The 72089-nt window shown below is 35.9% G+C and overlaps 5 protein-coding genes across 24 annotated transcripts; 1 reads left to right on the top strand and 4 right to left on the bottom strand.

Annotated features, from left to right (window-relative positions):
• Positions 1 to 7161: 7161 nt before the first annotated feature.
• On the bottom strand, positions 7162 to 9596 carry LOC145058233 (fasciclin-like arabinogalactan protein 17). The gene is made up of 2 exons (XM_079006157.1): positions 8030 to 9596; positions 7162 to 7611 (listed from the first exon to the last, which is right to left on the bottom strand). The coding sequence occupies exons 1-2, from the start codon at positions 9363 to 9365 to the stop codon at positions 7529 to 7531; spliced, it is 1419 nt and encodes a 472-aa protein (XP_078862283.1). The 5' UTR covers positions 9366 to 9596; the 3' UTR covers positions 7162 to 7528.
• A 19608-nt stretch (positions 9597 to 29204) lies between these two features.
• LOC145058232 (E3 ubiquitin-protein ligase RHF2A-like) lies at positions 29205 to 31746 on the bottom strand. Of its 2 annotated transcripts, none has more exons than XM_079006156.1 (9): positions 31723 to 31746; positions 30948 to 31085; positions 30786 to 30832; positions 30583 to 30645; positions 30400 to 30514; positions 29958 to 30322; positions 29744 to 29851; positions 29468 to 29661; positions 29205 to 29378 (listed from the first exon to the last, which is right to left on the bottom strand). In XM_079006156.1, the coding sequence occupies exons 2-8, from the start codon at positions 31074 to 31076 to the stop codon at positions 29469 to 29471; spliced, it is 1020 nt and encodes a 339-aa protein (XP_078862282.1). In that variant the 5' UTR covers positions 31077 to 31085; positions 31723 to 31746; the 3' UTR covers positions 29205 to 29378; position 29468. The 2 variants fall into 2 exon arrangements, with proteins under 2 accessions (XP_078862282.1, XP_078862281.1); XM_079006155.1 differs by lacking the exon at positions 31723 to 31746 and adding an exon at positions 31485 to 31716.
• A 2727-nt stretch (positions 31747 to 34473) lies between these two features.
• On the bottom strand, positions 34474 to 38574 carry LOC145059732 (uncharacterized). Its single transcript, XM_079007532.1, has 6 exons — positions 38391 to 38574; positions 37942 to 38283; positions 37626 to 37802; positions 36907 to 37453; positions 36234 to 36832; positions 34474 to 36140 (listed from the first exon to the last, which is right to left on the bottom strand). Exons 1-6 carry the CDS (start codon positions 38572 to 38574, stop codon positions 34474 to 34476), a joined length of 3516 nt encoding a protein of 1171 aa, XP_078863658.1.
• Positions 38575 to 39917: 1343 nt separating this feature from the next.
• On the top strand, positions 39918 to 49103 carry LOC145058228 (coilin-like). Of its 19 annotated transcripts, none has more exons than XM_079006141.1 (10): positions 39918 to 40064; positions 40172 to 40288; positions 46116 to 46797; positions 46900 to 47153; positions 47212 to 47437; positions 47737 to 47801; positions 47893 to 48027; positions 48182 to 48355; positions 48448 to 48571; positions 48641 to 49103. In XM_079006141.1, the coding sequence occupies exons 5-8, from the start codon at positions 47375 to 47377 to the stop codon at positions 48222 to 48224; spliced, it is 306 nt and encodes a 101-aa protein (XP_078862267.1). In that variant the 5' UTR covers positions 39918 to 40064; positions 40172 to 40288; positions 46116 to 46797; positions 46900 to 47153; positions 47212 to 47374; the 3' UTR covers positions 48225 to 48355; positions 48448 to 48571; positions 48641 to 49103. The 19 variants fall into 19 exon arrangements, 16 of the variants coding, with proteins under 16 accessions (XP_078862267.1, XP_078862272.1, XP_078862280.1 ...); XM_079006154.1 differs by adding an exon at positions 47607 to 47648 and having other exon boundaries at positions 39924 to 40288; XM_079006142.1 differs by having other exon boundaries at positions 39925 to 40098; positions 40183 to 40288.
• LOC145059731 (uncharacterized) lies at positions 42427 to 44235 on the bottom strand. Its single transcript, XM_079007531.1, has 6 exons — positions 44224 to 44235; positions 43388 to 43569; positions 43179 to 43299; positions 42914 to 43096; positions 42732 to 42800; positions 42427 to 42651 (listed from the first exon to the last, which is right to left on the bottom strand). Exons 1-6 carry the CDS (start codon positions 44233 to 44235, stop codon positions 42427 to 42429), a joined length of 792 nt encoding a protein of 263 aa, XP_078863657.1.
• Positions 49104 to 72089: the final 22986 nt, after the last annotated feature.

Here is a 72089-nt window from a genome sequence, read left to right as displayed (position 1 = left end):
AACTTGATACATTCAGTCACGATTTTTGACTTAACAGAGAAATATTTTTTGCTTTTAACTTATTTTTTATTGAACAGGTACCCGACCCAAGGTTTTTTCAGAATAAAAAATGACAATGTTTTTTTTTCACTTAACAGATACATACATGTTTTGTAAAACTGATTGTTTGATTTCTATATTTTGCTAATGAAAATAAATGAATCGGTTTTGGTTTTATAGCGAAACTGCCCCAATATCAATGGAACCGATTATATATATATATATATATATATATATATATATATATATATATATATATATATATATATATATATATATATATATATATATATATATATATAGATCTATAAAATTTATTGAATTAATAAAATATATGTTTTGGTTGGTAAAAAATGATTGTGGATATTAATCATATAAGATATTTGCTATTCTAACTCTAATTTGTAGATTATATATATATATATATATATATATATATATATATATATATATATATATATATATATATAATCTACAAATTAGAGCTAGAATAGCAAATATGTTATATGATTAATATCCACAATCATTTTTTACCAACCAAAACATATATTTTATTAATTCAATAAATTTTATAAATCTTTGACTTTTCATTACCATTTTTAGTTATAATCTATAAATTATATATATATATATATATATATATATATATATATATATATATATATATATATATATATATAATCTACAAATTAGAGTTATAGCAAATATGTTATATGATTAATATTCACAATCATTTTTTACCAAAAAAACATATATTTTATTAATTCAATAAATTTTTATAAATCTTTGACTTTTCATTACTATTTTTAGTTATAAATATTGTTTTTTTATTATCCGTAATTTTTACGGGTTGTAACCTAGAAAAGAAATATCTTTTTGAAATACATGAGAGTTTTGTAGATGTTAATGTCAATTCAGATATGATTGTGGAAGTTAGTTAACAGAATATAAAATATGAATTTAACGCAAGATGTGGATGTGAATGTAAATATAGACTATAGAGGAAAATATAGAAGTTGGTGAATATGTGCAAGTAAATTAAGATGGCTAGGTAAATGTGGAAGTTGTTCTTGAAACTCAAGAGATCAATCAAGAAGTTGAAAAAGAAATTTTAGTGAAATAAAAATAAACTAGAGAAAAATAAGGGTGGATTTCTACACATGAAGAATCCACCAACTATAAATAGTTAGTACGGAGATAATATGTATAACATAGATACATATTTTTCTTAACACTAAGTCCAAAATATATTTTGTATATTTAGGATTATCGTGTTGCATTTATGTCACGTAAACCATTGCATTATTTACTCATAAATAGTTAAACACCACCTTAAGTATGGTACTAATGATATTGATGGTATGATTTTTATATATGGAATATCTTAGTTGTCCAAGTTTTAATGCTATTAATATTATGTAAAGGTTTGTCCAAGTTAGAATGGTGGTAAATGGTAATGGTAGCGAAGATGTTTGGCCTATAGTAATTAAGTAGTCACGATATGTTAATGGTATAAAATTTTCAATACCAATTATAATTTGGTATGATATACTGTTTTTACAGAAAAAACATGCTACTGTAACATATTCATAGATAGTAATTATAAACCACTCCACTCACAAAACCAACATAGGCATTACTAAGGAAAAATAAAGTATACTTTGTAAAATTTAGTTAAACAAAATCTTTTATAAATTAAAATTTTACTTTAACAAAATCTTGATATCCAAACTTATTGGCGGTCAAATAAACTAGTCAAACAAGTTAGTTTTTTTTTTTTGAAACGACAAATATATTAAAAAGGGGGAAAAACCTCAACTAGCAAGTAACTAGAAGAGGGCCCAAAGCAACATACAAAAGAGTTAGACGATTACAAGCCAATAAAAGGGGACACTAATGTGACATCCCCATTTTCACGGTCAGAAAAGATCAATTTTTGTTTATGCTTTATAAAAATCAGAGTACTTCTTTTCATAAAAATGTTGCGGAATTTGTTCCCAGAAAAATACGTTAAATACGTTATCAAAACATTTTCGAAGAAACGTATTTTATTCATTTTAAAACGTTTGGGATGTCATTGTCAATACAGGAACATAAGCATAAACGGAACTTACATTTATTTACACTAGTGATCTACATCTCTTTAATATCTCAGTGTAATGTTATTTCATATCGACACCTGTGATATAAATAAACCGAGTGGGTCAGGTTGGGAAACCTGGTGAGTACATAGGGTTTTCAACCCACAATAATATAATTATTATGTTTAATCATCAAACAGTTAACCCAATTACCCATCCCCATTATCTTCTTTATTCTTAAGGATCTACCCTAAGAATTAGTTATTTCTTGTTCATTCATTCCTAAGAAGTATCCTAAGGAATAGGTATGAATTCCATCGTTGTAAATGACACATCTGTCAGGCACAACTGCTAGTTCTGTCACTTAGGCGCAGCTGCCAAAATTGTGACATTCTCTATGGGGCGCATCTGCTGGAATAGTCCTTTAGGCGCATCTGTCGGGGTTATAAGGTTCTCTATTAGGCGCTTCTGCCGGTAGAGTCCTTTAGGCGCATCTACCAGGGTTTTATTGACAGTATCGTTTTCGAGAGTCCACTCGCAATACATATCAATGGGTTTTTAGAGTGCACCGGTGAACACATCGTTCACAACACCTACAGGTTGCGAGCCTGCTAGTGTTCCACTGGACTGTCTAGAATAATCCGTGGTTATCATCCATACTCTGCTGAATGACAGGGTCATCATTTGGGAAAAAGGTTTCTCACATCGTCCACCTATCACCCTCACCTCATGGTCTATGTCACCTCTCAACTCATCATCCAACTTATATTTCATCTATTACATCTACCCATGTCTTACCCCAACATTTTCGTAGATATAAAATACATATACAGTTTAAATCATTTAAAACGTGTATATAATAGTTCATCCAGCATAGACAGCAAGTACTCAGGTAATATGCACACATAGCACGTAATTTATATAAAATACTTCATATCTATGTGTAAGATGAAAGTAACTATGCACTCACTTTATTAGGTGGTGACCCGGTACGTGAACAGCACTTCGTTATCTCAAAACAATTTTTTCCTTGACCAAAACCTATTATTAATACCACTAGAGTTTAGTTTTAACGTTAATCGCGACTAATTAATAGTCTAGCTATTATTACTATTATATAAGCGTTAAATAACACTCAATATAACTCATAATAATAGCCCAAATAATTATTTTAAGGTCCTAATAATGTTACTATAATTAAATAAAAGCTATATTAAATATAGTATAGGCGTAACTCACTTACATCAGGTTTTTATTAAAAACCGAGCTTCGCTGGAGCAGCGTTTCCGAGCCGAAAGCTTTTCTTCTCGGAGCCGTCGGGCGCTCCGAGGCTTTCTTCTCGTGATAGGGAGGTTCCCTAGACTTGGGAGGGGTTTAGGGAGGTTAGAGAGAAGTTAGAGAGAGAAAGAAAGGTTTGAAGGTGTAAGGAAATTATGAAAAGTTCATCTCTTATTTATAGGAAGTGTATAGTAAAGTTGTCTCCAAGCTTCGTCCGTAACTTTTGCATACGAACTCCGTTTTTGTCTGTCTTTTTACCGTTGAGTTCCTATTAATGAGATCTTCAACTTTCATTTAGACCTCGTTGGCTAATTCTCATTCTATCTCGGATTTACAAAACTGTATCGAATTCGCCGCGCTCGAAAAGTAGGGACTAAGCTTCGTCCATAACTTTCGCATACGAGCTCTATTATCGACGTTCTTTATATCCACGCGTTGGTATTTACGAGTACTACAACTTTCATTTAGATCCTGTCGGCTAATTCTCACTCTATCTCAGATTTGCAAAACTGTATCGAATTTGCAACGCTTGAAGAGTAGGGACTAAGCTTCGTCCATATCTTTCGCATACGAGCTCCGTTTTCGACTGTCTTTTTATCGTTTAACTCCTATTAACGATATCTTCATTTATCATTTAGATTATTTTGGCTAAAAATCGACCGATCTAAAATTCAGATTTTGAGTTGTGTACTACTATGCTAAATCTTAGAAAAATCATAACTTCCTCATACGAAGTCAGATTTTGATGTTCTTTTTATGCACACTATCGGTTTAACATATACTACGACTTTTTTTTAGATCGCTAAGGCTAAATCCCGCTCTATTGTAAATTCACTATTTACACCTCCCAGTATCGTGTCGGTTCCGTCGCGAAACTTCGACGGGTCATAACTTCTTCGTTATAACTCGGATTTCGACGCTTTTTATATGTACGGAAACCTTGTAACATATACTAAAACTTGGTTGAGATTATTTATTCTTAATAATCTTTTGTCGAATAGTCGTTTTCGACCCCTATTGCCTCTAAATTGACTAGCCCGGATCTACGGGTGTTACAACTAACCACTCGTCCCAATTACATATTACCTTTTCGCTTCTATGTTTAAGCCAATAAAAAACCATAGTCTTAATACATTCAGTCCCTTGCATCAATGAGATACCTTCCTTTTGAAATAGTCGTTTGTACCGGAACCACCATAGATTCCATAACATTCCATAACATAAGATAGCTAGCCGTTTCCTTTTCTTCGGACAACATCCCCATGCAGCTATAACTTGAAGAAGATCTCCAATATTCCTTATTAAACTTTGATCAAGCGTTACACCACACCAGCTCATGATATTGCTCCTAATTCTGGACGCAAACGGGCACTAATGAGAACATGGTCTACACTTTCCTGTTGTCCGATACACGCACTACACAACAATGAATTGACCTTAATACCCCTCATCTCCAAAGCAACTGTTGCGGGTATTCTACCTTGTGCAACTCTCCAAATGAAACATAACACCTTGATTGGGACCACCTTATACCACTGTATTGTCATTGTGCCCGTAGTAGTGATAGGAAATTTGTCAATAACCTTTCTAACTGAGCTAATAGTGTACGTACCGTCACCCGTTAACTTACATCTACAATGGTCATCTCCCAGAGTTAAACGAATACCAGAGATGTCATTGGTTAGTGCTTGCACAGTTGGCTCTAATCTAAAATCAGGGGGTGAGACTTCCAATTCCAAGAGATGGTTGCTTCTGAAATTCTGTCAGCAACATAACACTTTTTTTTGGTTTCCAGCTCAAATAGGTGAGGGTATTTGGCTTTTAAGTTCCCAAAACCTAACCATGAGTCGTACTAGAATAGAGTTTCCTTTCCGCCCTTTACCACCTGTTTGAACACATCGTGAACTCCCAATATGTACTTCAACAGTTCCTCTTTAATACATCCAATGTTGATCCATACCCCACTGCCATTTTGTCGAGATAAGTAATCGAAGGGCTTATTCGACAAGTTGTGAATCCCGTGGATTACCCAAGCCCAAAGAGAGTTCTTCTCGTTTTTTAACCGCCGCCACCACCATTTCACGAGTAGCCCAAAGTTTAAGGACGGTATAGATCCCACACCCAATCCACCATCACTTTTATCTGCTAGGACTCTATCCCAATCCACCCAATGTATTTTCTTCCTATCATCACATCTACCCCATATAAAAGTTCTTCTAATTTTCTCCATCTCGTCTAATGCACATTTCGGGGCCTTAAATAAGGATAAGTAGTAGGTGGGCAGATTACCAAGAACTGACTTTATTAACGTTAATCTACCACCAAACGAGAGGGTTTTGACCTTCCAGAGAGAAAGTTTGGAATGAAATTTCTTAATTATGAGCTTCCAATTTCTTATAAGATTCATATTGGCTCCCACCGGAACCCCAAGGTAGTCGAAAGGGAGAACTCCAACTTCACACCCAACAAGCTTGCCCAATTCTCATTAATCATAAGGGGGCCGTCAAGTATACACCGCCCTTCTACATATGCCGACTGAACATCATCAATTATCTTACCAATGACGATCTTCATAAGAGTGGAAAGTAACTCGCTTATGATCTTACTTAAACATCTAATTAGGCTTATTGGACGGAAGTCGTTCAATGACAATGGGTCCTTGATTTTAGGAGCAAGCGTAATGAAAGAAGGGTTACACCCACGAGGTAATGATCCAAACTCTTCAAAATACCTAACAAAATTCACCACGTCGTATTTGATGATGTCCCAAATTTTTTAAAGAAACTTAAAGGTATAACCATTGGGACCTGGGGCTTTCTCGCTTCCACATTGCCAAATCGCAGCTTTAACCTCCTCCACACTGAATGGAGATTAGATTCTGATGGCGTCCATCATTGAGATTGTATTGAACCACGGGTTGATGAGTTTAGGTCTCGATACATGGTCTTTAGTGAATTTTTTCTCGTAGAATTTAAATACTTCCTCTTTAATCTCGTTGACCTTAGTTGTCCAACGACTGTTAATTGTGACTCGTGAGACCATGCAGAAAATTCGTCATGTTTTTATTGTTGACGATATACTTAATATAGTATTGATAATTAAATTTGTATACCAACTATAATTTATATGATATAAGATTTATTTTGAAAAACATATTTAACATATTCATATTAGTAATTACACACCATTCGGCTCACAACACCGACACCTCAAAAAGCAAGTTTAAAAAAATAAAAATAAAAATATCAAACTTTCTTCTTGAATGAGAAGCTTCCTTGAATGCAATTTGCATCATCCATCACTTCCAATAAACCTTTTATATGATATCTCTACTCTATCATCCCTACCTGTCAATCCAATAAATATCGTCAATTAATTCAATACTTGATGATCATCGTAATAATGTAACACTTAAAAGGTATGAAATGAATATAAACAGTCTGTCACCTCTTCGTCTCCAGCTTGTAGTTGCTTCTATTTTCTTTCTTTTTATGAACTTTCTTGGAAAATATATTTAGCTTATAAGCTTGTATCTTAGGAATCTTGCCCATTTATTCCACAAACTTTGTATCACATTTTCTTATATGCATCAACAATGTACAACTTTAAGAGCAAGGTGTACGAATAAATATCATAGGTAGATTCATATTTCTCTTTTTATATTTCTCCATAAGACTAAGGATGCGGATTAAAGTCCAATTGATTTTCACGATTGCAATACATCACAACATGATTTTAGTGGAAAAAAAAGTACACTCAAATATAAACAAACCTATGCTTGTGACTTCATTAAATCAAAACTTTAATCTATAGTAGTTGATACATCATAAACAAACCAACTACACATCACTTGTACAAAATGATTTATGTATTTGTGTTCCCAAAGAATCACTTCTACTAATAGTAGTAATTACACCATTCCATCCATACAAACAAACAATACCCCAAAAATCAAGATTAAAATTATAATTTAAAAAAAAAAAAAAAAAGCCAAACTTTCTTTTTGTGTGAGAACTTCCTTGAATGCAAAATGCAGCATCCATCTGCTATATTGTTTCCTTGAATCCAGCTCTGTGGTTGTTCAATTTTAACCCCTTTTTATGCATTTTCTTGGAAATTATATTTCAATTTTATAGATCAAGATTACAGCTTTTAAATTGGAAATCTTGTCCAAATGCTCCAGCAATCCTACATGACACTTCCAATAATTTCCCTGAATTTAAAAAAAAAAAAAAAAAAAAAAAAAAAACAAATGAAATAAATTGTTAGCATCATTACAAAAAATTCCATCATTTCCATGGTCTACCCAAAAAGACAGGTATTCCACAAACTTTATATAGCATAACATGTGTTGTGATGCATTATAATGTACAACTTTTAATGCACAAGGTACAACGGAAGAGTCTTGAAGTGCAAGTATCAGTACACATGGTACAACATGATGAACAGATCATACACAGGCTGTTTTCAATAAGAACAATTGAAGGTAATTTCCAAAATGTTAATCTGTTTGATAGTTTCTTTCAAGCTGTTATTAACGACTCTGATCATCAATTCTAACATGAATTTGGCAAAAAAAAAGCATTAATTAATGGGGATTAGAATTTAGAAGGAATAAACAGTAAACACACCTCTTTTTTGCTCAGCCGCGATCTTCTTCGTCGGCGGCGCCGGAGCAACCTTGCTGGCCGGTTTTTCCACCGTCTGCTCGAACGGAAACAAAACCCCATCAATACCCTGCACAGATATTCTTCCGTCGGTGTAGATATCCGGGTCAAACAAGTAAGCTGTCTCCTCCCCTTGCCCGAATTTCACCGATCCATCACCCTCCTCCGCCACCACCTTATGCGGCAGCCGCAATGTATCATACTGAACCTTACCGAACCGCCGTACGGAGTTGTACATACTCTCCTCCGTTTGATACTCCGGGATCAAATGGTAGTAAATTATCTGCTCCGGTGCTCCGGGGTCGCTTAACTGGTCTGTTGTCAATTTAGCCATGGCTTCATCGTTGGGAGCTAAGACTGTTAAAACGTAACCTTCGGACACCAGCTTACCCATCTCCGTCGCTAATGACGTTAAATTGACCAATATGTCTGCTAATTCGTTGTAGCCGCCGTAATGGAGGAGTGTTTGGATGAAGTCTTTAACCTGGTTCTCGCCGTCGAAGTGGTGGCGGGGTCCGCCTGGACCTGGTGCTGGTGCCGGAGCTAGAGAAGGCCCCGGAGCCATCGCATCGTATACCGGTAGTGCTGGTGGAGCACCGGCGGGAGCTGGAGTGGCTGGTTTCTTCAACCGGTTGGTTCTCGGATCCACCACCGGAGCTCCTTCGGGTAAAACAGCTGAAATTGAACTCAAGCTTCTCCTCCGGTTAAACTCTTCTTGTACTAATCGGGGCACCAACAATCTCTCAATCCCGTGAATCACCCCATCTGGTCTGATTACATCATCGGGACGGATTACTTTAGCTAAACCGACCACTATTTTCTCACCGGAGTTTTCTCGGGTTAACGGCAGATGATTCTCAGCTTCCTCAACACACAGTGTTTCATACGCTACTGATGCTAAATCCTCTTCCGGCCACTCCTTCGACCCGACCCGAGACGGAATGATATGAAATAACAACAGATTCTGTAGAGATTTGAGATTCCCAGGTTCAAGTAAGAACCGTTTGAACTCAGGATCTAAATGTCTCTCCAAAGCTTCATTGCTCGGAGCAAAAATGGTGATGTTATGACGAGAAACTGCCTCCTCAAGGGTCTGTAGAAGAAGGGCTTTCTCAACGAGCTCGGATAGCTCAGTGTAGTGCGAATCCAGAAGCGCGACTAGAACCGAGTTTGAATTGATCTGGGTAGAGCCAGATTTGGTGTGTTGTTGAGGTATCTCAGTTGCATTGATGGATGCAGGTGGTATGAGATAAAATATGAAAAATAAGATCCCCAATGCACCATAGATCTGAAAATCCATGGTGCTAATCTGTGAAAATATCAAGATTGAAGACAATATTGAGACGGGGAAAATGTGGGTTTACTCTGTTTTCTGATTTCTCTTTCTAGTGAAAATATCAACAACTGTTAATGGAGTTGTTTCTCTCTCTAGGTTTTGGTTATGGCGGAGTGAAGAAGGCAGGTGGGGGAAGAGAGAGAATGAAACGGCAGGATGTGTTGTCGTTTCGTTTGGAAAAGGAGTGGAGGAGACAAAAGCCCGTGAACAAATAACATGTTATAGCGGTTGCGAAACAGCTACTGCCACCCACAATATTTTTTCTTAATTATTTGTGATTTTTATGTTATTTATAACTATTTTACATGTTTTTTACTCGGTTTTATAAAAGTTTAAATCTGATTTTGTTAAATTCACTTTTTTTTTTTAATATCACGTTAAGTTTTTGATTGATTTCTTTGATATATTGACTAAATCAGATTCAAAGCAACAAACTACTAAAGAACCCTTTGATTATAATTTATATATTTGTTCAAAAACAAATATTTTTACTAAATTATGTGTTAGACCCAAGGATGTAGGGTATATATAAAGTGTGAATACAATTCACATGTATGATGGATGTATTGAAGTACTAAGAGACTTTGAGACGATTTAAAAAGTATATATTAAGATACAAATTGAAGTAATTTTTAAGCAAGTGTTATATAGTAATGAATAAAGCAATGTAGTTGGATTATAACATGCATATGGAGATATTCAAGGTAAAACCTTCTTCGACTGATAGATCTATTTGGCAAAAATAGTTTCCAATTGTAAATTAAAAGCTGCAAAATTTAGGTTTTAAAATAAAAGATATAAGTTCGAACTACCAACTAAAATCTTTTCTTTGATTCAAGTTTTTATTGAAGGCTTTAAAATCTTGTTGCCCGATATTATCCATAATATATTGGATGGCAAGAAAATTTAATTTGTTGTTAATAGTATAATGGCTCGTTTAATGATTTGAAAGTTGATTTTATTGGTGTTTTATTACTATTTTATGATTATGATAGTGTTGTAGATTTGATTTTTTAATATTTTTTCAGTTTCAAAATTATTGTTCATAGATAAAAAAAATGCATATATTAAAAAGATATTAATTATTATTAACTTTATTAAATGAAATGATATTATTATTTTTTATAGCATTTTTTTCTATAATAAATGTATTTAATTTCATGATAATTTAACTAATAATTAGTGATATTTTGATAAAAAAAATATATTTATTTTTAAAAGCATATTATTATTTAAAAAGAATATTTTTTGGATCTTTTAGATGTATTGATGTATCGAAATATATTATTATTTTGGAACGAAAACATAAACTATTAAAAATTTTAATTTGGCACTTTGTGGTTTTGTGTGTTTCCTCAATTTGTTTAGGTTGTTGCAAGTTTTGATTTTGTAAGGCGAATGAATCTATATATGTCACCATCGGACGTATCATCCGTCCAATTCCTAGTCAAAAGTCAACTATGCATTTATCATCTATTGATTGTGACTTTTGAGTTATATTTAAAGATAATTGCGAGTTTTTTTATTAAGTGGGTCCAAATTAATGCTAATTAACGTGGAATAGAACAGTATATAAGAAAAATAAAATGAGGTATTATACGTGTCTTCACTCATAAATTATCAAATCACAGTTGTATACATATTATTTCACTCACAAGGTGTATACACAAAACAATTTAGAAGGTACATATAGAATTTCCCAAAATAAATTGTTACCAAGATCAAACAAACACTTAATGCAATGGTGCTTGTTAAAACATTGTCGTTAACGTCTAAAGAAATAAAAATCACTGTTTGGTTGCCCTAATGAGTAGTATATGTCTAAATGATACAACCTAAAAGTGAATGTATATTTGTCTATGACACATACTACTCAGAAACATAAAATATAAAGATGGGGGTTTTGTTTATTAATTAAACCTAAAACTTGTAGTGAAATAACTTTACGAAAATTCAATAATAAAAAAGTATTTTAGCTCGAGTGCGACTCTCATAATTATGCAATCAATTCATATCTAGTATATGGAAGCATGATCTAGTTATTTAAGATGCGTTCTATCTAAGCTGATATTGAAAACTACTAACAAACGTTAATAACTTCTCTTTTACCTAGTTAATTAACCAAAACAAGCTTTTCGGTTAATCCCAACTTTTTACTAACTTAATTAAACAAACTCTTAATGAAATAAGAAAAGCAACATCATAAACAATGTAAAATTCCCACTAATATTCAATACTTCTCACAAGCTCGGAAGCATAATAATATGTGGTTTTCACTTTATATTAGAATTAAATCCCACCATGGAACCAATCTGATACTTGTTACGCATTACCAATTTATCAAAACAATTACAGATTTCAACAACTGATTAACTAGAATGATTTAATCATAATCAGGTAATTAGTCTAAAAAGAACTAAAAATCAAACATTTATAAAGCACAAACTGAAACCACTAGATAGACTCACAAATTAAAAACCAAATCCTAGATTAAAAACATAAAAGTTGATGTCTTTTGCATAATTGAAATCTAGGGTTTTTAGCTAGACATGATTAAAAACGATCTAAAGCTAATAAAAAGAAAGACTAAACAATTAAAATTTATTAAAGTAATTGAGATAATTAATCCACAGTCTTCAAATCTTCAGAAATTGATAGAAAAGTGCAGAAATCGCAAACAAAATCGTATGGAAAGGGTTTATGAGCGTCTCTTCTGAAATGGGAATAAAAATAGGGTATTATATGCAAGACAACAACATCAAATGAGTATTCTTGGAAAACACATAATGGGAGAGTCGTGCTTTTAGTGAAAATTGTCACTTTTGTGTTTAATGAAGTATGTTGCTATTTTGGGCATTTTTTCGAAGCGCGGGCCGTGCTTTGATGTTCAGGGTGTGTTTGGTCGACGTACTCAAATAATACTCACAATCTTCGAAATTCAAAAAAAATGGAATTTGATGGGGACACACAGCCCATGCTTGGGCTTCGTAGATCTCAAAGTTCAAAAATGCTTTAGAAATTCTTTAGAGGTGGAGCACGACCCATGCTTAGTCAGGCATAACCCATGCTTGGTCTTTTCAGCATTTCAGCCCTAGATACGCTCCATATATATATATATATATATATATATATATATATATATATATATATATATATATATATATATATGCTCTGGTTATGCTCTAGTTATATCCATAGACTTTTAAACTACGGTCCACTTTAAATTACCTGAAATAGACACCAAAACGTGAGGAGTATGAGAATTCTAATGGCATACATGAGTTGTCCGTTATTTAACAAATGCAGACAAAAATGCAAAAATTATGAAGAAAAACACAAATAAAAACTAATATAAAAATGCATAAAGTGGCATCTAAAAATGCCAAATAACGCTAAAACAAAGTGGGCTCGGTAAGAGCTCGACACATCCAACTTGTACTCGGCAAACACCGTGACATGAACTCAGCATGTCGAGCTTGGAAGGGCAACTCGACAGTGGTACACCAAGCTCTCTTCTTCTTTTTCTTCTTCTTCTTCTTCTTCTTCTTCTCTCTCTCTCTCTCTCTCTCTCTCTCTCTCTCTCTCTCTCTCTTCTTCCTTATTTCTTTTCCCCCACTCGGCAAAACAGGCCCTCTATTCTTCTTCCTCACTTCTTTCCCTCTTTTTTCCTTGCTATGTTTGAGGTGGAACTCGACAGGAGCAACACGACTCTCCCAGCCTAAGAAAACAACTTATCATATAGTTTGAATATGTATGATTGCTCATGTTAGTAGGTCCAAAATCATGAACAACTAATGACCTATCGAAGCATCACACCTAATTTTCAAAAGTTTTAAGAAATAAAAGAAAAGAAGGTAAAAGAAAATATGAAGAGAAAAAGGGAGTGAAACCAAAAGATATTGTATTTTGACGATCCAAAAGAAAGAAAATGAAGGTTGTGTTTTAATGGTGGAAATAATGGATTTTTCCAACCCTATCAACCATTTTGTGAGCAATATGTTACATCAACATTTATTTCTCTTCTCATTTCTATATTTCTCAACCCTCAACACAAAGAGTCCATATTTTCCAACCCACACAAATTTCTTTTAAAAAAGTATTAAAACATTTAATAACTTAAAATTAAATTACAACAATATAACTAAAAATAACATTTTATTAAAAAAAGCACACTACTAAAAATGAAATCTTAAAACCTAAATACGATGATTAAAAAAAATAGGCATCCATAAAAGCTATGTAGGCATGTTCAATATCATCAACAATATCCGATCGAAGTTGGTGGTGGATTTTTGAGTTATGTAATTCCATAATCATACATGGATTTACTTCTTCTTCGGTGGGAAGATCAGTATCATGACGAGATATAGAGTATCACCTTCATTTCTTCAGTATTATATGAGTTTTGTCAATGAATTTCACAGTCAAATTGTTATTCCTACAAGGTCCTATGCTTCTTTTCTGAAACATATTCCAAAGGTGTCAAGTCTGATGGTGGTTATAGAGTTTAGGCTTACTATCTTGATTTGGGTCTAATATAAGATCATTGTTAAGTTGTTGGCCAGTAGACTTGCTACAGTTAGAGGTGTCAAAAAAATCCGAACCCGATTAACCCGAACCAACCCGAACCCGAATAAGGTAATTAGGGTCGGGTTTAAAAGGACCAGAACTCTTAACCGGGTTATTCGGGTTAACCCGAAACCCGAAAATTATTTTGAAAAAATCAACCCTAAGCAATTTTCGGGTTTCGGGTCAACCCGAATAACCCGATTAAGAATTTATTACCAAAACTTTTTTTACTGCGTTGAATGACATGAATTCAAGATCCCATGGGATTTTACAACTAATACATATTTCTTATTTAAACAAACCATAGAGTAAAATTACTATGTATAGAGATGTATAAAATGATATAACTTTCCTCTCCTCTTAATGCAATACGGTTGTGTTGTAAGAGTTTTACCAATTTTATTCACTGTTTACATTACTAATATGGTAAAAGAAACTCCAAAAATACATATCGTATACCAACTTTACATTTTAAGTCCCTATAAATGTGGATTATGTATTAAAATGGCACAACATAAATTCATCTTACATTTCAACCTCAACCCGACTAACCCGATTAACCCGACCCTACTAACCCGAAACCCGATTAACCCGAACCCAACGAACTCGTACCTTACTAGGGTCGGGTTTCCGGTGAATATTTTTTCTAGAAAAACCCAACTAACCCGACCTGTTCAACCCGAAACCCGATTAACAACCTTAGCTACAGTAATGGACAATGTCATTAGTCAGGAGCAGTAAGCTTTTGTAAAGGGGTGTCTGATTCTTTTTGGGCCCCATATTGTGAATGAGCTAGTAGATTGGTTTAGCATAAAAAAAAGATGTTACTGTTGTAGATAGACTTTAAAAGTCTTATGACCCATTGAATTGGGATTATGTGAAGTAGATTATATATTTGTTTTTCCTCGTTTAGGGATTATGTTTTACTAGATTAGAGCCTTACTCAAGAATTTCAATTAAAGAAGGGTTTACATCATAGTGACTCTCTTTCACCTTTCCTATTCATTATAGTCATGGAAGCTCTTTATGTTGCTATATATATATATATATATATATATATATATATATATATATATGACGTTATTGTTGATAATATGATTCATGAAGTGAAGATAGGGAATCAGGGTATGGTTGGTCATATATTTTTCATGTTGATGATGTTATTTTTAGGGTTTCATTATGCCAATCCTACTCGTCAAGTAGACTTCACAACCCGCGTCCAATGTCATTCATACTCGACGAGTTTGGGGCCTCCAACTCGTAGAATTTCTATACATAAGTGTATAAAATTTTGAACTAAATACATACCAGGAACTGGGCGTTATATGTGATGTGACATCCCCATTTTCACGGCCAGAAAAGACCGATTTGTTTATGCTTTGTTTTAAAATCAGAGTAATCATTTAAAGAAAACAGTTGCGGAATTTGTTCCTGAAACAAAATGTGATAAGAATTTATCAAAGCATTTATTTAAAGTAATGTATTTTCATTAAATAACAAAATCTCGGGATGTCATGTTCCGATACAGACCAAAAGCATAAACAGACATCGAGTCTGCACAGTTGAGTAGCTTCTGCCCCGAGGGGTCGAAGGTGAGGTATGCAACAGGGTGCTTGCGAGACCGAGCTCGTGATTGGTGGGAGTCAGTGGGTGACTCGTTGGGAGCCTCAGCTATCGAGGCTATGACCTGGTCGGACTTTGTGACCAGGTTCAGGGCAGAGTTTGCGCCGGCTGTCGAGCTTCAGCAGCTGGCCAGGGAGTTTCTAGACATGAGACAGACGACGGAGACTGTGGCGAAGATCACCGCCAAGTTCCGGGAGAGGGCCTTGTTGGTGCCCCAGTATGCGGGTGACGAGGATATGAAGAGGACCCGTTATCATGATATGCTACGGGCTAACATCCAGGAGCATGTCAGCTTTTCTACTTGCCCTACCCTGGAGTCCATGATCGCCAGGGCGAGGGAAAGGGAGATTGATTTAGAGCACATTCGGAAGAGGAAGGCAGAGGTGGGGCAGGTGGTTGGGGCTTCAGGAAAGAAGCCCAGAGGATCAGATGGGAGGCCGAAAGGCCAAGGAGGACCCGACCGCTGCGGGAAATGCGACAGGACGCATGAGGGAGCATGTAGGATGGGATCAGCAGGCTGCTACAAGTGCGGCAAGGTGGGGCACTTTAGCAGGGATTGTACTACTCCAGTTTCGGCTATTCAGACGTCTAAGTTGCTGTGTTTCCACTGCAACCAGAGGGGCCACAAGAAGGCCAATTGCCCCCAGTTGACAGTTTCAGCGTCGGTGAAGGCGCCAGCTCCAGCGACCCTTCGGATCACGGATGGCCGGCAGGGCAAGGCAGAGGCTCCGGTGGTGAGGAGCCGAGCATTCCAGTTGACTACCGAGGAGGCACGCGCCGCACCCGATGTGGTGACGGGTATGATTCTTTCCCTCTATTTTTATTTATGATGTTATGATATTGATATGTGCTCGGTATATATATATATATATATATATATATATATATATATATATATATATATATATATATATATATATGTTTTAGGATCGTTCCATGTGAACGGTATCCTAGTTCAGGTGTTATTCGACTCGGGTGCATCCCGATCATTTGTGTCCCTTGCGCTTAGCAAGAAGTTTCCTGAGTCTTCGGGCATGTTGGATTGCCCTTTGGAGGTAGAGATTGCTGATGATCGATCGGTGCGAGCATCGATGGTGTTTCGGGATTGCGTATTGCGTCTGTTTGAGGAGCACTACTTAGTAGACCTGGTTCCCATTCCGCTGCGTGGGAACAAGGTGATTATAGGCATGATTGGTTGAGCCCTAACGGGGCGGTGATAGATTGCGCGCAGCAGCTAGTGCGGGTCAGGACCCCAGGCAGGGGAGAGTTAGTGATTCATGGCGAGAGGCCGCGGTATGGACCCGCAGTATGTTCAGCAGCGAGGGCGAGGCGCTACCTTCAGCAGGGATGCGCAGGATATGTCGCGTATGTGATGGATACCCAGGAGGCGGATAAGGCGACAGTGAGCGAGGTGTGTGCTCGAGATCTACTTCAGTTTGTGTTCATCTTGGAGGTATTAAGCTGCCATTTTCCCTTCTTTGCATCTAGATCTATGTTGTCATGAGATTTGGGGGTTTTATGGTTGTTTGAGACCCAAATCGGGTTAGGGGATTAGATATGTTGTTGCCACTTCAGATCTATTGTTGGGATGGTCCTATATGTCATAAAGCATCAGGAGATGAGTAGTTGGTGAAGCCCCTTTGTCCTTAAACCAAACCCTAGTATGTTTTGAGCCTAGATCTCTTTAGTTATACGTAAAGTTTGCAACTTTACGTAGGGATTGAGCTTTGGATGTATGGATCTATGGTTTGGAGTCCCTGCATGACTCAAAAGCCCTCTGCATGTTTGGAGATCTGAATGGACTCGGCGACTCCTTTGAGTGGACTCGGCGAGTACCATGAAGATGAGGAGGAACTTGACGAGTGGGATGAACAACTCGTCGAGTCGGATGAAGTTGGGCATGAACTCGGCGAGTTGGATGAACAACTCGGCGAGTTGGATGAAGATTGTCTTGTACTCGGCAAGTCTGTTCTTGGACTCGGCGAGTCAGGTCGCGAAACCCCAAACCCTTTGAGTTGAGACTCGAATCAGTGAGTCGGTTGGAGACTCAGCGAGTTGGACAGGTCAGGACTTGGTAATCGTTGGGCTCGGCGAGTCATGGACTGACTCGGCGAGTCATGTCGCGAATGGAAGGACCTTGAGTATATGAACTCGGCGAGTCGGTAAGTGGACTCAGCGAGTAGGGTTGACCTGGAAAGGTTGACTTTGACCAGGACTTTGGCTTAGACCAGAATTGACTTGGTTAACTGTCGGGGGTCAGTTAGACTAAGTATTGCATTGATATTGATAGCTCGGGGAGCCAGTAGAGCAGGAGTTCAGTGAGTGGTCGGGCAGCAGCTAGTGGGATCATCAGCAAGTTCAGCCAGTGCAGGTGAGTTTCCCTTTGTATGAATGGGTCTACGGCCACAATGTCGGCCCATGTAGTTATGAGTAGAAGACCCGGGGGTTAGCCCTAGGCACAGTATGCTAGTAGGATATTCGGACGAGGTCCAATGATAGAGGGCGGGTGCCTAAGGATTGGTTTATGCGATAGTTTATACTTGTTGTCTGTGTGATACTTGTATGTGCCTGGTAGGGAGGTGAGGGTGGGCGAGGTCCCGTATCTCACCAATAGCAGAGTGTGGATGGTGTTCCACATCTCAGTAGCAGTAGTCCAGGGGCGAGGCCCAAGTTAGGAAAGGATTGAGGGTGGGCTGGGCCCGTATCTCACTATCAGCAGGAGTATGGACGAAGTTCCATGACTCATCAGTAGCAGGACACGGGCGGGGCCCAGAGATAGGAGAGGCCTTAGAGCAAGAGCTGTTAGTATATGTTTAGCTTATGTGATGTTATGTGATACGTGTATGTGCTATTATATGTTAGAGGGCGGGGCCCTGTGACAGGCGAGGCCTAAGCGAAACATATCTGTATCTGAGCGGGGCTCGAAGCTAGGCGGGGCCTGGAGCGGCGGGGCCGTTGTAACAGGCGAGGCCCGAGGTAAGGGGTGAGGCCCAGGATAGCGGGCGTGGCCTAGTATTTACAGTATGTGTTAGTTGCAGCTAGATAGAGGGCGTGGCCCAGTATGTGCAGTGTGCAGTTATGCGCATGGTATGTGGTAGGGTGGGGAACTCACTAAGCTTCGTGCTTACGGTTTTCAGTTTTGGTTTCAGGTACTTCTGGTAGCGGATGATGGAGCTCGGGATGATCGCATGGCACACACCATAGTTTATACAGCCTGGGAATGTTTACTCAGATAATGAATATGTATTTTGGAAACTAATACTTTGTTTATGTTTGAAAACGATGAATTTACATAACATAATGAGTTATTAAAAGAAATTTTTGGTCTTGAATTTTGGGACGTTACAACAAGGGATTTATTCGTTCGAGTAGTTCACCCTGGGGAGCCCCGATCCTGTTTGTGAAGAAGAAGGATGGGTCGCATCGGATGTGCATAGATTATCGGGAGCTGAATAAGGTAACAGTGAAGAACCGTTACCCACTCCCGAGGATTGATGATCTCTTTGACCAGCTTCAGGGAGCGTCTTGGTTTTCCAAGATCGATTTTCGTTCAGGATACCATCAGATGAGGGTCAGGGAGGAGGATACGTAGAAGACCGCGTTTCGTATGCGCTATGGCCATTATGAGTTCGTGGTGATGCCGTTTGGGCTCACCAATGCTCCTGCCGCGTTCATGGACCTCATGAACCGCGTATGCAGACCGATGTTGGATCGGTCTGTGATAGTCTTTATCGATGACATCTTGGTATATTCCAAGACTCAGGAGGAGCATGAGGAACATCTGAGGGAGGTGTTGGAGACCCTGAGGAGGGAGAGATTGTATGCCAAGTTCTCCAAGTGTGAGTTCTGGTTGCGCGAGGTGCAATTTCTTGGACACCTCGTCAACCAGAACGGGATTCTGGTCGATCCGGCCAAGGTCGAGGTCGTGATGAGATGGGAGGTTCCGAAGTCTCCATCTGAGATTTGGAGTTTCCTGGGATTAGCAGGCTACTATCGGAGATTTATTCAGGATTTCTCACAGATAGTCGTACCCCTGACGCGGCTGACGAAGAAAGCCGTGGTCTTTCGGTGGGGACCCGAGCAGCAGGCTCCATTTGAGACACTGAGGCAGAGATTGTGCGAGGCGCCGATCTTAGCCCTGCCAAAGGGCGTAGAGGATTTTGTGGTTTATTGTGACCCGTCCATTTCAGGGTTGGGCGCTGTATTGATGCAGAGGGGGCATGTCATTGCCTACGCCTCGAGGCAGCTCAAGCCTCACGAGGCGAACTACCCGACGCATGATTTGGAGTTGGGGGCGGTGGTTTTTGCCCTCAAGATTTGGCGACATTACCTATACGGGGTTCGATGTACCATTTACACGGACCACAAGAGTTTGAGGTACCTCATGGATCAGCCGAATCTGAACATGAGGCAGCGTCGGTGGTTGGACGTGGTGAAGGATTATGATTGCGAGATCCTCTACCACCCAGGGAAGGCCAATGTGGTGGCCGATGCGTTTAGCCGCAAGGCGGCGCCGATCAGGGACGTATGCATGAGGATGACCGTGGTGACTCCCCTGTTGGAGCGAATTCGGGAGGCTCAACAGGAGGCTATCAAGGAGGAGCATCGGAAGAGCGAGCGTCTGGTGGGTCAGGTTTCCTCCTTTGATTATGATAGCCGAGGACTATTGACACTACACCGTAGGGTGTGGGTGCCGCATCACGGAGGCGTGCGCCAGATTTTGATGGAGGAGGCGCACAAGTCCCGATTCTCTATTCATCCCGGGGCGACGAAGATGTATATGGATCTTCGTCTAGATTATTGGTGGCCCTGCATGAAGCGGGATGTGGCATGGTACGTTGAGTGGTGCTTGACCCACAGGAAGGTCAAGGCCGAACATCAGAGACCGCATGGAAAGATGCAGCCGTTGGATATTCCACTGTGGAAATGGGAAGATATCACGATGGATTTTATCACAAAGCTTCCCAGGACCGCGCGTGGAGTGGATTCGATTTGGGTCATCGTGGATCGATTGACCAAGAGTGCTCACTTTATCCCAATCCAGGAGAGCATATCGGCCGAGAAATTGGCCGACATCTATATCAGGGAGATCGTGGCGCGACACGGGGTGCCAGTATCGGTTATCTCGGATAGGGATGTGCGTTTTACTTCCAAATTTTGGAAGAGATTTCATGATGAGTTGGGCACTCGTTTGCATTTTAGCACCGCCTTTCACCTGCAGACGGATGGTCAGAGCGAGCGGACCATCCAGACTCTGGAGGATATGTTGCGGGCGTGCGTGCTAGACTTCGGTGGTAGCTGGGATACTTACCTTCCCTTGGCCGAATTCTCCTACAGCAACAGCTACCACGCGAGTATTGACCGTCCCCCATTCGAGATGTTGTACGGTCGGAGGTGCAGGACCCCGATATGCTGGGGTGAAGTAGGCCAGAGAGTCATGGGGAGCACCGAGGTGGTGCTAAAGACGACCGAGAGGATCCAGCAGGTTCGAAGCAGACTTCAGACTGCTTAAAGTCGGCAGAAAAGTTACGCCGACAAGCGTCGATCCGACTTGGAGTTCCAAGTCGGGGATATGGTTCTCCTGAAGGTGTCGCCTTGGAAAGGCGTCATTCGATTCAGAAAGCGGGGCAGGTTGGGCCCGAGATTCATTGGACCATTCAGGGTTATAGCCTGGGTGGGCAAGGTGGCGTATAGGCTGGATCTGCCAGTCGAGCTCAGCCAGATCCACAGCACTTTCCATGTTTCTCAGCTGCGGAAGTGTCTAGTGGACGATTCAGCGGTAGTGTCGTTAGAGGATATACAGGTTGATGACAGCCTGAATTACATTGAGCGCCCAGTCGCAATCCTCGACAGGAAGTCGAAGAATTTGAGGAACAAGAATGTGGAACTAGTGAAGGTGCAATGGCAGCACCGCAAGGGTTCGGAGTGGACTTGGGAGCCGGTGGAGGAGATGATGGAGCATTATCCTGAGTTGTTCCAAGATCGAGCAGTAGACTTCGAGGACGAAGTCTAAAATAAGTGGGGGAGATTTGTAGCACCTGGTTCCTGGTGCGTAAATCTTATTTGAGTAATTTCCATTTTTAGCCTTGGACTCGGCGAGTCATAGGTCCGACTCGCCGAGTAGAGACGGGACCCGGGACACGTTTAAGTTGGCGACTCGGCGAGTATGCGCTGTCTGGTGAAACCCTAATTTCCAAGGGTTTGCACCCTATTTAAACAATCATTTGCGCCCCAACTCCGCCCCATTCACCCTCAGAAGCTCTCCATACGTCCTATCCCTTGTTCTTGAGAGTTTGAAGCTTAGTAATGTGTTTCCTTGAGGATTTTGAGAGGGAAGAGGAGTAGATCAAGAGGAAGGGAAGGAAGCCAAGCATCTTAGTGTTCTCTCAACAGTTCCTTTGAGGTATAACCCGTTTTCCCCTTGTTTCTATGCTTATTACTTCATTAAGTCATTCTTGAGCCAATCCCCAAGCTTGTATGTGCAATATAAGTCGTAATAAGTTGATTGGCCTTTAGATCTAGGCAAGATTGAGCTCCAGGAGCTCAGATCTGTTACCTTTATGGACCCATGTTGCTTGTTCACCCTAGATCTACCCTTTTGAGGCATTTTGAGCCCTAAATCCCTCATTGGTGAGTATTTACACGTAAAGTTGGAAACTTTACGTGTCATTCATGCTCTAGGAACCCAGATCTGTAAATGGCATGGACTGGAATCGAGCAAAATCGCGTATATAGTGAATGCATGGCGACGACTCGACGAGTCTGCTCGCGAGTCTCCGAGTTGTCCCCTTTTCGTTGTGTCGAGTGGGTGTAGTGGGTCACGGGGTGTGACTCAGTGAGTTGGAAGCCAAACTCATCCATGGAGGAACTCGGCGAGTCCATGCCCTGACTCGGCGAGTTCAAGGCAATCTCCTTAGATCAAGAACAGACTCGACGAGTTGTTCATACAACTCGGCGAGTCACAGCATAAAGTGTTCTTCGGATGAAGAGGAACTCGACGAGTTGTTCATACAACTCGGCGAGTAGGATGAAGGACTTGAACCTCAGTTAAGAAGAAGAACTCGTCGAGGCAACGCCTAACTCGACGAGTAGGGTCGGGATCCAGGACAGTCGTTTGGATAGGGAATCGGCGAGTTGGAGAGCCAACTCGGCGAGTCGGGTCAACTGCAAGTTGACTCTGACTGTGACTTATGACATGATCAGGGGTAAAATGGTCATTTTACCCAATGGACAGTTAGCAGTGATTGACTGAGTATGTTGTGGGATTTGCAGCCGGAGGATTTCCGGAGCAGCAGTAGGCAGTCAGTTCTCGACCAGATTAGCAGCTATTTCGAGGTGAGTTTCCTTTCCAGTAGAAACGGGTCTAAGGCACCAAGGCCGACCCATGTAGACGAGATGTTAGTACTAGAGTGTGGGCCGAGCCCGTATCTCTGGGTTTAGTCAAGTATGATATATGTGTCAATATGATAGAGATGCTTATACTTGTTGTCTGTATGATACTTGTATATTATGGGTTAGCGGTTGAGTGTGGGCAGGGCCCGTATCTCTCCGAGGTTGGAGTGTGGGCTAGGCCCGTATCTCCCAGATAGTAGAGTGTGGGCGAGGCCCGTATCTCCCGGCTAGCAAAGTGTGGGCAGGGCCCGTATCTTCACAAGTGTGGGCGAGGCCCGTATCTCCCGGCTAGCGAAGTGTGGGCAGGGCCCGTATCTTCCCGAGTGTGGGCGGGGCCCGTAACTCCTAGCTGAACGTTGTTTGTTATATGCTTGCATGGTATGAGGTATTATGGGGGAACTCACTAAGCTTCGTGCTTACGGTTTTTAGTTGTGGTTTCAGGTACCTCCTCAGCTAGGGGAAAGGAGCCGGCGCGGTAGCAGCATGTCACACACACACACACTCTCTTGGTTCCGCAGTTACGAGTTCATCCTGGGATTGATACTCTGATATTTTGATTGATCGAATGTTGTGGTTTTTAATTTGGTTTTCGATGTGAAGTGGTTCAACTAAACAATGTTTTATTGTTAACGTTTTCTATGTAATGTTTTATAAACGAAATTTTTGGACGTGAAATTTGGGTCGTTACAAATCAACTATCCTTTATTCATTCGTTCCTAAGGATTGACCTAAGGAACGAAGTCCATTGCTGTCAAAGTTTATCTATCAGGTACTAAATCCATAGCTATCAGACGCTAACTCCATAGTCACCAAGGTTCACTTAACAGGCGCTAACTCCATAGTCACTAAGGTTCACTTAACAGGCGCTAACTCCATAGTCACCAAGGTTCACTTAACAGACACTAACTCCATAGTCACCAAGGTTCATTTACACTGTACTAAATCCATAGCTACCATCGTTTTATTATGAGGCACTAAATCTATAGCTGCCAGGGTTTTTAGAGTACATCAGTGAACATCAAGTCCACAACATCTACAAGTTGTGAGTTTGTTAGTGTTCCACTGGACTGTCTAAAATAGTCTGTGGTTGTCATCCCTACTCTGTTGAATGACGGGGGGGGGGGGGGGGGGCATCGTTTGGGTAAAGGTTTCACTCATTTTTCACCTGTCACCCTCACCTCATGATCTATATCATCTTTTGTCTCATCCTCAAACTAATCTTTCCTCACACACCAACTATTTCATTTACCCATGTTCTACCCAACATATTTGTAGATATAAATTACATATATAGTTTAAATCATTTAAAAATTTGTATAAAACATTCATTCAACAACCATCTCAAGTAAACAAACAACGTATAAACACACAACACGTATTTCATAGCAAATACTTCATATCTATGCGGTAGAAGAAAGTAACTACACACTCACTTGTTTAGACGATGCTCAGAAAGCACTATGGCTCTAAGAGTAGTATTATTCGGTGAAATCGGGATCACTTCACACACCGGACTTCTCGCGGGCAGAGGTTCGACTTGGAAACTCTTTTCTTCTCGGGATCTTCAGGCTTTGGGACTTGCTTCGGGTCTCGGGATGATACCGGGGCTTCGAGGGTACTTCTTTGCACGTAAATTGAGGTAATATGAATGGGAGAAGGGTGAATTAGCAACCTTGGCCGACTGCCCCTTCAAATCTATTTATAGGGCAAATTTTTCATTTTCCGCGTTGTCGACAGTGCTTCCACGTCGTGGGCTTGATCGTCACTGCATGCGTCATCGCAAGTTGGGTTTGGCAGACTCCAGGAGGCGTCATAAAACATGCCACGTTGTGGGCACTGTTTCGACGTCGTGGCCACTGACACAGCTTTGGGTTCACGCCCGGAACTTCATAAATTCATAACTTTCGCATACGAACTCCGTTTTCGACGTTCTTTATATCCACGCATAGGTGAGATTATGTTCTACAACTCTCGTTTAGACTCCGTTGGCTATTTTTGAATCTATTTTTAATATATTATTAATATATTATTTTTAGTAGGCCGGGACAGGAAAACTCCGTTACAAACTCATAACTTCTTCATCTGACGTCTGTTTTCGTCTGTCTTTTTACCGTTGAACTACTATCGACGAGATCTTCGATTCTCGATTAGATTGTTTCGGCTAGAAATCCGTCGATCTCATATTCGAACTTCGGGTTGCATACTGCTAAGCTAAAACTTAGAAAAATCATAACTTCCTCATACGAAGTCAGATTTGGACGTTCTTTTTATGCACGCTCTCGGTTTAACGTATTCTACAACTTCCATTTAGATCGCTAAGGCCAAATATCACTCTTACATAAATTCACTATTTTATGTCGCGTTGTGTCATGTCGGTTCTGTCGCGAAACTTCGACAGGTCATAACTTCTTCGTTGTAACTCGGATTTCGGCATTCTTTATATGTAAGGAATCCTTGTAACATATAATACAACTTATTTTAGATTACTCCTTCTAAATAATCTTCTATGAAAAAGTCATTTTTGATGATCATTGTCTCTAAATTGACTAGCCCTGATGTACGGGCGTTACATATGACTTGACATATTCACTTAATATTTAACTCACATCACTAAGAGTTCCACAAAGCACAAAGCAAGCAACATTCGTGCAGTAACACTCCAAGCCACAGAACAAAAAAGGACATCCCCAAGCTCACTTACTACTAACTATGCTAGGAACTTCCAATCTCACTTCCGCTTGCCTTATGCATGCAAATTATCCACAATAAAGGATCAAATAGACTGTCAAATAAAAGACTCTACCCTAAGACCACAACCAAACACAAAACAGGAAATAAGGTCAAATTAATCATTCTAGGGCTATATGATCATAATCGTATACAATTTTTAAAGCATACACTTAGCCATAAATTCTACCAATACAAATTCCAAATCTAGAATAGCATCTAATTCTCCTAGGCTGCAAGGCATCACATATCAGACCAATCTATCATGCAATTCCTGAAAGTATCCCTAGCCTCATCCTAGCATTAAAGCATTCATATCATTTATCATATCAACATATATGGGTATATGGGAATCACTTACTTGAGCTCGGCTGATTGCATGCATCACACCCCCTTTTTCTTTATAAAAATATTTTCAAAAACTTATTTTCTTTAAAAAATATTTTTAGAAACTTATTTTCATTCAAAAGGTTACCAATTCCTCAGTTTGAGTTCAAACATATCTGAGAGTGTGCCTGAATCCCTCAAACCAAGGCTCTGATACGAACTTGTAACGTCCCAAAAATCCAAACTAAAATTTTCATTTTTAAAACAAATAATCGTATGACGAGTTGTTCCAAAACCGATCAAAGTGAATATATTATTTAAACATCAGAGTAATATCATTAATTGCCAATGTGGAAAACTCTAGGGGATGTTGTGTTGTCACGTCAGGCCCTTCCCTTTTGAATTGAAAGTACCCAACACTATAAATATGAAATCGTAAGCACAAAGCTTAGTGAGTTCCCCAAAATACCACATACCACATATATATACAAATATAGCAGCACGTGGCTGTGTCGGGTCCATATCAACTCGGAGTCCATAATGACTCTATATATCAACTTGTAGCTGTGTCGGGTCCGTATCAACCCCGAGTCTGAAATGACTCCGAGCCCATATAAATCAATACATAAATCATACGAGCATATAAGCATGAGTCACAAAGACAACAAGCACATACAAGCATATCAACATGTGTCACAAAGACAACCATCATCCTCCAAACGTAATCCAGTGGGCCGATATTGGTGCCTTCGACCCCCGAGTATAGTGAAGAGACTCACCTCACAGTCTGAAAGAATAGTTGCACCGATCACTACTCTAAAAGCTATCTCTATCGGTCACCTATACAATTAACAAGAACCCAAATCTCAAACTATAAATCATATTACCCAAAATGCCCTTAGGTCAAACTTGGTCAACCCCGGTTAAAGTCATGGTCAACAGTCAAGGTACAAAAGTTAATATTTCTTCCCAACAGAGTACGCCCTACGTATTCTGATGTTGACTAAAAGCGGAGCGTTGACCGCGTACGCGCAACGTACCACCAGGTACGCCCAACGTATGCAGCCCAATCCCAAAAACTCCACTAAGAGCTTATTCCATTAATCCCTTACCTCCAAAACTCAAATCCAAGCCCGAAATGATGACTTAAGTCATACACTTTCCAACTTTATGACTTTGCATGGCTATAAAGTGCTTAATGTCCATAACTCTAAGTTCTTAACCCAATAAGACATCACAACTCTTGTAGGAGTGGATAGAAGGGCCAAGATTACATTTTAATGGTTCATAATAGCTCCATAATGGATAAGGTTTCCAACTTTGTCTATTAGAATGGTCCCAAAAAACAATATCTAGTCTTTAAGTCTCAAAAGGACCCAAAAGTGCATCTTTTTCAACTTAATCCATTAAGTCCAAGCCTCCGACCTTCAAATCTGAATCAAAATGATGTTTTAGATGGATAAAGTTTCCAATTTTATCCATAACAAGTTCATAAATACCATGATCTAAAATTTATGTACCTAAAGTGACAAAAAGCTCATAACACCCAAAACTTGCTAGATCTAACAATTTTATCATCAAGATTCAAACTTTATACCTCTAGAAGAAAGATCAAGACAAACAAAATCTGGATCTACAAGCTCCAATACAACCAACATTTCTTCAATGAGTTCCTTCTTCTCCAAGGTGCACTAAGAACACTCCAAAGTACTTAAAAACACCTTCTTTTTTATTACAAGGCTCAATCTAGGGTTAGGGTTTTAAGAGAGGGTGTTGGAGAGGTGGAGGCTGAGAATGGAATGAGTTTGAGGGAGTTAAGAGGCTTAAATAGGGCTCAAACCATGAAAATAGGGTTTGGGCACTGGTCACGTACGCCGAACGTACTCAATTTACGCCTAGCGTACTAAGGATGCCCTAGTACGCCCATCATACACGAGTACACTCAGCATACGCTGCTCAACCCAAAATCGCCCTAACTTCAAACGGTCATAACTTCTTCATTTCAACTTTGATTTCGACAATCTTTATATCCATGTAAAGGTGTTGAGAAGCTCTACAACCTTTTCAACTCTCCTTTGCCTTAAAACTTACCGAACGTAAATCCAAAATTCATAAAAGGCCCGAACTATCAATTTACGGTTATACCCTCGGGCTCCAAATCACTACTCAAACTCTCGGATCACCTAATCTACATTACCCACATTCAAAGACGGTCTAAATATCTCTTTCCCCCAAGGCCCAAAGCCTTATGATAACTGATCTTCAGGTCAGAGCCCTGAATTACGAAATGAGTCAAAACAGGGTGTTACATTAAGCTTTTGAGTTAATTAAATTATGTGTGAAGATTGATGGAGTATTCACACACACACACACACACACACACATATATATATATATATATATATATATATATATATATATATATATATATATATATATATATAATGGTAGGTAAGAGTTAGTTGTATATATGAAGCGTTGTGGTGTCAGAAAATAGTTGGTTGTATTCATAAAGAATAGTTCCAAGTAAAAGTTATTTGTATTCACAAAGAGCATTTGTACCATTTTACCCCTGTGAAGTTGTAGTTAGTAGGTGATGGTTGGAAGACCCGTAACTACAATTAAAAAAGAACTCTCTAATTTCAAAAGAATGTTCAAATTAAAGTACCAAACGATATTGTTGTATCTGTTTTACCTCAAAACTAAAGTTTGGGAAGTTTTTGACTTGGTTCAAATGGCTTTTGGGTTGCAAAAAATTGTGGGGCATATATACAATGCACAAGAATTTTCTCATTGCACGTCACAGCAATCTCTCATGTCCGTTATCGTCAACAACAATTAAACAAGTTGACACTTAAGAATATTACGCATTTTTACTTGTTTATATTTATTGTTTTCCTTTATCCCGAATTGTCTCTGTTTTATCGCAACATATGTATGAATAAATGTGAAAATACTCCTAAACCTTAAGCCACAGCTAAATGTTTTACCTTTATTTCCAGATTCGAGACAAGAGGCATAACATGGATAAGGTAAAGTCTCCAATTGATAATATAGGTTTTATAATATCAGAAATTATAAAACCAATCTTGTATGAGCACACACAAAGATCACAAAAGTTTTGTCAGGCTGTACTGTTATAACAGTACAGCCTGACAAAACTAATGGTTAAATATAGTTTCATAAGAAAAGTTGAATACATCAAAGCATCTCAAACATGTCAAATCAGTAAATCTTTGATAATCTAAAGATTAAAGTACCAACAAATTTACAAGCAGATAGTAAAGTTCTAGAGGTGTGATTTAGCTCTTTATCATGGATATATGTGTTCTTGACAACCTGCAACATAAGAGAGATGAACATAAGAATTTCGGTTTGACCATGTGACAAAAAGTCAAAGACACAATAAAACATAACTCATAACTCACACTAGTTGATTCTTTCAACACCATTATGGTCTTCTCTGTTATTGTCATGGACTTCAAGGCGTTCAATTATGTTTGCAATTCCTTCATTGACTTCTCTTCTTACTTCTGATCCCATATTTGACATTGATGGAGGACTCTTGTTGAAAAGTCTCTCCTTCCACCCTCTTGTACTTTTTGATAGTGATTCTTTATATCTTTTTTCATAAATTAAACTTATTTCAGAGATAGAATTTGGGTTAATAATATATGTATGTCATAATTTATAACGATTTGTACCTTGTTGAAATGGCATTGAATTTAGATTTCCATGTCTCTGAAGCTGTTTGCAACTCTGAAGGCCCTGCTGTATCTTGATTGGGTGGAGAAGATAGATTGCTTGAGTTTCTATAAATAGACAACATTAAAATAAGAAGAAGATACCAAAAATAGCAATCTAAGATCTTATAGCATTGATTAGATTACTTTATTGTAAAATAAAATCGATAAATACCTATGAATAACCGATGTTTCTTGTTGACTTTGACTAATTGAATCATTACCCATTCCAGAAGTTCCACCTCCACGACCCGTAAACAGGCCCGATCCACTAACAGGCCCAATAACAGCGGGCCCACCAAGTTCTTCAGACTCTTCAACCGGGCCACCAGAGCCCGCCATGGTGGCAGGTGGGCCCGTATTGGGACTAGTGGAAAAAACCAAGAACTGGGGTCGACCCTGACCCTGACCCGGACCCGTTGACCGGTTTCTTGACCCGTCCCTCCGGCCCACATGGCGGGCCCGGCCCATGGCGGCTGCAGCCGCCAGATGTTGAATGATTCGATCCTCAAGTTCACTATCATTCACACCAACTGGCAGCTGAAGAAATGGAAATAAAAGTGTCAAAAAAAAGTTTTGATTTTTATTGCAAAAAACAATCAAGAAAGATGACATACATGTTGTAGTTCAAAGTCGCCGAGTGTTGGGTGATGAAATATTGTGGAGTTTGAATTTCTTGTGGGGTTGAATCTGATTCGCCTTTCTTGTTCTATTGCCTCCAATAATTCTTGACTACACATATTGCATAAAAAATAAGAACACAAAATATGGAATCTTGATTTGAAAGAAGATTAGGTCACCTTAATGGATCCTTTAGGCTAATGGCTTGCCAACACATTGGACAATTAGAGCTTCTTTGACACCTATTAAAGAGAATGTATCAAAAGGTTTATTTAGCTCATGAGTTATGAGCATACATTATAATTCTTGAAATCCCATATAAAATTCAAGAAAATATAGCGAAGTGAAAATAATTCAAGAAAGAGAAGTCGTAGTCTCATACCATTCAAGAATGCATTGAAGGTGGAATTCATGCTTGCAACTTGTCACCTACGATATAGGAAACATATAAATTACCATGAATTGTGTATTTGTAAGTTATAAATTATAATTAAAGAAAGAAAACACGATGATATATAAATAGAAAGAATATATATATTATTACTGTTCCCGGATCACTATCACAAAAAGCTTCGAGGCAAATGCTACAAGAATCTTCACAGGCTTCTTGTATTCCTCCTTCTACGAAAGCTGCAGGAGAAGTTAGATGAGTCGCGTTTTCGCCTTCTTCCATTTCTGGGACCTAATTAACCACAAAAAAACCATTAATTTAACATTAAAAGACATGCATCGAATATCCATAGTTTCCCCAAAGTAATTTTTAATTGTATACGAGTTTATCACATCTTTAAAACCCTTTAAGTTTCACCAACTTCAATTCTAGGCTAATTAATCGCCAGTTGACAATTATAATCGATAATAACAATCATAAACAATTCATATGATAAAGATAGAACATACCCATATGAAAAAACAATCAAAACAAGAAAACCCTTGAAGAGAAAGAGCTAAGTTTAAAGATTTTATCAATACCACATCATGACATGGTGGATAAATGAAAGTAAATTAAGAGATTAATTTATAAACCACGGATAGCACATGGATCCAACCGATTTTTGTGTGGGATTAATTGTAAATTTACCTCCATGGGAATAGAAAAAAATTCCAAATATTGTGATCAAGAACCCTAAGAACTTCCTTGGAATTAAAGATCAAAATTTAGACTTTTCGCTTCTGGGAGAAGGAAGACTATCAGAGAGTTCTGAAGAGGAAGAAAAATCAAAGCTTTGATGATAATGAGAGAAAGGGACACCGAGGGAAGATAGCGTTTAGGCAGAGTTGGAGGAGTGGAGAGATAGAAAATGAAAGTACAACTTTACCTTTTGATTTTTCCAATACCATTCATCCACCTTCTTTTACACTGTCTTGTCCAAAAAAATAAATAAATAATAAATATTGGGAAATTGAGGAATCCAACCATATATATATATATATATATATATATGACAAAATTACAAAAATGGTCCCTATGGTTTGCCAAAAGTCACAAAGTCAGTCCCTACTAATTTTTTTTGACGAACATGGTCCTTGTGTTTTCCAAAACTTGCATCAATGGCCCTTTTTGCTGACGTCGTTACTGTTCATCCATTAGTGTAAGCGTATTTTGGTCTTTTCAAGTAGCAGGGACTGGGTTTGTGATTATGGGTAAACCATAGGGACCATTTATGTATTTTTTTCTATATTTTATGTTTATGAGTTTGTGACTTTTCCACCCATTTACTTTTTAAAATATCATTTTGAACCCTTCACTTTGAACTTTGAAAAATATTACTTTCACCCTTCTATTTTCTAAATTTTCGTGTTTAACCTCGTATTATATATAATTTGTTTTTTATTAATAACTTTTGTTCGCTAACTTAAAAAAACTATTTTTACGTGTTTATTTTTATATTTATGTCGGTATAATTCAAGGTGATCAACGTTTCGACTATAATTTAGGACTTTCTTTCGTTATTTTTTTTTAAAGTTACATGGTTTTTTTATAAAATTGTCGGTTTAAATTCGAGCTTATTTTTCGACGTTTTTTTTTTTATTTATTTTTTTTTTATTTTTTTTTATTTTAACTTTATGTACGTTCCCTACGTATGAGACGGGTCATATATAATAACTTTCGTTTGTTAATTTTAAAAAATATATTATATTCGAGATTGCCTATGTTTTGATGTATTTTGTATACATTTTGTGCTTAATTTTATATACATTCTTACGTATCATTTGAGTCATATATAATAACTTTCGTTTGTTAGCTTAAAAAAATATAGTATATTCGAGTTTGTCTATGTTTCGACCTAACTTTTGTTTCATGTATTTTATGTATCAATATAGATTCGAGTTCGTCTATATTTCGACATAATTTTTTTTATGTTTCGTGCTTATTTTTATGTACGTGTTTTTTTCGTTCATGTTTTTTTACGTTGAAATGCAACTTTTATGACTATAATCACCAAAATTCAACTTACAAATTCAAGCTTATAAATACGCTTTTATCTATTATATGTGAACAAACTTATACGTAGAAACATACATAAAATAAGCACCAAAACGTTTTGCGAAACATATTTTTTTAACGTTTTCGTGCTTTATTTTCTGTACGTTTCGTACTTATGATTAGGGTCACATATTATATATTTTTTATTATTTAAATATTCGTTCGTTAACTTAAAAAAATCTTACTTATTTTTATGCACGTGCTGATATAAATTTGAGTTTTTCTTTTTCTTTATTCTTTATGTTTTGATTTAATTTTTTTTGTACGTTTTGGTGCTTATTTTATGTATGTTCCTACGTATAAGTTTGTTCACATATAATAGATAAAAGCGTAATTATAAGCTTGAATTTTGGTGATTATAGTCATAAAAGTTGCATTTCGACGTAAAAAAAACATGAATGAAAAAAACACGTACATAAAAATAAGCACGAAACATAAAAAAAATTACGTCGAAATATAGACGAACTCGAATCTATATTGATACGTAAAAAACATAAAACAAAAGTTAGGTCGAAACATAGACAAACTCGAATATACTACATTTTTTTTAAGCTAACAAACGAAAGTTATTATATATGACCCGAATGATACGTAGGAATGTATATAAAATTAAGCACAAAATGTATAAAAAATACATCAAAACATAGACAATCTCGAATATAGTATATTTTTTAAAATTAACAAACGAAAGTTATTATATATGACCCGTCTCATATGTAGGAAACGTACATAAAGTTAAAAAAAACTACGTCGAAAAATATGCTCGAATTTAAACCGACAATTTTATAAAAAAAAAACCATGTAACTTTAAAAAAAATAACGAAAGAAAGTTCTAAATTATAATCGAAACGTTGATCACCTTGAATTATACCGACAAATATATGAAAATAAACACGTAAAAATAGTTTTTTTAGGTTAGCGAACAAAAGCTATTAATAAAAAACAAATTATATATAATACGGGGTTAAACACGAAAATTTAGAAAATAGAGGGGTGAAAGTAACATTTTTCAAAGTTCAAAGTGAAGGGTTCAAAGTGATATTTTAAAAAGTAAATGGGTGGAAAAGTCACAAACTCATAAACATAAAATATAGAGAAAAATACATAAATGGTCCCTATGGTTTACCCATAGTCACAAACCCAGTCCCTGCTACTTGAAAAGACCAAAATACCCTTACACTAACGGATGAACAGTAACGGCGTCAGCAAAAAGGGCCATTGGTGCAAGTTTTGGAAACCACAGGGACCATGTTCGTCAAAAAAAATTAGCAGGGACTGACTTTGTGACTTTTGGCAAACCATAGGGACCATTTTTGTAATTTTGTCTATATATATATATATATATATATATATATATATATATATATATATATATATATATATATATATATATATATATATATATATATAGTTATATCTTTACTATATTATTAAACATACTAGGTTAAAACTCGTGGAAACCACGGGATATAAGTTAGAAATTTTATATAGTACAAAAAAATTAATAAATATACAAAAGCATTTGATTGTGGATGGTAAGTAAGTACAATTTTATTTGATTTAAAAAAATAAACATAAATGTTCAACATAGATTTTGAAATACTTCCTTGAACACAACATTGGAAGTTTTATTAGTCAAATTACCATCCTTATCTAAAATCAATAACTTCAGTCCTTCTCTACTCTTTACTCTAGATAAAGCAACGTATAACTGACCGTGTGAGAAAACCGGTTCTCGCAAAAACAACCCAACCCTTTTTAACGATTGGCCCTGACTTTTATTTATGGTCATAGCAAAACAAACCGCTAGGGGAAATTGTCTCCTTTTGAACTTATATGGAATTTTGTTGTCTGAAGGTGTTAAAGACAACCTTGAAATAAAAACTCGATGTCCAATGTTACTTCCAGTTAAGACCATTGTTTCTATGATGCGATTACCCAATGATACGACCTGAAGTCTAGTACCATTACATAACCCATTTTTCTGGTCGATATTTCTTAGTAACATAACCGGAACACCGACCTTTAAAATCAACTTATGGTTTGGCAAACCGGAGATTTTAAGTCCATTTAGAACATCAGGTGAATATAAACTCTCATCAAATTGATCGTGAAGAAACTCTGTTTGGCAGATGCTATCTGAACTGAGGTATTCTTTTTCTTCTCCAGGAAACGATGAAAGCAGACGATCATTTATTTCTTGTACAACTTCATTTTTCGGTGCAAGTATTGATCTTTCTTCAAAATATTTGGGATCGTGCAAGTTGTCAAGAAGTGATGGATATTCAAACTCAATTAATGAACCGATAGGATCAGAAGATTGAGTAATAAGAAGATCTTCAGGAATACGGATAACTGCATCACCATCATTAGAACCACCAGCATTTCCCTCTCCTATATCCAAGAGCCAATTTGCAAATAACCTTGTTTGTTGTATTTCAGACGGATCTTTTCCAACAGTCAACCTCATGTTCTTCGTTAATTTCAAAACTTTGCAATTTGTCCATATATATGATGAACTTAACGACGCGTTGACAATTTCTTGTCTGCTACCATTAGGAACAACCGGTAGAATCTGTCTAAAATCACCTCCAAATACGATTACTTTACCTCCAAACGGGATATGTGAGTTCCTAACGTTCCCAAAACTTAAAACATCCCTTAAATTGCGATCCAATGCTTCAAATGCATGCTTATGAACCATCGGTGCTTCATCCCAAATAATTAGCGATGTTTGTTTTAGTAATTTGGAGGCATCACTGTCTCGATTGATAGAACAAATTGAATTTTCAGTAAGATTTAATGGAATACCAAAGCGAGAGTGTGCTGTTCTACCTCCGGTTAGTAACAAAGAAGCAATACCACTTAAAGCAACAGTCAAAACAATTTGACCTTTAGATCTGATAGCTGTTGATAAAGTCTTCCAAAGAAAGGTTTTGCCAGTTCCACCATAACCATAAACAAAAAACACACCTCCTTTATTATCTACAATTGCTGCCATTACATCATCAAAAACACCTCGTTGTTCATTTGTTAATGAAACAATTAGTGTCTGAAATTCGTTTTGAAGACTTGTGATGTCATAAGATAACTCTTCAGCAATCAAACGATTATTAGAAGAAGATACACAATCAAAATCTGGGTAAGGCATGCCTTGGAAGTTCTTGAGGGTGGAATTGTTACGAAGTAGAAATGATTCAATCTCAAACAAAGTCAAGTTCTTCAATTGATGATCAGTAAGGGATAAATCTGTAGAATGGTAAATATAAACTTAGAAAAAAAAATACAAATATATGGTTTATATAAAAAAAATGTTAAAGTAATAAAACCTAAGTATTATACCAGGAGACTTTAACCGGCGTCGTTGATTGTAAAGAATTCCATCAGAAAGGTATTCCCATGTATTTTCCCAAACAAATATTGGTCTTCCCAAACTTTCAGAGATCAACATCATTGAAAATAATGACCGTAGGTAATAACCAGTACCTGAATGGCTTGCTTCTTTAATAGCTTCAATATACTCTTTATCATCGTCTAGAAGCCCTAAAGCGTAACATGCATCTCTAAAAGTAGGACATATTTCTCGATTTACTGTTCGGATATCTTCAAAAGATGTTGGACCTCTGACCTTGTTTAAAAGAATTCTTAAGAAATATGCTTCACCAAGTTTAGGCGAAACTGCATGAATTCTCCCAATTGAAAATCCTACTTCCCTTGGTTCCCAATTCCGTGAATTAGCTTTCCACACAAACTTTGTCGGGAATTCAACATAAGTAAGATCTCGGGCTTGTTTATAGATCTTGTTACACTCAAGCCAAGATGTGAACATTGAAGATGCAACAGACGGTTTGTCAAGGATATTCTCGATATCATCATCTGGATCAAAAACAACTTGTTGTTGATCAGGAAGATGAAAAGGAAGCCTAACCACAGAAGGATACCTATAATGAATATCATAACCAAAAATTCGCCATGATGCTTCACATGCAGATATATATATCTACAATCATAATACTCTTTGATTTCGTCTACTGAATTATCAGTAGCACTTTCATTGTTCGATTGTATGACAGCAAGTGTAGCTCTGCCAGGACCTTTATTGATATATTTGAATAAATATTTTATAGAACCAGCTTGATTGCACCACTCGACATTAATGTGTCCTTGATATCTTTTCAAAAGGTCTTTGTTATAAGCAACAACATGTTTGTTATCCAATTTGACACCAGACTTTTCAACAAAACATCCATCATTTCGTCTCCTATATATCGGAAAACCGTTTTCATCGGCTGAAGTTTCATTGGAGAATTTTTTCGGAAAGTTTTTTGAACACTTGTTATCAACCATGCATGGACATTTCATATTTTCAGCACCACAAGGACCATGCATCATGAACTCACTCACAAGTGAATACAAATCAGGATCTTCATTAATGTTTGGAATCTCGGCCGAAATATAGTTATCAATTTGTTCAACAGTACGGAGTTTGTCATCGGAGTGCAAAAAGAGACATATATGACTATGAGGCAGTCCGCGCTTTTGAAACTCGATTGTATAAACAACTATAATTTTTTTTAAGAAAAGTAAAATAAAAAAAAAATAAAAAATGTCAGTAATGTAAATAGATAATAAAAAGATAAATATTAAATGAAATGTAATAATTTTGTTAAGTATGATAGTATTTATACTATAAATATGAAGATGGTAAAACTGAAATGTTAAAATCAGACATACCTCCTTTAACTTTTCCGAATAATTTTTTCTCTCGCAAGTCTTTAATCATTGCATCAAGCTTTATTTTAAATATCCTACATAGAATATTTGGCCTGTCTTCAGGTTTGAGATTTGTGTCTTTAAGAAACCTTTTGATTTCAGGCCATTTTGGATTGCATGTTATAGTTATAAAAAAATCTGGATATCCAAACCATTTACAAAGGGACATAGCATCCAAATAGTTCTGTTGCATGTAACGTGCAACACTCCTCATTATCGGTGTCATATATGTATAACTGAGAGAATTTTGGTTTAGCTCCATTTGAGGGTAACAAACTTCCAATTCTATGATAATTTTGACCGCCAAGTCTGAATATGAATGGAGCTTTTCCACTGTTAATGGATGCATCAACTTTCCCACCCATTGAGGTAAATGAGAACATTGAATTGTAACGACGAATGTTGTTAATAAAGTACTTGGATTTAGAATCTGTTGAACGAAAAATATTTAGGTAACTTGGTGGTGCTTTTTTAGAATCTGGCAACTCAACCTTGCCATAACCACAACATAGTGAAAAACTTGTATTTTGTTTATCTTTTCCTCTAATAGATTCAACTGTCCATAACTTTGCATTACATATTTGACATACAACATTTTGATCACCATGATCAATGTAATCTGTTTATAAAAAATCAATGTCAAATATAACAATCTATGTAGCTGTAACCATTGCATAAATTTAAGATAATAATAAATTCAAATAACTTTTTTATTGTGATGGTTACCTTTTGATACACCTTTAGCTATGTTTGCATGGGTATGTTGATCATTAACTTCTCCGTGTATTGTAAAGTCAAACATAGGAATTGCGGATATGTTGGTAGGCTTCCTTTTTAATTTCTGGGTTCGTCTTGTTAAATTATCAGAAGAAGAAGGTTGAATTATAGTCGAGGAGTCGAGGGATTGCATGCCATTGGAAAAGAAAGAGTGATGTCTGTTATTTGATATTGGTGTTTGGATGTTATTACAAGAACTATATATGCTTGTAAAAAATGTTAAAAGAATTAGACAGTATAATTTTTGGTAGAATTTTTATACACTTAATGAATTACAGAAATAATAAGTGGTAGAAAATTACTCATACTATTGGAAATGTTAGATAATGGTGTTCTAACATTTCGAATTGAAGAAGGAGATTGTAAGCTTCTTTGTTGATATGAAAACGATTTATAGTTACTTGTATTTTCGTTACCAACATTTTTTGAGTTGTTTGAAGGTAGAAAGTTTCCACAAGGATTGCACATTTCTGTTATACAATATAAACATTTGTTAAAAAAATATATAATTATCTATATGAATTCAAGGTATGAAAAGAATATATATATATATATATATATATATATATATATATATATATATATATATATATATATATATATATATATAAGAAATGGAAAACGATTACCGTGTATGTGCATGTTGAAAACATTAGAATTATAGGGACTTTGAATAATTGATGCGGTAGAGATTCCTTTGGATTTTCTATTATCCAAATATAACTTTCTAATCTTTCTTCTCTGTCTAGCATAATTATAATACATGCTCATTCGTTCTATAAAACAAAAGTAAGAAAGACGATAATAATATTACAATAAAATTTATTCAAAATATAATGAAAAATATTAAGTGTTTGAAGATATATAAAACGATTTATAAATAGTTTTAAGAGATTGATATGTAATTCGTTGGTATAATAATCTTGAAATCAGTAAAAGTTTGATAAAAAAAAAAAAAACTAAATTGATACTATCACCATTTTGTTTCCTGTTTAAAACATGTACGGTTGATGAATTATCCGGGACTGAAGTAGAAAAATAAGTTTTGGATTTTTTTTTTATCCAAATATATTTTTCTAAGTCTTCTCTTTTCTTTAGCATGAGTATAGTCCATATTATTCGTTAAATCTGCAAAAAAAAAAAAAAAAAAAAAAAAAGAAACAATATTTAAATGTTAAAAAAGATTATATATACATGTAAATATGTTATAAGAATATATGGACAGTTAAATAATCATAATAAAAAAAATTAAATTGGATTATGCAAAACAAATTGTTATTATTATAATTATTTTTGCATATAATATCATATTTGTTAATTAATAACATATATGAAGTTCTCGTTTTAAAAGTATTAATCTCCATAGTTGTAAAAAAAAATGTAAACGTGAATGCACATATTACATATTACATATATTAAATAAATCAGTTTTTCCGTATAGATACAACATTTAGTATTATTATAAAGTTATTATAAAGTTATGTGGCTCACCCAAAACAGATATTGACAAACAAAAAACTCCGACAGTCAAAGAAGAAACCAACGCAAAACGAAGATGTAGACGGTAGCAACGGTGGCCGAATGTGAAATCGTTGAGTCGGTTTGTGCTACGCGAATAACAGGGTTCGTAATTGCATACTCGATCCGACTTTTTCTGGTAAAAATTAACAATTAGGTATGAATAATGAGTTTTTTTTTTCAACCTAATGTGCCGATTTTGGTTTTCAAAGAGAATGAATAGATAGTATAAAAGAAAGATACCTGGATGGAGGTCGAAATCTGGATAAAAGGTGTTCAAGAATCCCGTACTACTAATCTTGAAAGACGTTTGAAGAAGAGGAATCAAGGTAAAACCTAATTCTCATTTTTTTTTTGAAGAAGATGCAGATATAATTGTTTTAATAGATTGAAGATTTTTTGTTTAGCAAACTGTTTAGGTGATTTAAGTTGAATTTCGAAATTTGAAATTTCAGTGTTAATTTGCGTAAATTTCAAAATACAATATGTGAAATTTTGGTTTTATATTAGATTTCCCGCTTATGTGTTTTATCATGTCTTTTGAAATTAACAAATATGACGAATTTTTCTTCTATAAGTCAGTGTTCATATTAAGGGGGTGTATAAAATGTAATAAAAGCAAACAATTATAATTGGGTATAATAACAACTTTAATTATATGTTTGTTTCTTAGGGTTAGGATGCATGTTTGTTTGCATTAGGTTGAGAAGAAACCATCACAGTACAAGTTTAAACAAAAAACTTTGTAGTTCACAAATTTCCATACGTATAGCTTTTTATTGTTAAGGTATCAAATAAGGTTTTCCTTAGGCTTTAGATAAGGTTTTTCTTGTTAAGTTATTTGTTAGACAAAACAGAAAAAAAAAAAAAAGTAATTTAAAGACTAAAATACCCCTGGGACCAATTTCTGTGAAACACAACCTTGAAAATGTCACCCATCTGCCCAAATTGCCCTCCAGAAAAAACAAAAGTAAAAAAAAAAAATTAATAAACACAAAAGTAGGATGCTATTATATGCAATAAAAAATAAAGAAAAACAAAAAAAAAACAAATATGTTTCAAGTTTAAGAAAAATAAAAGGACAAGAGTGATATTTAGTGTTGGAACTTTCAAAATCAAATAGCATATATAACAAAACTAAAAACAAAAAAGTAAATTAAAGACTAAAATACCCTTGGGACGATTTAATGTCCAACACAAATTATTAGTTTACTGAGTAATGTGATGTGACTAAAAATCACGAAAATAAACAAAATAGTAAACATAATCGATTCCACTAAAAAACTTTTAATTTATCTTATGATTAATTACATAAAGTACTTATAAATTATGTATTGATAAATAAGTTATTTGTTAGACAAAACAGAAAAAAAAAAAAGTAATTTAAAGACTGAAATACCCCTGGGACCAATTTCTGTGAAACACAACCTTGAAAATGTCACCCATCTGCCCAAATTACCCTCCAGAAAAAACAAAAGTAAAAAAAAAAAAAAAATTAATAAAAACAAAAGTAGGATGCTATTATATGCAATAAAAAAATAAAGAAAAACAAAAAAAAAACAAATATGTTTCAAGTTTAAGAAAAATAAAAGGACAAGAGTGATATTTAGTGCTGGAACTTTCAAAATCAAATAGCATATATAACAAAACTAAAAACAAAAAAGTAAATTAAAGACTAAAATACCCTTGGGACGATTTAATGTCCAACACAAGAGTGGTATTTAGTTAAAAAGAGTTTATCTTCTGCTAAAAAGAGTTTAAAAATATATACAGATTAGTTTATTTGATAAGTTAATAAGTGGTATTTTAATATTTATGAAAAGTTTATTATATTTGTTAAAAAACCGAAAATGATATGAGTTTCTAATATATTAAAAAAAGTGCATGTATCATATCGAATAAACCTTTCTTTTCTTTTCTTCTTTTTTTATATATTAAAAAAAGTGCATGTATCAATCTAAACACTAAAACTTGATTGTTACCATTGTCAAAAGTTATTTTAAATAAACTATCCCAAATGTCCCATCAATATTTTTAAGTTTTGGAGTCGAGCATCCTCTATTGACCATTATCGTTTAATTGATTCCGAGCTGATTGATAAAGTCGATAATTGTAGCATACAATGATAAACTCGATAATTGTAAGAAAGACATAAAATTTGATAACAAACATTTAAGGACACAAATATAGTCATATGAAAAGAAAATTAAAATAGTAGTCAATTTTAATTTTCAAAATACAATGTCAAATTACTTACGAAATGAAAAAAAAGAACATTCAATAAAATTAAAAAACAAAACCAAACATAAAAGTCTTAAAATGCATCAATGCAAAGAGGAGTCAACTGTACTTTTCAAAGTACAACGTCATAATAAGTTATTAACCAAGTTTGAAGAATTATTAAAAACTTCATGGGAAGTTATAAATAAAGCTAAAGCAAAAAATGTTTCAAAAAATGTTTGTCTTGTTATTTTTCAACTTTTGGTATCAAAAGCTTGATCCCCTCTCCAGTTCCGGTTGAAAGACGCGGTGCTTTTGTTGATGACGAATTCGAATACTGTTCCACATCATACACTTCTTCAAACTTGCGTGTTAAATTCATCGAAGTACTTTTTACATTTTCAAAACTTGTTGGTGTCAAAATATTTCCGGTAGACGGTGTAACATTTTCATCCGAATGTGAAACCCAATCCTTAAAAAAAAAATGAAAACATACTATGTAAAAAATGAAGAAGTATACTTATAATGCATTATATTAGTGTTAAATTATACCTTGGTAAGTATTTTTTCCTGGGAATTGGAGTCGGATGGTCCATCGTTTAAAGACTCTAAAGTTGCAGGCTATAAATGTGACAATATATGTTTTATATGTCATATACGTGCAAATACTTTAAAATAATAGTAATTGGTATTTTTAATCTGCATAATAAATCCAAATAATAGTAAATGATAACCTGCAACTGAAGTAGCTTTCTCTCCAAACTCTCGATTATTTGCTTTTCCTCCGTTACCCTTGAGATTGTGTAGACACTATTTTGAAATCTCACATTGTATTTTGTGACACTAACTTTAAAAGCTAAATGCTTGTTTTTCGAAAAATTGAGTTCAGGAGGATATATGCCCAAACTGAATCCAAGCTGAAAAAATGGTAAAAATAACTATTACATTTGTAGTCGAACGGTAAAAACAAATAAATTTAAAAATGTATTGGTAATGTACCCTAGTATGTTTTTCTGCTAAATCTCTGGCTGAAATTCCCAAGAGCCCATATGCTTCCCGATCAAACATAGTTAAGATTGTAGAAGCAGAATCGTCTTGAACACAAACTGGAATCATGTATCTAAAAAAGAAAGTTATAACAATTTCAAATTGTTTAATTAAGAAGAGAAAAACATAATTTTTTATTTAAAATTATTTAAAAAAAAAACCTTGGGATAGGAACTTTAGTAGACTTGTTGCATTCAACATTTGTACACTTGTAAAGTGTCACATCTTCATTGCAATCCGGAATTTCAACTGCCTTTACATGACAATCGGGACAACTTTGGTAACACCAAGGTTTGTCTTGGCGGATTCCTATTATAGTACCAACAATTATGAACTCTTCAACCTGCTTAAAAAAAACAAAGATGTTAAGAAACATAAACATTAATATATAAATATATGTTTGTATAGAAAGTAGGATGCTATTATAATAAGTTTACTTGATATATAAAAATGAACACAAAACAGAAAACAAAAAAATAAATTAAAGACTAAAATACCTCTGAGACGAATTTATGTCCAACACAACAAATAGCATATATATAAAGATGAACAACAAATTTTAAAAAAAAAAATCACTTATATAAAAACTGATCCAAAACAGAAAACAAAAAAGTCATTTTAAGACTAAAATACCCCTGGGATGATTTTCTGTCCAACACAACAAATAGCATATATAATCTATAATAACTTTATTTGATATATAAACATGAACAACAAATTTAAAAAAAAAAATCACTTTAATAAAAACTGAGCCAAAACAGAAAACAAAAAAGTCATTTAAAGACTAAAATACCCCTGGGATGATTTTCTGTCCAACACAACAAATAGCATATATAATCTATAATATGTTTATTTGATATATAAAGATGAACAACAAAATTAAAAAAAAAATCACTTATATAAAAACTGAAAGGCAAAAAATATAATAAAAAAGTGAATTAAACAGTTGAATATCCTTAGGACGATTTTCTGTCAAACACAACCATGAAAATGTCACCCATCTGCCCATTTTGCCCTCCAGAAAAAACAAAACTAATAAAAAAAAAAACAAAACAAAAAAGTAGGATGCTATTATATGCAAAAGAAAAAATAAACAAAAAAATTGGTTTACCTGGACAGGTTCTTTACTTTTGTAAATTGTCTTAACCTCATTATTTTTTAGGAAATCATCATTGAGTGAAACATGTTTTGTCCGAATCAAGCTGATGGTACCGGATAATTGTGAAGATTCATTATCCTTAGCCAACCTGATTAATATTTAATTATAAGAATATTATAGTATGATATAATGTCATATAATAAAAAAACAAATGTTTATTATAAAGAAAGTAACCAACTTTTCAATAAGTTAAAAAAAATAAACATAAACGAAAGTAACCAACTTTTCTCTAAACTGTTTGATTTCATCAATATCAGTGTTGATGAAGACAGTTGTGACATCATAGTAACTTGCAACACCGATATTACCTATAGACAACATAATAAATGTTATAAAGATATTTATAATTTATAATAAGAAATAAATTGACAATTATTATGTGACAAACCTCTGTAATCATTTATTTTTGCAAACTGCACAATTATAACAACACAATCATCAGTGTTATGAGTGTCAAGATAATCAGAAACTTTGTTGGCAAAATGACCCCACAAAGTGACCTTAAGTAGTACACCACTGAAAAAAAACACAAAATTATAGATTAGGTAATAAAAAATTATAATAAATAACAAATATTCAAAATGAAATTTTTCTAACTCCAAGTTTTTGAGCTCAAGATGGATTCTTTGCTTGTCTTTTTTCTGAGAGGGGATAATAGTAGTACGGGAGACAACCACACCAATAAAATCTATGAAATTCATTGTGGATAAATATAAAATTACTAAATAATGTTAGGTAAAGTATTAAATAATTAGAATTTATTAAATAAATGAAAACGTACCAACAGATCTTTGGGTTGGGATAACCTTGGAATTAATTTTCTGAAAATCAACAAAAGATAATCCGAAAACATCTTTGTGTTAATTTGATGGTTGTGTCCAATCTGTTTATTAAAGGTCGTTTCATAAATATGGGTTAAGAATGTTAGTGTATTAATTTTTATTTTTTTCATGTAAACACATGGAACGTTTGCTCATATATTCAAAATATGCAAAAGTAATTTAAACTAATAATTATATAGTTACGGATAAAACATTGAAGCCTCTAAAAATGCCCCTGGGACGATTCAATGTCCAACAAAAGAGTGGTATTTAGTGCTGAAATTTTCTTTTAGATATTTTTCAGGGGATAGTTTACTTGATATAACACATATAAAGTATAATAAGTAATTTAAAGACTAAAATACCCCTGGGACCATTTTCTGTCAAACAGAACCTTCAAAATGTCACCCAAAAGTAGGATGCTATTATATGAAAAAAAATAAACAAAAACAAAAAAAAACAAATATGTTTCAATTTTAAGAAAAATAAAAGGACAAGAGTGATATTTAGTGCTGGAACTTTCAAAATCAAATAGCATATATAACAAAACTAAAAACAAAAAAGTAAATTAAAGACTAAAATACCCCTGGGACGATTTAATGTCCAACACAAGAGTGGTATTTAGTGCTGGAACTTTCAAAATCAAATAACATATATAAGAAAACTAAAAACAAAAAAGTAAATTAAAGACTATAATACCCCTGGGAACATTTTATGTCGAACAAAAACATGAAGATCAAACTTCAAAGAACATCAAATGATATGAAAACACAAATTGCGAATAATCATTTAATTTAAAAAAAAATAGCAAACATAGCTGCATTGGTTTTAATATATTTTCACAAAATGGTTTTATATTTTCAATTATGATGATGAACTCACCAGATTTGTTATGTCAACAACGTGCAGAATGCAGATGCAGAAATCATAATACTGAAGATGAGAATGGATGTTGAAGACAAGAATGCAGAATATAAACGGAGTTAATATATGAGTAAATTGGAATTCCTGATTTTTTGGGATTCATATAAATATTCAAAACAGTCAAAATAAGATAAGATATGCAGTGAATGAAATTGAACGTAAATTGATATTGTTTCCAAAACAACATGGATTTTTTTATTTGAAATTTGAATTTGAATGTTTATATGATCAGAAAATGATAAAGATGAAAAAAAATCGGGTTTTCTCCTAAACTTATGCAGTTTATACGGTTTTTTTAATATTTGTTGTGTTTTATAAAATTTTTTAAATTTAGAAAATTTAGAAAATAGGATTTAAATGAATATATGACACGTGGCAAGTATGCATCGTAGAAAGGGAACATGTGGCCAATTATAGGTTTTGTTTATTAGAGGAGGTAGATTGCATGTTTTTTGAAAATTAAAAGGTACAATACCTATTACTTGAGGTACAATAATATTAAGCTCATAATCACATCGGATATACGTATACACGGTATTACCTTCTTTTTTACCCTAATATTCTCTACACACAACACTAGACACAACAGCCGCCATCAGAAAGAAATCGAACCCTCTTCTTTGCGTCTCCTTCCTAATCGCTTCAGAATCTATTAGGAAGGAGAAACGTAAGTTTTTTATATTTAGTCAATTAAACTTTTCCCTTTTTTTTTTGTTGATGATCGAGATCTAAATTATGGATTTGGTTTTGACATTTAACAATTTGACAGACTCACGGAGTGTTGAACGCTGTAAGTTGGGGAGTAATGATGCCAATGGGAGCCATGACTGTGAGATATCTGAAAGTCTTCAAGTCGGCTAACCCAGCCTGGTTCTACATCCACGTCACCTGCCAGGCTTCCGCCTATGTCGTCGGAGTAGCCGGATGGGCCATTAGACTGAAACTCAGCAGCGACTCCGTCAGAATCGAATACAACACTCACCGCAACATCGGAATCACACTTTTTCCCTAGGAACCATTTAGGTATGCAAAAATCGATCACATTTGTGTAGAATTGAAACTGATGTTAACAATTTTTCAGGCATTTGCTCTGCTTTTGAGGCCAAAACCAGAGAACAAATACAAATTTTACTGGAACATCTACCACCACGCCACCGGATACACCGTCATTGGTCGTCGCTACAACCTATTAGTAGGTCACCCTCCACCATTTCGTTCGATTCTTAGCAAACAACAACGATCGGATGGGATCAACAAAAGTTGGCTTCTCCTCAAATTACAACATCAAACAATCTCCTCTCCAATCTGTATCTTTCTATTCTCTATTCTTATGCCGTAACTTATGTCCTACAACCCTAATTTTTTCTAAATCGTTAGTCAGATGAGGGTTATTATTCTTCCAAATGTTAATTTTGTGTAAATCGCCCTTTTGGGTGTTGATGAGTTGTTGCTTAAGTTTATTGCTAAGTTTTGCAGGTTGGTACTTTTTAATCACCGGTTGTTATCAATACTCAATCTGTTAAGTGCTGAGTTGATGAGTAAAGTAAGTAAAGTTTAGTGTTTGCTATCTTATTTTCATCATACTTGGTTGTTTATTTCCATGCAGATGGATGGCTTTGTGTTGCCACCTACCGAGTCAACTGAAATCTTGAAAGATAATGAACTTTTCTGGTAGTTAAAATTTTAGTTTTATATTAACCATCCTCTAGTAAATATGTAATCATATGTTTAACAACTATGCATTACTTTTTTGTTATTTTAGTATAAAAAAGAAAGAGGGGGCAACACCTAATGCAGAAAATTTGCTTGATGAAGTGCAAGCTGATGAAGAACAGTCGCAAGATGAAGAACCAGTTTCTAAGAAAAGAAAAGCCTCCATTAAACTTCAAAACTCAAAGTAAACCTTATATCTTGTGTACCTTTTGTCACATTTGTGAGCAGGTTTATATTCTATTTTCGCTCTTCAACTGCTAAGCCATCAACATTATATTTTCTTATTAGGAATATTATCATTCTCTCGATTGGATTCATGTTAGATTTTCATTTTGTAGTCAAGATTGTAGTTGGTGGCTTAGTACAAAAGATTTCCAGTAATACCCTTCCTAAAGATTTGATCTGTGTGCCAGCTAAGCTTGAGAAAAGGACACGTTCGTGGTAATCGTAGCACAGACAACATTATGCTTAATCTTGCCAAGTTAATTGGAAAAGGAAAGATACCCATGTAGGTCAGATTACTAAAATTCTAAAATAGGGTAAAACAAGAGCGGTATTTTTGACTTTTTGTCAAAATATATAGTTTTTATAAAACATTTTACAGGTGCTTAAAGATGTTGGCCAGCTGATTAATCTTACACTTACCCATGCTAAAAATCATCAACCTTTATCCGGATCCACAACATTTAACCGAATTGAGCTTCCAACAAATAAATATCCATTAAATGGTATCCATTTTATTTTATTCATTATCTTGTTTTATAATTTATCTTACTAAATTATAAATACTTTTTTAGCATTGTACGTTGGTTCACATGGGCTTTACACTTCAGAACTGATTCAATTAAGGCGTAAATTTGGTCGGTGGAAAGAAGAAGGCAGCATGAAAGAGCTTTCAAATCTTTAGTTTTATGAATATGTAGAAGCAGTTAAGCTAACAGGGGATGCTTAGGTGCCAGCTGGACAGATAAACATGTAAACCTTTTCATCCTTATGTGCCAGCTTTCAAATCTTTAGTTTTATGAATTTGTAATGCACAGGGAAATGATGTCGGAATATGTTGGTGCAATGCAAGATGAACATGTTAGTGGGCTTCAACTAATAAAAGATTCCAAATGGGTGACAGTAAAACCCAACCCCGATGTCCTTTTTGTTAACATTGGTGACCTTTTTCAGATATATTTCTTTTACCATTTGCATGTTGTGAACCCCTGTTCTTGGCCCTTGAATATTGCAATAATAAGAATTCCATCCGAATAATATATATAGAGTAATCTAGGAATAGTGAATCAAAACGAGAAGCAAATTGCCTGGAGAAAGATGAACATGTTGGTTCTCTTAAAGAAAGATTTTGAATTTTTTAGATTTTCCAACCTAAGGTTTACCCCAAAATCATAGAAATACCTTCACTTTCATCTCAATTGCATGATGTGTGCATCTGTACTGTCAACATGTTATTTTGATTAAATTTGTTGCCATTTTTTATTATTATTGTAATATTTCTTCATTGATAATATAGCCAAGTCCAATTTGGGATATATTCACGAACATGAAGCAGGTTGATAAACAAGTACATGCCTAAATGCTAATTTCTGTTGGATATTGTAAGAGAAATGGTTATGTTAATTCTGTTTTTGCATGTTAATAGCATTGCACTTTGAATTTTGTTTTTTATTTTTACAAATTTAGTGAAAAAATGATTTTTTTTGCCATTTAAAAAAAATTGTCTTATTGACCTACTTTTTTTTCAAAAGACAAAAAACTTGCCTTCTTGACCTACTTTTCTTTGCTAAAAATGGAATTTGTGTGTGTGTGTGTTTGCATGTTATTTTCTTAGTTTAACACCAGGTTAGGAGTTTTATTCACTCTAGGGGCAAATTTAGCATTTCATATTCTTATTTTTTGTTGTTATATATTCACGGGTAAAAATTAGGTGTGTTTTGTAAATTTTTACGAATTAGTTGATAGATCTTCATGTTTATTTTAATAAAATGGGACAGAAATGGGATTTTTCTTGACATGATTGTGATTGTACTGTTATCATTTTTCTTGACAGAAATAGGAGATTTAGTATGAAATGTTTTGAAATAAGTCATTTACTACAAGAAATTCAAAGGTTTTTTTGAGTGGGTTGTGAAATGCTTTATGAAACAAAGGTTTTGAATTGCGTCATATATTGAATTTATTTAATGTTTATACATGTAAAGGGTATTATCGTCAATTTTTGATTGATTTCACTCACCGGTCAATTCAAGCATACATACGCTAAAGGTTAAAATTGAAGCATGACGACAAAATCTGTAGTTTTTGGACTACTACGGGGCGATCTATGTAGTTTTTACTCTTCTTCTTCATCCTTTCATGTATATTCACTTAGGGCGCCTAGCCATGTTAGTATGTTTAATGAAATAATGAAAAAAATTAGAGAGGGGTAAAATAGTCATATTAGGTGTGTGAATCTATCTTTGTGACCATGTTTGTGTTGTCTTTTGTTGGATTTTTTGCCTTATAAATGGTTACTTCTATTTCTTGGATTTATCCATTTTGAGTTAAATGTAAGGAATAATAATTCCATAGAAGTGTTACTGGTATGTGTGTGACTAAATAAAATAACTTAAATTGTAACCCAAGACCTTTCCAAATTCAATATATTTCATCATAACCTATATGAAAGAACCATAATTCATTTTTTTGAAGTAAATTGTGTCTTTAGATTTACCTTTTATGTGCTTATGCGACGATAGTGATGAAGGCTAATGCAAAGACACTCACGACCTTATGTGTTTTAAAGTTTGATCTCTGGTGTTCACTATATCGAAGAGAAGTAATTGAAGATAGTTTATCTAGTAAAATCATTTGTTTAGATTGTGTAAGTTAGATATGATGAGTATGGTCATCTGTCCACCATACTTAAGCATGGTATGGTCTGTTCGATGTACCTTTTAAGTATATAAATAGAGAGTTTAAGAGTTGTTCAGGATGTTTCTTGTACCCCAAAAACATTATCAGTAATACAAGTTGCCTTTTTTATTCAAACTTATGTTGTTCATCATTTATTAACTTCAAGTCTTGCAAGCAAGCTTGGTTAGGATTCAACTAAGTTATTTATTACTTCTCTTATGTTTATTTTGTAATTGTTGTTCTTATAATTTCTATATAATAATCTTACATACCCCATCTTAATTATTGTTGAATTATCCAAGATCCATTAGAGATACCTACTATTACGTATCATTCATAATCATTGATCAAGTTCTTCTCTTAACAATTGATATCAGAGCCAAAGTGGTTGCTTTTTATTTTTTCTAAAAACATTGTTCTTACTTTTTATAAATATCTCTGATTGAAAAGGCCTTCTATACCACTTAGCTTGCCTTTTAAAAGTTTTAGGGAACTATGGCACAATATTACTCTTTAAATATATCTAACAGTGTTGGAGGTTCTAATCGAGCTCCAATATTTTTTGCAAGTGAATATCATCACTGGTCTCAAAGGATTGGGGTAATTGAAAATACTTGGCAAAGATATTTGGAGATTTGTTGAGGAAGAACCTCATATCCATGTCCTCGCTTCTATCACCGATGAAACTCAAATCAGACTTTGTGGAGGCCCTACCATGTCTCGACCCACTGTCAGTGACATCTCAAAAATGGAAAATGATGAAATTGGTTTTCATGGGGTGTATTGTGGTGTTCCACCTGACATCTATGATCTCATAATCATCCGCTAGTCTGAAAAATACATATAGGCAACTCTCAAAAACATGTTCAAAGGAACAAAACAAGCACAAGAAAAAAAGTTAAGAATTGCGCTAAATAATTTCAACTACTTTAAACCTCTTCCTAGAGAAAGTCTTCACGAATCCTTCAAAAGATTCAACCTTATCATCACCATACTTTCAAATGCATGTATTAATAGTAATCATGAAACTAATCTTTAGTTTCTAAATGGTCTAGGAAGAGAATGCACAATAGACGATGGCAAAGATGATCAGTCAAGGTAATGACAAAATTAAAACTCCATTTCTCTATATAAACTGTATATTGAACTTCAAGCTGAAGAATCCGCAATGCTAAAGGATTCCATAGATCTTGGAGGACCAATGGCATTTGTTTCTAACTCACCACAACTTGCAAGTAGACCATCGCAATATCCTCAAAACAACCAACATTCTTATTAATCTTTATATGATAGTTCCTAGTAGTCATATGAATAAGATGAGAACATATAAGAAAAGGAAGCCTTTCAAATTGCTCTTTCCCTTATAAGTCAATAGTTTAACAAATTACCACCACCAAGTTACAGGAATGATGACAACCCTTCAGATACTTCTGTCATTACTGAAGAAAAGAAAGATTGTGTTCTAATCTGCCACAATGTCCCAAAGGGAATCACTTCCCAAGAGAATACAAAGAAAATATGGTAAAATATAAGGCATTTTACCTCCTAATGGATCAGGAAGTAGATGATAAGGAAAAGGTAAAAACATTTGTCATTCATGTGTGAAGAGACCATCAAGTATGGCCTTTGGGAAATGGAGATGAGGAAACAGACAACAAACAAAAGCATGGAAAGTTGCATCTAGTTGTGAGGAAGGAAGAAAAGACCAAAGATGGATCACTAAAGTTGAAAAAGAATTACTGCTTCATGGCTATAGATGGATACACAAGCATTATTAAGCATGTAAAATTTGTGATCTCGTGTGATCATTATAATTTGAATGATGGTGAGCCTCACTTAAAATAATCACTCAAATGTGTGCTAACGTCCTTTCAGATTATAACAAAGCCTTACACGAAAATAACATAAAGAACCAGCAACTGTACCACTTGAGAGTCGACTAGAAGGCAAGAAGCTTAAGTTCATTGCGTTAGAAAATGATTTGTTATTAGAAAAAGATGGTAGGTTTCTTAATGAAACTATTAGAAGTTGCTTTAGTCAACGTGATTTAGCCTGAACAGAAAATGTATGCTTAAATATTTTAATTGATTGTTCTTTGAAAGCGAAGAAATAAAAAATCTTATTAATTACGGGTCCATTAATAACACATATAACTGGGGTTGGTCTAGTAGCTTCACCGCAAGAGAAAAATCTCCATCGAGGTTTGATGCTGACTATCCACATGTCCCTCCAAACAAACCTTTCGTCCTTCCCTTCAATGATAAGACATATCCTGAAGACATTCAATGTATTTTTTTAGGAATAGGAAGACTTCATGACTTGCGCAATAACTGTGTGATTAAAGAGATTCTCCCGTAAATCTCAGGATTCTCTGAAAATCATCAATCAATACCAGTCAATTGTAGTATCTTATCCTCTGTCTACAATTGAATCAAAGATAAATGTATATCCACATCAACCTGTTTGAGTCGTTACCATTTTTCTATGACTTATGTAAAAGATAAATGTATAGTCACATCAACCACTTTCATTTAAACTCTTCTTGGAGGAGTGAAAATGAATAAATTTGAAATTGGAAAATGTTCTAGATGTCAAGAACTATACAATTCTGATGATTCCTCACCCAAACCAATTTATCACAAAAGCAAACTTTTCAAAAGAAAAAGACAAAAGCTAGATACTTCTAACAATTTGTCACCAAAGGATGAAGCAAAAAAGGCCTTAACCGAAGAAATCAAGTCTTGCACTGAGAATAGGAACAATGAATCAAGTCCAAAGCCTATTACAAATAAAAAGTCAAAAAGTTTTAGAAATAAAAAAACCTTAATAAAACCTTCGTAGACCATTAATCCAAACAAAACACATATAGTCCTAAAGCAGCAGAGAATGACAACATCACAATTGTCATTTCTCAAGCAGATGGTACTAACAAAGATATCGAGTCATTAAAAGATGATAAGATTATGAAGTCTACTGAGCATGACTCTCATACTAAGACCAAGGTTCCAAAACAAACCATACCTCATAATGCATGTGGATCAATAAACATAACTTAACCTTTGGTTGTTATCCTAATACCAAGAAAATTGTCTCCAAATCTAAGATCAATCTTAAGGAAAAAACATAACTCTTAGAACGAGAGAAGTCAAAAGATAAGATAGCCAAAAATCCCAAGTTTAGGAAAATAGTCAATGACATCTTCATTTCCACAGTCAAAATGTGACATCCCATTTTCACGGCCAGAAAAGACCGATTTTGTTTATGCTTTATAAAAATAAGAGTACTTCTTTTAATAAAAATGTTGCGGAATTTGTTCCCAGAAAAACATGATAAATATGTTATCAAAGCATTTTCGAAGAAATGTACTTTTATTCATTTAAAACATTTAGGATGTCATCGTAAATACAGAAACATAAGCAAAAACAGAACTTACATTCATTTACACTAGTGATCTACATCTCTTTTAAATCTCTCAGTGCAAAGTAGCTTCGTATCGACACCTGTGATACAAATAAGCTGGAGTGGGTCAGGTTGGGAAACCTGGTGAGTACATAGGGTTTTCAACCCACACTAATATAATTATTATATTTAAACATCAAACAATCAACCCGATTACCCATCCTCGTTATCTTCTTTAATATTCCTTAAAGAATTATCTTAAGGGTCATCTCCTATATCATATTTACCTCTCATCTTTTTACCTCACATTTCCTTATATGCTCGTTCCTAAGGCACGAATACGTAGTTACAACATCGCCTGAACTCGTAATTCATAGTAAGGGTTAGAGTATCATCACATGAATATACAGTCACAACATCACCTAGACTCGTAATTCATCACCTACAGGTTATAAATCTGCTGGTGTTTCCACGGGTTGTCTAGAATAGTCCGTGGTCGCCATCTATACTCCAGTAGATGACTACATCTCCAAATTGTCGGACAAGGTTATAGTATCTTTCATCCTACATTACCGATTCATCATCACCTATCCATCACCTAATTATCATCACCTTCCTATCATCACCTTTCTCTCATCATTTTATTTCATCACACATCAACTATTTCATCTACCCATGTTTTATCCCAACATATTTGTAGATATAAAATAAATATATATTTAAATCATTTAAAACATGTATAAAATCATTCATCCATCATAGACAACAAGTATTCAGATAATATGCACACATACCACGTAATTTATATAAAATACTTCATATCTATGTGTAAGATGAAAGAGACCATACACTCATTTGAAAAGGTGGTGAATCCAAACTCAGACAGCGCTTCGCTTCTTAAAAATATTTTCCTTCGACGAAACCTAGTATTATTACCACTAGAGTTTAGTCTATTATTCGCCAAGACTAATTAATAGTCTAGCTATTATTACTATTATATAAGCGTTAAACGGTACTTATATAACCCATAATAATAGCCCAAGTACTTATTATAAGTTCCTAATAACGTTACTATAATTAAATAAACGATATATTAAAAATAGCATAGGCATAGCTCACTTACAACGAGTTTTTATAGAAAACTGGGCTTTGCTTGGAGCAGCGTTCCCGAGCCAAAAAGCTCTTCTTCTCGGAGCCGTCGAGCACTCCGGGGCTTCCGCCTCCTGCTAAGGAGGTTCCCTAAGCTTTTCGGGGCTTGAGAGAGGTTCTAGAGAGAGAGTAAAGAGAAGAAAGAATGCGAAAGGTGTGAAGAAAATGAGGGTGGGAGAGGTTCTATTTATAGGGTGAAAAATGACTGAACTTGGTGCCACATGTCGCCATTTAGTGGCAAGACTTGGGGAGAAAGCAATGGCCAAGATTGTGCCACATCACCCATTTTCGCACAACACACTTCCGACTTCTAAAATCCGTAAGTTTCACATACGACCTCTGTTTTTAACGTTCTTTACATCCACACATAGGTAAAAATAAGATCTACAACTTTCATTTTGACTCCGTCGGCTAATTCTCGACCGATCTTAAATTTAACAGTACGAGGAGATTATACTGTTAAATGTTCACGTAAAATTCATAACTTCTACATACGGACTCTGTTTTTGTCTGTCTTTTTACCGTTGAGTTCCTATTAATGAGATCTTCAATTCTGATTTAGGTCGCATAGGCCAAAAACCGCTCGATCTAAAATTCGAGTTTCGGGCTGTGCAATGCTAAGCCAAATCTTAGAAAATTCATAACTTCCTCATACGAAGTCAGATTTCGGCGTTCTTTCTTTGTATGTTCTCGGTTTAATGTATACTACAACTTTTGTTTAGATTTATAAGGCTAAAAAGTCATCCATCGTAAATTCACTATTTACGTCTCCCGGTGCCGTGCCTGTTTTGCCGTAAAACTTCGACGGGCCATAACTTCTTCGTTATAACTCGGATTTCGGCGTTCTTTATATGTACGGAACCCTTGAGACATATTCTACAACTTGGTTAAGATTATTTATTCTAAATAATCTTTTTTATTATCTATAAGTTGACTAGCTAGGATCTACGGACGTTACACAAAAGTACATGCATCTCATCTACAACCAAGAATGCACATTTTTCTTAAAAATTTGTTAGAAAATATTTTTATGTTGCTGCGGGCCAAAACAAGTTTGGGTGCCCAAATTAATTGAATGATTATGCAGACAATGTGCGAGGAAGATCACGAAATTGAATTATTAATTGGTAACACATGTTCCTTGCACATGACTGGAAGGTTGGAATACCTTCGTGACTGTAGGGTAGTCACAAATGATGGACATGTAATGTTTGGTAACGACTCAAATAGGATAATTCGAGGTTGCAGTGTATTAACAAATAGAAATTTCTCCATACAAAGAGTTGCTTACATAAAAGGACCGAAGCAAAATCTCATAAGTGTCGGGCAACTCTACAAATTTGGTCATTGAGTGGAATTTGATGACGAATATAGTTATATCATGATGAAATATAGAACCAAATTTCCCATTAATTCCAAGAAAGAATGAAAAACGTTTTCTTTAGACATCTTCGTACAAATGATTGGTCTATATTTATTTTCACCTGTATGTATGTATATATATATATATATATATATATATATATATATATATATATATATATATGTGTGTGTGTGTGTGTGTGTGTATGTGTGTGTGTGTTTGTGTTATATAGGGCTAAAATCAACATAGAACCAAATAATAACCATAAAATATTAGAACCGCATGAAAATGACTAATTTCATGACTGAACATATATATGTTTAGTTGTGAACATACAAAATGTTTAGAAATAAACATAGTTATTTTTATGTTGTTTAATGATTTCGTGGTTTAATGAATCCTTCTAATAACATCAAAGTTAAATGAACCTTAAATACCGACACGTTTCATGATATGATAAAATTATAGAAAGCTAAAATTTAAAATATTCTATCAAAATGTCTCTCATTATTACATTTAATGCAAAAATAAACCCAATGATAAATGTTGGCGAAGTTGAAGTTTTAATTGACAATATATCTTATGATTTGGATTTCCTCAAAATGGCCTTAATTTTGCCACATGTACTTTTTTGGAAACGACAATACTTTTACTAACCACTGCACATAAAGAAACTAGGGTAAATGTCACTAAAGTCCTACAAACTTTCATGTTTTGGTTTAAAATGTCCTTCATTTTTATTTTTGGTATTACAAGGGCATGAACTCAAAATGTTTTGCTTTATAGGGACATAAACCTAAAATTTTTGGTTTAAAACAACATTGACCGAAAATATGAAGCGGTAACCCGGTATCATTGCTTATGTGGCAATCTAGTTGGCACTTTGTCCCAATAACATATCTAGTGAGCTTACATGACATGGATAATTCCTATTAAATTTAATTTCTTCAAATTAAAAAAAAAATTCCTTTTTCTCCAAACCATCTCCGCAACATTCTTTTTCTCCCTTTTTCTTCTTTATTTCGGCAAACCCTAAGTGCTCCTTCCTTCTTTTCGCCGACGAAGACCCAATCACCATGTTGGTCACCTCCTTCATTCCGGAGCCATCACAACCCTGAAAGTCTGAAACCACCAAAATCATAGTCGTGAAGCAAACATTGGTCTTGAAAGAAACAGAAGGTACACAATGGGAAGAGGAACTGATAATCATTTGCTCCTCTCCCTTTCTTACTCCGGCGAGGTTCCTCTTGTTACTGTCTTGATCCATCACATGGAACGAGCCGACCATTATCTTTCCACCAAAACTAAACACTGTCACAACACAACCCCTAACACCGACTCAAATTTTCTTCTTCTTAAAACCCAGAAAAAGAACAACAAATGAACACTTACCCAAATTTGTTCGTAACCCATCTCCAAGCCACCTCCTGTGGTCCTGCCGATGCTGTCGTCACCACAACGAAATCTGGCAGCCATAAGAATAAGACAACATCGACGTTGTTGCTATCCACCCTAGATTACTTAACCAACAATGTTTTCGTGATTTATCACATGGAAGGTCAATCATATGCATTCTTATAATGCCGATCCTTTCGGCAACTCCATTCTAATTTGGTGGCCAAACCATATTGCAACTATGTTGTCATTCAATTTTTTGGATTCCTCAACATCACTTAATTTGTGCAAGAAATCAACACTCTAATTATGTTAGCCGACCCCATTCAAGGAAACCCACATAATCAAGAACCTTGGAACGATGGGTATGAGTTGGATTTGTAATTTAATTTCTTTTTTCACTAATAAAAAGGCACATCATCAATTGGAAACCGACTATTGCAAGTATGGTTTTTTTTTAACAAGTAATATGAACTTTATGCCCTTAAACTACCTAAAAAAATATAAGGGACTTTTTAAAACAAAACCCGAAAGTTGACTGGGCTATGAAGACATTAACCCAAGAAACTATGCGGGGTAAAATAAAACCAAATTACATAATATTGAAGGGAAGACAACACTAATCAATCCACCTACAATTCCCAAAACGCCCTCAAAACTTGACCCAATTAAAAACTAAAGAAATCACCTCATCTACCAATTTGTCTGGATAAGTACATTTTTTGTTGAATAGTTTATCATTTTCTTGCATTCCAAATACACCAAAGGGACCCATAGAAGATGGCAACAAGAATCTTCCGTTTTTTTGGGCAATTCCCCCAATTAGCCGCAAACTCAATCACCTCAGTTATGGAAGTAAAATCACAAGCATAAATACTGCACCACCTCATAACCATCTCCAACACATCTCGAGAAAAAGAGCAGCCATCGAAAATGTGGTCTGCCTCGTCAACACCCACACAACACAATGGACAAGAGGAGTCACCAATTGAAACACCCCTACGCAAGAGGGATTTCGCAGTGGGGATTCTACCAATACAAGCCCTCCAAATGAAGCATTTATCCTTCAGAGGAATAAAATACACCCAGATCATGCCATTATTCAACGACACAGTAAAAAAGGAGTCGATAAGCGACCACGTCACGAGCGAAAACTTCCCATCATTGGATAACCCCGATTTCCAAGAGTCTTCCTTATCACTGAGTGAAAAATGGGATACCACCATCTTCAAAACATCAACATCATCAATTTCGTCTCCAGACCTTGGACGCCTCTTCCAAGCCCACCCTTCCTGACCGGAACAGATCCGGTCACAAATGAAACAAGCCTTTCTCTTATCCAAATCAAAGGCAAGGGGGAACCTGTTGGCTAAAGACCCATCACCTGTCCAGTTGTCGAGCCAAAACAACGTGGACCTACCTAAACCAATAACTATTTTGAAAATATGAGAGATAGGAATGCCAATTCATTCAATGACAGAAATTACACCAGTGATATTTTGCCAAACTCCATGAATAATCTTCTTAGAGAGAGCAGTCACATGTTTCTTATGGAGATTGTGCGTCCCACAGATAGCCTTTCGCCAGAGAGCCTGGGTCTCAGTTTTAAAACACCATATCCATTTAATAATCAAATCCCAATTGAGAGAAGCCAAGGAACCAATTCCCACCCCCTCCTTTTTCTTTTGGGGCTAAAATATTCTTCCAAGCCACCCAATGAATTTTGTTCCTTTCATCACTACCGCCCCACAAAAATCTTCTAAGAATTTTCTTCAAAAGATCAATAACTGAAGTTGGCGCTTTAAAAATAGAAAAGTAATAAAGCGGAAAGCCACCCAAGATAGATTTAACAAGGGTGACCCGCCCCCCAAATGAAAGGGTTTTGGCTTTCCAAGATGAGTGCCTACTTTGAACCCTATCAATTACCGGTTTTCAATTCCTTTTGAGCTCCATATTAGCACCCACCATCACCCCGAGATACTTGAAGGGGAACGAAGTCGCATGGCATCCAAGTACACGAGCATAATTGGATATCTCCCTTTCCGAAACCCCGACCCCATACACTTTAGATTTGTGAAAATTAAACTTTAATCTAGAAATCGCATGAAAGCAGCAAAGAATGCGCAACAAATTAGCAAAGTTGGAACTCTCCCATGTCCCAACAAATAAGGCATCATCAGCGTAGAAGAGATGGGAAATCGAAGGACCCTCATTAGGAATATTGATGCCATGAAATAAGGATTTTTGACAAGCGGATTTCATGGCGACGTTGAGCCTCTCCATGGCAATAATAAAGAGAAAAAGGAGAGAGCGATCTCCTTGACACACACCTTTGGATAAAGGAAATTCTTTAGTGCCCGAACCATTAATTAAAACCGAGAGTCTAGCAGACGAGAGGCACCCATTTGATCAAAAATCTCCATTTCTCACCAAATCCCATTTGCATCATAACAGAGTCTAAACAATTCAAATTTATGAAATCAAACGCCTTGTCAAAGTCCACCTTAAACATGAAAGTTTTTGTCTTAGACACCTTTGCCCGCACACAAACTTCATTAATAATCAAGGGACCATCTAAGATATTCCTCCCTTTAATGAAAACAGTTTGAACATCACCAATAACTGACCCAATCACCTTTTTTTATTCTAAGAGTAGAGTTTTCGCCATGATCTTATACACACATCTGATGAGACTTATCGGCCTATAATCTCTTAAAGAAAGCAGCAGCAACGCCCGTGGCGGCACCAACTCCAACGACTCTGCGGATTACTGATGGCCGGTAGGGAAAGTTAGAGGCTCCAATGGTGAGGAGCCAAGCCTTCTTGTTGACTACCAATGAGGCACGTGCCGCACCCGATGTGGTGAAGGGTATGATTTCTTCTCTCTAGCCCTTATTAGATGGTGCTTATGATATTGATGTGCCATGTTATATGTTTTGTTTAGGATCGTTCCATGTGAACGGTATCCCAGTTCAGTTGTGTTCGATTCGGGTGCTACTCGATCATTTGCCTCTCTTGCACTTAGCAAGAGGTTCCCAGAGTCTTCAGGCATGTTAGACTGTCCTCTAGAGGTCGAGATTGTGAACAACCGATCAGTGCGAGCATCAGAGGTTTTTAGAGATTGTGTTCTGAGGCTGTATGAGGAGAGCTACCTGGTAGACTTGGTTCCCATTCCATTGCGTGGGAACAAGGTTATCATAGGCATGGATCGGTTGAGCCTCATGGGGCAGTGACCGTCTGCGTGCAACAGTTGATCCGGGTCAAGACCCCAGGTGGGGAGAGTTGGTGATTCAGGGCGAGAGGCCACATCCTGGACCAGCTTTATATTCAGCAGTGAGGGATATGTGCTATCTCTAGCAGGGATGCGCAGGTTATGTCGCCTATGTCATGGATACCCGGGAGGCGGGTAAGGTGACGATGAGTGATGTTCCAATGGTGCGAGAGTAAGCAGATGTATTCCCGGAGGAGTTTCCTGGGATACCTCCAGAGAGACAGGTAGAGTTTAGGATCGACCTGGTCCCCAGTGTGGCTCCGATAGCCAAGGCACCATATCGGTTGGCTCCTCCTGAGATACAGGAGTTGTCTACACAACTACAGGAGCTGTTAGACAAGGGTTTCATTAGACCGAGCAGTTCACCTTGGGGAGCCCCGATCCTGTTTGTGAAGAAGAAGGATGGGTCGCACCGGATGTGTGTAGATTACCGGGAGCTGAATAAGGTAACAATGAAGAGTCGTTACCCACTTCCGCAGATTGATGATCTCTTCGACTAGCTACAAGGGGCATCTTGGTTTTCCAAGATAGATATGCGGTCAGGCTACCATCAGGTGAGGGTCAGAGATAAGGACGTACAGAAGACTGCTTTCCGGACTCACTATGGCCACTACGAGTTCATGGTGATGCCTTTCAGGCTCACCAATGCTCCTTCCACGTTCATGGATCTCATGAACCGCGTATGCAGACCGATGCTGGATCGGTCTGTGATAGTTTTCATTGATGATATCTTGGTTTACTCCAAGACGTAGGAGCAACATGAGGAAGACTTGCGAGAGGTTTTGGATACCTTGAGGAGGGAGAGCTTGTACGCCAAGTTCTCCAAGTGTGAGTTATGGTTGCACGGGGTGCCGTTTATTAGGCACCTTGTCAACCAGAACGGTATTCTGGTTGACCCGACCAAAGTAGAGGCCGTAATGAGATGGGAGGTTACGAAGTCTCCATCTGAGATTCGGAGTTTCCTGGGATTGGCAGGCTATTATTGGAGATTCATTTAGGACTTCTCCAAGATAGCCATACCTTTTACCCAGTTGATGAAGAAGGTCATGGTTTTTGTTGGGGGCCTGAGCAGCAGGCAACATTCGAGACATTGAGACAGAGGCTATGCGAGGCGCTGATATGTGCCTAATTAGTTAGTTATTTAGCATACATTTTTTATTCATTTTTAACTAATTATGTGAATAATATGGACAAAAGGTACTTAATATTGTTTAAATTTTGTTTTCAGTCCAAAAGACATGCTTGGGAGTGAAAGGGAACAAGGGAAAACAATTGAAGACCAAAGAGTGAAGATTGAGGGACAAAAGCTAATTTACTCGGCGAGTACACGAGTCTACTCGGCGAGTCCAGCTGAATATTCCAGAAGATAGCCACGACTCCTGATTTAAGACGGATAACAACGAGTCTACTCGGCGAGTTGGGTCTGCTACTCGCCGAGTACACCCTGTTTTGAGATATCTATAAAAACCAAGCCTTTATCCGATGGGACTACTTTTCTGGCAATTTTTGAAGATCCTTCTGCGATTGAGAACCCTGGAAGACGCTGAGGAATTCTAATCTTCAACCTTTTGAAGAATTGAAGCAACTAGGTTAATCATTCCACTTAGCTTTTGGATTTGAGTATGTCTAATCTAGTTAAACTTGTTTTTATGTTTGTTTTTACTGCAACTAAGAGCTAAATACGTTTTTGTTTCTGTTTGGGGAATACCAAGGAACTCCTATGGTTTAATTCTTAGCTTTTGGTTAATTGTTTATTGGTGATCTATTAAATTAAGTTTGTTAAAGAACCTTATGCATTAATCACAATTATTTTCTGTTAGTTGGAAGACAATTAAGCTGCATGAACATCTCTTAGTTGTTAACCTCATATGTCTATGTGAATACTAAATCATATGCTTAGGAATAATGATTATGAAACTAAGATTAATAAGACAATAGTTAGATTAATGTGTGAGCTTGTTTGAGAAACCATCAAACAAGAGGTTAATTGAACCACTAAATTGATTAACCACTACAAATCTTATTTAATCCAAATTGTTAATCTAGGGAATTAATTAGTTTAAACACTTGATCACTGCTTGAATTAATTGATTGTCTAAGGGTTAGGAGTAATGAACATGAACCTAACCATTATAATTGGTAGCCAATAACAATTAATCTATCATAAATACAAAATAACCATAGGAGTGAATTGGTTGAACCTAAATAGAAACATCTTTATCAAATTTGGTGAATTAGTTGTTTTCTTTAGTTGATTAGTTAATTAGGTGTGCTTAAGTTTCTAGTCTTGCAAAACTAGAAGAAAAACCTTTTACTTTCATTAATTGTTTTAGTTAAAATTAGTTATTAGTTTAATTTTCCGTTCCCTGAGTTCGATACCTTACTTACTAAACTATACCACTAAAAGACAAGTTCACTGCCTTTGTGTGCTAAATTTATTAATAAAAAGTAGGGATAAAACAAGTTCATCTAACACACATCAGGCGCCGATCCTCGCCTTTCTAGAGGGCGTGGAGGATTTTGTGTTATACTGCGATGCGTCCATTTCAGGCTTGAACGTGGTACTGATGCAGAGAGGTCATGTTATCGCGTATGCTTCGAGGTAGCTGAAGCCTCACGAGGCGAACTACCCGACACACGATTTAGAGTTAGGGGCGGTTGTCTTCGCCCTCAAGATTTGGCGACACTACCTCTATGGGGTCTGATGTACCATCTATACGGACCACAAGAGTTTAAGGTACCTCATGAATCAGCCGAATCTGAACATGAGGCAACGTTGGTGGCTAGACGTGGTGAAGGATTACGTTTGCGAGATCCTTTATCACCCGGGAAAGGCCAAAGAGGTGGCCGATGCGCTTAGTCGCAAGATAGCCCTGATCAAAGACGTTTGCTTGAGGATGACGGTAGTGAATCCACTGTTGGAGCAGATCCTGGAGGCACAGGTCGAGGGTTTGAAGGAAGAACGCCGAAAGTGCGAGCGGATCGTAAGCCAGGTGGCCTCATTTGACTATGACAACCGAGGGCTGCTGACCCTGCATGGGAGGATCTGAGTTCCGTACTGGGGAGGAGTATGACAGATTTTGATGGAAGAGGCCCACAAATCCAGGTATTTTATCCATACCGGGGCAACAAAGATGTACCGAGATCTTCGTCCTGAATACTGGTGGCCCTGCATGAAGCGGGATGTAGCCTGATATGTCGAGAGGTGCCTGAACTGCAGGAAGGTCAAAGCGGAGCACCAACGGCCTCATGGAAATATGCATACGTTGGACATCCCATGTGGAAATGTGAAGATATCACCATGGATTTCATCACCAAGCTTCCCAGGACAGCGCGAGGAGTGGATTCCATATGGGTCATCGTGGATTGGTTGACCAAGAGTGCACATTTCATACCGATCCAGGAGAGCATTTCGGTCGAGAAGCCGGCCCACATTTATATACGAGAGGTTGTTACCCGACACAGAGTGTCAGTCTCCATGATTTCACATAGAGACGTGCGGTTTACTTCCAGATTTTGGAAGAAATTTCACGATGAGTTGGGGACTTGTCTGCACTTTAGCACTGCTTTCCACCCACAGATGGATGGTCAGAGCGAGTGGACCATCCATACATTGGAGGATATGCTGTGGGCATGCATTTTGGACTTCGGTGGTAGCTGGGATACCTACCTTCCCTTGGTAGAGTTTTCCTAGAACAATAGCTACCATGCGAGTATTGACCGTCCTACCTTCGAGATGTTGCGGGAGGAAGTGCAGGACCCCGATATGCTGGTGTGAGGTTGGGAAGAGGGTCATGGGGAGTACCAAAGTGGTACTCAAGACAACAGAGAGGATCCAACAGGTTCGAAGCAGGCTTCAGACTGCTTAGAGTCGGCAGAAAAGTTATGCCGACAAGCGTCGTTCGGACCTGGAGTTCTAGGTCGGGGATATGGTCCTCCTGAAGGTGTCATCCGGTTTAGGAAACATGGCAAGTTGGTGTTGGATTTGTGTCTAAGTCCATAACTATAATTGGTATATACTTGACCCGACCCGACATGGTACATTTGGGTTGCATGGCATCGAAACATTTGGGTAGACCTTTTAATGAGAATAAGATATTTGTGACATATTAATATATTATAAGTTCTAATATATTATTATGAAATCATATTATTTAATTAGTATTGATCAAGATTTATTTTGGAATTAATTTAGTGATCAAAAGAGACTAATTAAATATATGGGGATTGATTGTGTAAATCATTGATTCTTATATATGTGGGCTTGTGATCCATGATTCGTTATGTTGGGTTTAACCCATGTGGTGGCCCATGGATACTCCATGGAGGTTAAACCCATGGAGCATAAGGAATGGGTTAAGTCATGGGTTACATGGTGTAACCCTAATGTGCACACTATATAAGGACCCCTTTAGCTCAAGAAATTGGCACTAGTATTAGATATGTGAGGGCTAGCCGATTTGGAGCTTGAGTATCTTCTTCTCATGGTTATTCCAAATGTTCATGGTGTTGTGTGAACCATTTGAGGTGTCACACTTGGGGCACTAGGCTCTTGAGCTCCATGGAATCAAGCACCAACAAAGAGGTATGTAGTTCTACTAGTTTTATATTACTTGTACTTCATAGTATGCTAGTTAGGATAATACCTTGGAAAAAGTATATTTGCATGTATAATAGAGAAAACATAGATCCAAGGTATTTAGGGTTGCATGTACATCATAAGAGTGTTAGAATGCTCATAACCCAACAGTGGTATCAGAGACTAAACACTTATAAATTCCCAATCTTAGTTACTTAGGAAAATGTGAAATAGGTGCTAACCCATGAAATTACACTTTGTACCTTACCAAGTCGTTAGTGGAGTTTGTGTGGTTAACCGGCACACTAACAAGGACTAGTAAGAGTGGAAAAGGGTAACTTGACTTTATTATAGATCGGTGGAGTGTGTGTGGTTAACCGAAACATCGATTAGGTGATACATATTAAGGGTACCAAGTATATTTTCATGGTTATTCACACCTTGTTTGTGATCCTCGGCATCCTAGTCACAAACTTGAGAGGGTACAATCGAGATTCAAACATGCCATTGAAAGTTCAATGTATCTAAAAAGATCTAAGAGTTTCAAATCCAATTAAAACTTAATGATATTTTGTTTTTCATGGTGGAAATTGGTAAATCATCATTTACCTACCTTTAACTATTTTATAACTCGGATTACGACATCCCTCTTCCAGTTATAAGTAGGTTGTTGGGTCCTAGCCTTAATATTTCATATTGGATATTATATTAAGGACTTTAAATCAAGTAACTTGAATTTCTCCCTTATAGATGTCTCCTTTAGACAACTATGGTTTTCCCAAATCTTTAGGAACAAGCTTCCTAATGAAGATGATATCCCAAATGACAACCAAGGTTAAAGATCAATCCTTTTGTTGTGCATCAGTGGGACTGGAAATCATACTTCACTTCCTCCACCTCCTCCAATAAATCTCCCTATCCCACAAGTTTCAAGACTTGATAAGTTCTAAGTCATTCAATCTGTATTGGAAAGCAAAGTCTATATATGCTTACATCTTAGAGGTTAAGTCACATATTGACAAGCCGGGAGAGTCAGGTGTCGAAGTCTCGAGGTAGCTGGCTATTGACTTGGTTCTTCAGTCACACCCTGATGACAGACCACGACATGACCCTTGATGATCTTACCTATTTACTTGTTGCTACTAAATCAACAATGATTTGGAGCACTGGAAAAACAAATTTGATTGGAATATCTACTTCCTAAACTTTCATGGACATTAACAATGATAACACTAGAAGTCCAGAAAAACTTTTTTTTTCCCAATGGAAAGGGATCGGCCATGGTCAAGTCGTTTGACCCAATGGTAAAGAGAAATGCTAAGTCTGTGATAGTCCCGTGTACCACTTCCAAAGAGTCCATATATTTCTTTTTCCAATAAAAGGGACGTTGGTTACAAAGTTGCCCAATTTACCTGAAATTTCATAAGGAAGGTAAAGTCAAAAAGTTTGACTTAGCTTCAGGTAGACTCCATTATCTAACTCTATTAAGTCTCTTTTTTAGACTCTTAATACATGATGTAATGTAATTACATTTGATGTTTTGGAAGAATCAAAGGAAGCTTAAAGTATGATTATGCTGATTCTGATTGCGAAGATGGATTTCGATCGCATGGTTCGATGATCAAAATTTTGAGCTGCTGCATAAGAGTTATGATATATATTGCTTAGGAATAGACAACAAAATGTTTTTCATATGTATTTGCATTGTAAGGATAAGTTTTTCTGCAAGTTTTTAAAATAAAAGAAAATTTTTGTTTTATTTATTTTAAGTATCCTTACAATGGCATTTGTGAAAAAATTGTTGTTTATATGTTTCCATTGATAAGCAATATTGGTAAATGGATTTGATTCTTTCATTTGTGGTAGTATCATAATTTACCAAATAAGGAAAGATTCTCATCACCCAAGGTTCAGTTGGATAGAAACTTGGAATCATGCAACTTGTATTGTATGATGAATGAGAATTTTTCAACTTTGGGAAATTAAGACTAATTCCTTGTTTACATGTACATGTGAGTCAAGTGAAGGACTAAAGGAATGGGTACAATTGGTTGTGTGCTGGTCAGGTCCACCACAAAGGTTGATAAGATTATTTGTTATGATTTACTAAAGTTTAGTAAATATGGCTATGCTTACAAGTTTAAGAGTCATTTTGAAACATTGGAAAGGTTTCAATGTATGACAGAACGGGTAAGAAGAATCAAATAAGGAAGGAAGATAAAAGTTTCTCCAATCTGAAGAGATAGGAGAGTACTTGAGTATCTTGTTTTATGATTATCTTAGTGATTATGAAACCATATCACAATTGATCCTCTGAGGACACCTTAGTTCATTTGTTTGGCTAAGGAGAGGAATCATGAATAGTTGAAATGGTTAAATCAAAAGATAAATCATACTTCGTTCCAAAATCAAATCTTAGAGTCATACTCCAAGATTGAGCCTTAAGTGAAATAATCTTAAGAAAGGTTTAAAACACTTGTCAAACGTAGAGTAAAATGTTTTCTTACTCTTGTACATTTTAAATTGGTAAGTTGTGATGTTTTGGATAAAATAAAGACCAACTAAGGCCAATTTTGTGAAGTGTTTGTCTTGATTAGAATCCATACTATCTCTTAAATATTTTGCAAGAGAGTCTTATATGTCAAGAGGACAGTGAGAGTCTAAAAGATCCTGAAATAGTTTCAAGAACTAATCAAGAATATTGTTAATCACTAGCCCGCGACTTGAGGTTTATAACCTATCGTGTTGACATATTCTTGTTTTATGCCCATTCTAGTTAGATTTGACTATGCATGTGAGTTCTATGAGTTCTCAATTGTTTTCATAACAACCTGGAAGCAATGGTAGGCCCTTGTTCTACCGGGTGGCAAAAAATTAAGATTGAACAAATTCAGTCCATATGTGTTTGGATTTTCCACTAACCTTCTCTTGTGATTATGGTTATGACAAATTCACATGGATATGAACACTTACACCACAAAAATCTAAGTGTCATAAGGATTCACTAAGTAGATTTAAGTGGATATCAATTGTGATGTTTGCATTCTCATTTCGTTAGTGGAGCATGTGTGGTTAACCGGCACACTAACTAGTGAGAATGGTAAAAGGTTTAGACACACATGTGAACTATCTAAGGAAAGGTGTAGGATTTTGATAAAGTCTTATTAAAGCAATCTCGTATCAGAAATCTAAACTTTGGTAAGAAAGTCAATAAAGTATTGATTTCTAGAAGTCAAGTTGATTTCTGGATACATTCAAAGCTAGTAGGAGCATAAGTAAGATAATAATCATTATGAGAATGGGAGCATGATGATTATGTTGCAAGTTAGCAATGTTAATTATAGAAAACAAAAGTTTCAATTCGCTTTGAAAAGTTGTTTTGCTATTTAAGGGAGAGGATTTTATACTTCATTCCAATTCTACAAGCTTAGATTGAGATTTTAATCAACTTTAGTCAATAATATATATAAATGTTATGTTGGAATGGTTCAACATAAGTAAATTCTATATATGTAGCATTCTGAAAATTCGATTATGATTACGGCATCCTTCTTCATAGTTCGAATGATGAGAACATAGCAAAAGACTGGTAAAGTATCATGTCTTTATGTAAGACATCATGAATTTTGTCCCATATGCTTCAGGCATAGGATTGATTACATGTGCTATAATATTCATCCATTCTAAATTTTCCTAATGCTTAGGGCATTAAGAAGGGGAAAGGGATTAGAACTGGATATGACTAAAATGATTAAAGAAATTGTCGAGGACAATTTGAGGTTTACCAAAGATTGGTTACTCATGGACAATTGGAAGTATAGAGTAAGGACCATATTGACATATTTTGAAAAGAGGCAACTCTTTTTCAAAAGTGATGGTCAAAATGGGAATATGGAATTGTTTCCATAAGTGGAAGTGATTCTTTGAATCTGTGTAAGATTAAAGAACTTAATGCAAAGAAGGATGTTCAAAGGAATGTACTTTGAATTTGATACTTCATTCCCATGGAATTGCTTTCCATTGGAATACTCTGTAATGTCTGTTTCCAAGTCTTTGTGACTTCTGTGCATAATCATTACAAGGGGATCATTACGTATAAATTTTAAATCTAACAAATTATAGTAAATGGCAAGAGTTTGGTATTCTTACATTTACAATAAGGATTGGAATTGTGAAATAAGCATCATTGAAATGTTGTCAATCGATCTGTTTCACAAAGAGAGGACCATATGTAAACATAGTGTGCATACTTGGAGTATGGCATAACTATGGTTTAGACAAACATAGTGTGCATGCTTGGAGCATGGCATAACTACTGTTTTAATTCAAGTATTAAATTGATTAATCGAAACATAAATAATGAGTAATACATATGGCGCTTAGATAAAAGGTGTTTTATTTACACTCAAAGTGTTAAGGCCATACAAGATTAGTATTATTTTTGTGTTTCACTTTGCATGTTTTGACTTCCAGAATAACTAGGTCATTCTTTCCGAATGACTAAGTTATTCAAGCCATCCACAGTCAGTCATATGTTGGAAGTAGATATGAATCAAGACTGTCATGAAGTTGGTTTGCAGATGTCCAAAATGTTGGACATAGCAAGAGTTGCTACAACATTCATGAGTGCTCATAAGTTCTGAGTATTGGATTCAACCGACGCTCATTTGAATCACATCATGCTATTTATCATGAGTGATCATGAGACGATAATATCTTATATTCTTCAAACCTAGAGATATGAGTTGTTGACTATGAGTTTGTTATACATTGATTGCACAAAAACGCATTGTTAACTCGATGTTATAAAACGTGCCTTTGTGTATGATTCAACAAGTAGTCAGTACAAGCATATGAGTCGAAGTTTATCCATTCCATTTACCCTTAAAGGGATAAAAGCGATATCTGTGGGCCCCTCGATGATTTAGTGATGACACCCATAAGTGCTTGGCCAAGCCTGGACTGATTTGATTTGCTCAATTAGTCGGTCGGCATACATCAGACATCGTGAAACAACAAATGGACAGATAGAATGATTATAATCCAAGTCTCAGTCCATATGATATCTAGAATGGAGGAATATATGATCACTTATCTAATGGACGCGTCATTGATTTGTTCAGAGTTCGGCAACGGCTTTTAAGAGCTACGATTGTTGGTCAGGTTGTGAAGCTATACTTGCAATAATAGTTATTAGACTTATCTAAGTAGGAGACTGTTGGATTAGTGTCTAAGTCCATAACTATAATTGGTATATACTTGAACCGACCCGACATGGTCCATTTGGGTTGCATGGCATCGAAACATTTGGGTAGACCTTTTAATGAGAAGAAGATATTTGTGACATATTAATATGATATTATGAAATCATATTATTTAATTAGTATTGATCAAGAATTAGTTTGGAATTAATTTAGTGATCAAAAGAGACTAATTAAATATATGGGGATTGATTGTGTAAATCATCGATTCTTATATATGTGGGCTTGTGATCCATGCTTCCTTATGTTGGGTTTAACCCATATGGTGGCCCATGGGTACTCCATGGAGGTTAAAACCCATGGAGCATAAGGAATGGGTTAAGTCATGGGTTACATGGTGTAACCGTAATGTGCACACTATATAAGGACCCCTTTAGCTCAAGAAATTGGCACTAGTATTAGATATGTGAGGGCTAGCCGATTTGGAGCTTGAGTATCTTCTTCTCATGGTTATTTCAAATGTTCATGGTGTTGTGTGAACCATTTGAGGTGTCACACTTGGGGTACTAGGCTCTTAAGCTCCATGGAATCAAGCACCAATAAAGAGGTATGTAATTCTACTAGTTTTATATTACTTGTACTTCATAATATGCTAGTTAGGATAATACCTTGGAAAAAGTATTTGCATGTATAATAGAGAAAACATAGATCCAAGGTATTTAGGGTTGCATATACACCATAGGAGTGTTAGAATGCTCATAACCCAACAGTTGGGCACCAGATACATAGGACCTTTCAGGGTTGCAGCCTGGGTGGGTAAGGTGACGTATAGGCTAGATCTGCCAGCCGAACTTAGCCATATTCACAGTACCTTCCATGTCTTCCAGCTACGAAACTGTCTGGTCGATGATTCAATAGTGGTGCCTCTAGAGGATATTCAGGTGGATGACAACTTGAACTATATCGAGCGGCCAGTAGCTATCCTCGA

This window comes from Lactuca serriola, chromosome 6 (assembly GCF_051521515.1).
Source record: "Lactuca serriola cultivar US96UC23 chromosome 6, Lser_US96UC23_V15, whole genome shotgun sequence".
NCBI lineage: Eukaryota > Viridiplantae > Streptophyta > Magnoliopsida > Asterales > Asteraceae > Lactuca > Lactuca serriola.
Note: the sequence above shows the minus strand (reverse complement) of the source record. Positions and strands in the feature narration are given on the sequence as shown.

Bases quoted from the DNA above. Each gene is read 5' to 3' on its own strand.
- LOC145058233 (XM_079006157.1), bottom strand. From the start codon at position 9,365: ATGGATTTTCAGATCTATGGTGCATTGGGGATCTTATTTTTCATATTT. The intron at 7,612-8,029 runs GTGTGTTTACTG...TTTTAAATTCAG, and splicing joins CGCGGCTGAGCAAAAAAGAG to GGAAATTATTGGAAGTGTCA.
- LOC145058232 (XM_079006155.1), bottom strand. The intron at 30,323-30,399 runs GTATGTCATCTT...CCATTTCTTCAG, and splicing joins GCGACTTTGAACTACAACAT to CTGCCAGTTGGTGTGAATGA. The intron at 29,852-29,957 runs GTATTTATCGAT...GTCTATTTATAG, and splicing joins GAAACATCGGTTATTCATAG to AAACTCAAGCAATCTATCTT.
- LOC145059732 (XM_079007532.1), bottom strand. From the start codon at position 38,574: ATGCAATCCCTCGACTCCTCGACTATAATTCAACCTTCTTCTTCTGAT. The intron at 38,284-38,390 runs GTAACCATCACA...TTTTATAAACAG, and splicing joins AGCTAAAGGTGTATCAAAAG to ATTACATTGATCATGGTGAT. The intron at 37,803-37,941 runs GTTTGTTACCCT...TTGGATATCCAG, and splicing joins AAATTATCATAGAATTGGAA to ATTTTTTTATAACTATAACA.
- LOC145059731 (XM_079007531.1), bottom strand. The intron at 43,300-43,387 runs GTTTTTTTTTTA...TTTCTTTTTTAG, and splicing joins ACTAAAGTTCCTATCCCAAG to ATACATGATTCCAGTTTGTG. The intron at 42,652-42,731 runs GTATAATTTAAC...TTTTTTTTTAAG, and splicing joins AGGAAAAAATACTTACCAAG to GATTGGGTTTCACATTCGGA.
- LOC145058228 (XM_079006141.1), top strand. From the start codon at position 47,375: ATGGGATCAACAAAAGTTGGCTTCTCCTCAAATTACAACATCAAACAA. The intron at 47,438-47,736 runs GTATCTTTCTAT...ATTTCCATGCAG, and splicing joins AACAATCTCCTCTCCAATCT to ATGGATGGCTTTGTGTTGCC. The intron at 48,028-48,181 runs GTAAACCTTATA...TTCATTTTGTAG, and splicing joins ATTAAACTTCAAAACTCAAA to TCAAGATTGTAGTTGGTGGC.